At 37.0% G+C, this 72,089-nt stretch overlaps 2 protein-coding genes across 3 annotated transcripts in view; one reads left to right on the plus strand and one right to left on the minus strand.

Annotated features, from left to right (window-relative positions):
• Positions 1-1,777: 1,777 nt before the first annotated feature.
• On the plus strand, positions 1,778-35,429 carry LOC145672757 (BTB/POZ domain-containing protein 2-like). Its single transcript, XM_081741924.1, has 6 exons — positions 1,778-1,937; positions 5,496-5,553; positions 7,914-8,046; positions 23,519-23,652; positions 29,571-29,775; positions 34,455-35,429. Exons 1-6 carry the CDS (start codon positions 1,913-1,915, stop codon positions 35,283-35,285), a joined length of 1,386 nt encoding a protein of 461 aa, XP_081598050.1. The 5' UTR covers positions 1,778-1,912; the 3' UTR covers positions 35,286-35,429.
• A 23,546-nt stretch (positions 35,430-58,975) lies between these two features.
• LOC145673067 (protein Wnt-5b-like) overlaps positions 58,976-72,089 on the minus strand; it is a 756,220-nt gene continuing 743,106 nt past the window's right edge. For both annotated transcript variants that reach the window (XM_081742415.1, XM_081742414.1), the window contains one exon: positions 58,976-64,545. In XM_081742415.1, the coding sequence (XP_081598541.1) occupies positions 64,358-64,545 (188 nt within the window). In that variant the 3' untranslated portion in view covers positions 58,976-64,357. The remainder of the gene's footprint in view (positions 64,546-72,089) is intronic.

Genomic DNA, 72,089 nt, shown 5'->3' on the forward strand with positions numbered 1-72,089 from the left:
TCGTGGATCTCATTACCGCAAAAGTGATTGGAGTACTAGAGAAACTCTTCAGCCGGGAGTGAAAAATGTGCAGCATGAACCACTGGTAGATCGTAACCGAATTTTGCTTCCCCCTCTACGTATTAAATTAGGTCTTATGAAAAGTTTTGTTAAGAACATGAACCAAGAGGATGAGGCCTATAAGACCTAAGAGGACAATTCCCTCGATTAAGTGATGCCAAAGTTAAAGAGGGTGTTTTCATAGGACCACAGATTAGGCAACTATTCAAAGATCACAAGTTCGACGAAATTCTCCAAGGTGAGGAGAAAGCTGCGTGGGAAAGCTTGAAGAGTGTTTGTTCACAGTTCTTGGGAAGACACCGAGCAACAAATTACAAACAACTGGTAACAAAGTTGTTATTGTGCTACGAAAATCTTGGTTGCAATATGTCTCTGAAACTCCACTTTCTTCATTCACATCTAGACTTTATTTCCGAAGATTGTGGAGCAGTAAGTGACGAACATGGTGAGCGTTTCCATCAAGATATTGCAGCCATGGAGAAGAGATATGAGGGAAAGTGGAGTTCTAACATATTGGCCGACTACTGTTGGGCTATTGCAAGGGATGCTCCAGATGTAACCTACAAAAGGCAAGCCAAGCGAAGACGCTCAAAATAAATTAAACATAATCCTGTACAAGGGATCACTTGAAACTTTTGTCTACATTGCAGTGTAGTTCTTGCACAAAAAGGTATTTGTACATATTTTTCATGTTTTGATGTTAATACTGATTTTTATTACGGAATTGTTAATGTTTAACTTGACCACGGTTACTTTATTTTCTGTATCGCTGTGAAACTGGTATTTGCGCAATTTTGAAAAAGGAAGTACAAGGTTATAGAAAGCTATAGGTTAGGGTACTTCTTAACTCCCCAGCTTATCACATCACAGTGAAATAGATAAAAAAAAGTGAAATGTAGGTTTTTACAAGGATTTTGCTTAAATGTTCTATAAATATTAATACATTTGTATATATACAGCTACTGTTGTACAAGGGAGTTTTTTTACAACCTGAGCTAAGAAAATTCTTCTATTATCATTTCCTTTCATATTATGCTTAAATGAATGTAAATATCGCAATTTCAAAGAATTTACATACTTTCGATCAAAATTTGTTGAACAGTGGGTCCACGTCTCATATAGCCTAGCTGTTGAACGGAACGTTAAACTCAAAACTCAACTCAACTTCTCGATTTTGACAATTTACTCCAAAATCCGTTGGAGTTGATGTTTTCAGTTCCGGTTCCAGTTCCAAGTTACCTCCCTTAGGGGAGATATATATATAAAGGAAGTCCCGGCCTTAGAGCTCTGTGGGCTGCTTTACTAATTTTGTTTTAAATGAAAATTGTTTGAAATAAGATTATGTATTAAGATGGCTCGTGCCAAAATGGCTGAATTAACCTGTTTTAATTATAATTGTTTTTCACACTGTTAATGTAATAAGGAAGGATAAGCAGCGCATGTACATATTGAAATTGAATAAAAGTATATTAAAATTGTAACAAATAACAAAATTGTCAAAAATAATGAAATGTAAATAGTAAAAAGTGAATAAAAACTGAGAACAAAGATCCCTAATACTTAGTGTTTACAGCGCCATCTTTTATCCTGATGTTTCCCCTGGATGTGTTACAATTTAACTAGGGAACATAGAGCCACTGTGCTGAATGAACACTTTCCTTTACTATGCAATTAATTGATTATTAAATACAACAACACAACAATGGTTAATTTTATCGCTAGGCATTTAATTTTACTTTGTTTTTCTACTCATCTTTTAGATGTCACCTTCCTTTATAAATCTCCGTAAGGGAAATAACTGGAACTGGACGTTACCTGTTTGATTTAAAAGCAAATTCATCATTTAAGAAAGATGGCTGATGAACCAGAATTTGATGGTAAGGAAAGTATGCCTATAAGTGTATCCAAAACATACGATACTGTTAAAAGTAACTAGACTTTTTAAATAGATATAATTATTTCATTAATTGTTATTAAGTATTCTACTTATTGGCAGGTCCTGGGACTAATAAGGATTTCTTTTATTTTTCAGTTTTAGATTTGGGCTTAGAAATGTTTCTTCCACGTTTCTCGATTTTCAGCTTCCTCTTTCAACTCCCAATATTTTCTTCTAATTTTCAATTCATCGATCATTTGTGTTCTTCTTCTCCCTACTCCTCGCTTTCCTTCCATCTTTCCTTCTATGGCGGTATGAAGAAGACAATTTCTTCGCTAGTTGTAGCCAATCCAATTGGCCTTTCTACAAAGGATGGTGGCTATAAGTGTCCTATTCTCTCATATTCGTTTTAAAACATCTTCGTTTGTTACTCTTTCTGTCCATTTTATCTTCTTCATTTTCCCCAAATACCACATTTGGAGCTCTCTAAATATATCTTCTCTAACTTCCTTAATGTCCTAGTCTCTCAACCATAAAGTCCAATGCTCCATATATTAGTTAACCAATATTAGTTTCTTCTTTAGTCCAATATTAAGGCTGCTAGTTAAGAGTGATCTTTTCTTGTCGAATGCTTCTTTGGCTATGGCAATTCTCGACCTGATCTCTGTGGCGCAATACGTGTCTTTCGTCAAAATACTTCCCAGATATTTGAAATGGTCGACCTCTTCAAGTATTCTTTGTTCTACTCTGACTCCTAAGGGCGAGTTTCCACGTGATACTCTCGTGACTTTCGATTTCTCGATGTTGATTTCCATTACATATAGTTTCCCAGTGTCAACTATTTTGTCAATCATCTCCTTTAGTCCTACTTCACCTTTCTTTCTACAGATAATTAGAAGTAGGGAATGATTTGTAAAAAATAAATAAATAAATAAATAAATAAATAAAAAAGTTAATAACGAAAGTAGATTTTTTTGGCAATACTTTTACATATGTTTACCTTACTGCTTGAGACCCTCACAACGGTTTGAAAACAGTTCTTTGCTTCAAAGTACATGGTTCACATCCGTGTTAGAGGTAGAGCTCTTATTGAGCATTTATGGAGCTTTTATGGAGTGTGCAAAAAAGTAAAATGTAGGTTTCAAAGGAGTTTTGATTACTTTGCAGTACGATCTATTGAGTTCAGTAATATGTAAAAGTATTATTCAATTACTGAATTAAAATTACTCAATTTTGTCTCTATTAACTCCATACTCAGTTGGAAATAGTGCGCAACAAGTAAACCGCAGCGACAGCATTGGAAGGCTTTGAGCCAGAGCTTGTCTTAAGGAAAATAGTCTAGCTTCTACAACATTCAAAGAAACCAGCTTTCATTATTTAACGAAGTATTGAAAAATATATGTCATTATATAGCGACAACAACTTTCCAAATAATCATGGACAATATGAACTCAAACGTGTTCAAATAAGTTGAAATATTTGCCTATTTGCCTATATAGAGTTGAATTATAAGCATATATATATAACGATAATCATGCCTGTTGTTCTGTATGGTTGTGAAACATGGTGGCTTACTGGGAAGGAAGAACATAGATTAAAAGTATTTGAGAACAAGATCCTGAGACGAATATTCGGACCCAAGAGAAACGGGAATGGAGAATGGCGGAAACTTCATAACGAGGAACTACATAATTTATACGGTTTACCCAACATTGTTAGAGTCATCAAGTCTAGGAGGCTGAAGTGGGTGGTTCATGTAGCTAGAATGGAAGAAAGTAGAAACGCTTTCAAAGTCTTGACTGGAAGACCAAATGGGAAATGATCATTAGGAAGACCTAGGCGTAGATGAGAGGACGATATTAAGATGGATCTCGCAGAAATAGGAATTCAAAGTAGAAACTGGATCCAATTGGTTAGGATAGAAGTCAGTCGTGAGCTTTTATGAACGCGGCATTGAACTCTGGATTCCATAGGCATAGAGTTATATATATATATATATATATATATATATATATATATATATATATATATATAACCAGGGCCCGGATCTTGTTGACCTAAAATTTTCTAGAAAGTGACCTATGAAACAACACTAAAATTCCTGTAAAATGCTCCTAAAATTCACAAAAATTGACCTTAAAACTTGCGTTTTCTTAAATGTTTATTTCGTAAACCATTGACATTTTTTAAATATCCATTGGATTTTAATTAACATTTGTCACTCATATTCAAAAAGTTTTGTTTCAGTTAGTTGCAGTCCATTGATCATTTATGTTCGCTGATCAGTCCATTGTACGGCATTGTAGGTACTGATAGCGTCAATTCACTCTGGAGTTGAAACTAGGAAGCACTCTTAAACAATACAAGTTCGCAAGTGTAGACTACGTGATCTACTACATGAGAATAATAGATAAAAACCCTGTTTAAAATCTTTGTACACCTTCTAATTCATTTTTAGTTATTCATGTGATCACATCCTTTGTGGTCAACAACCCAAAACTATCCCTTCGGCCACCTACCAACCTCCACTTTTCGTCAACCAACTACAGCTTAGTTTTCATTAGCTTGTTAAGAATGCAGTTTTTCCACCCGAATAGTCAGGAAGCATGAAAAGAGATTATTTAACTTCGTCTTTTTCACATCCGTAAACAGTGTTCATTTTAAGATTTCCTTACGTAGAAGAAAAAAGAACAAAAAGACCATAAGTGACCTAAAATTTACCTTAAAATGTTAAAAAATGACCTGAAACTGCAAAACGGCAAAAAGTGACCAAAAGTTGACCCTAAAAATATATATTTTTAGAACCTAGAGTTGATGGATAACGTTTTTATTAGAATTTGCCTTGTCTTATGCGTAACAGAGAAAAGTTGACTTCTCAACAAAATCCGGGCCCTGTATATAACTCTATGGCCTATGGAGTATGTATATATATTACTTTTAAAGTTTAGTTTCCACTTTCTACCGCTAAGAGTCAGCAGCGAGCATTGAAATTAATTTCTGATATTGACCAACATGCTACGAAAGGTTTGGCAGAAGACAGATTATATCGATTTGATGTGTGGCCGTGTTACGCGAAGTGCTCACATTGAACACTTGTGATACGTGTGAAGCAAACTTTGACAGTTTATCTTTCCCAACACATGTTTCTGAAATTGGGACCATCATTTGACTTCCCTATATACCTACAAGTATATCTATATCTATATCTATCTATATCTATATCTATCTATATCTATATCTATATCTATATTAGAGTAGTCTGAGTTTTTTTTAGATTTACCTCTAAAATGGTTCCATATCATATCAAAGTAGCCCACGACAGAAATGAGTTCAGTTGAATACTAAACGATGCCCCAAACGACCTCAAATTTTGAAAAACGTTGATAATATACAATATGAGGCAAAGGTACCTTGTAAGTTTAGAACAGCTAAAGAGAGTTCTAGCATACCAGGTGTGCATAGTCTTTGTGGACTGTAAAATTAGGTAGTTAGCTTAAGATGTAAGTTATATATATGTATACTTGATTTGTGTTGTATCATCCACATATTTCATTCACAGATCATGTTATGGAATCCGAGACTGCAGATCAAACGCATCTGGAGAAGTTTAATGAACGGTAAGGAACAAGAACCCACTTATAAAACAGGGGTGCCCAGAAGGGGGGGCTATGACGCAAACTGCGTCATTGAAATATTTGGGGGGGTTAAAAATTTATATAAATATGTTTGAGGGGTGTAAAAATTAATCGAAAAGATTTTTTTTTTCATGGAAGAACACCTACGGATAGACAATTGAGGGGGGGGTGCGTCATGGACATGAGGGGGGTGGGCACCACTGTATAAAACGACATTGTATCAAAAAGTTTCCGAGACTGGATGTAAAGGCTAGAATGTAATATACTTATTTGATTTGTTTGCGCAATATTTCCTTCAAAATAGTGCTGAATAGACTAGATGCGATAACGTAATTATGCTGATATAGATTTATATAGTCTTACAAGGTAGGTCCAGAGAGTAAGGTTATAATGGCTAGCATTCATTCCAAAAGTGTACTGTATATCTGACAAAATATCTACTACAACGTAATTTGTGATACAGAGGTTATTTTTCGACATAATTCTCGCCATTGTCCAAACACTTGTTAAGTCGGGATACAGTTTGTGTATCCCACAGTCAAAGAGCCTCCTGCAGAAACCACATTTCAACTCAGTTCCTGATCTTTCATCTTATCCGCTGGGCGCTTACGTTGTGCTTGGAGAAAACGTATAACGAAGCGTATTTCAAATTTGATGGGATTCTAAATCGGTGCAGCCATTGTAAACACGTGTTACTCGTACCAGACTCCACGTAGCAATGAGAAAGACCCTCAAGAAGAAAAGCGGAATATTGACAGTGAAAGGCAGTACAGTTTACTCTTGCATGTAAATATTACCGCCTACAAGGATTCGCTTAAGTATCCGCCTTACTTTAAGGATATGCCTCAAAAGTTGTAGATATGCTCCTATCTTAGATTACCAGTGGGCAGTGCCCTACAGTGATGTACGTTAATGCTATATTGTGTCAAAATTTAAAAAAGCCATTAATTATTGGACTATTTAAATCATTTTTAAAAACAAATTATTTTAAATCTTCATTAGTTCACTAATTCAGCCTTACAGAACTTTTAATCATGTATGTACACGCTCAGATAAGCATTTAGGGATTTAGGATTTAGATTTCTGGGCTTTCAGCATCTAAGGCCATTTAGCCCGTCACGATTTGAGGGATGACGTTCCTCGGCGACCACATTATCCGGGGAAAGGGAAGAAAAAAAGGATTGGGGAAGGAAGGAAGCGGCCTGGGACCTATAAAAGAGGTACCACCCTGGCATTTGCCTGGTGTGAATAAGGAAAACCCAGGAAAACCTCATTCAGGGTGTCTGGCCTGAAAAAGCGTTTTACACTTTTCGACCTAGTGACCCCGCTGGGAATCGAGCCCGGGACCGCTCGCACCGAAGGCGAGAGCATTAGCGACTACGCTACGCGGGGCCAACAGATAAGCATTTGTAAGTCATTATATTCACTTCGTCATTGTGTAAATTAATAAATAAATGAAAGACTAGTGTCCCTTTCACCATGATGACACATTCCTTTAGATTGCACGAACCTTCTAGTTGAATGATCTCAGCGTCAATATCCTCTCTGACCAAACCCATTGGAGATATATTTCAAGAGGTTGTCGTGGACAATTTAAGTATGTGACAACAGTTGGAAAAACAGACAGACTCAACTGGAGAGAGAAGTTGACTCCAGATCAATCCGGATCCTGAGGCGTAAAAGATTCAACGCCGCAGATACAGTCCATGAGGGAACCCAGGCACCATCCAACGATTGGCATCGGACTACTTCGCAATTCCATTTATCTCCTCTGATAGATTTGACGGGATAAGAATCCAGACGTCAATTCCATTTGATTGCTACAAATTGCAGCCAGGAAGTGGGAAAGTATTTCAAGAAGTTCATCCATCATCCTTCACGACTGCAACATCAAAAAGGACTAAAATTGCGAAGGTAAGTGCTCATTCATAACTTTTCAGTCAAATACCTTCTTCTCGCCCTCTTTTACCTTCTATGCAAAAATAGTCGATATTATTAAATGAATCTAATTGAGTTTTATTTGTGCATTTAAAGCATAATCTCTAATTATATCAGTTGCATGTGAGTTATCAGTTTTCATCTCGATTTGCATTACATTTATTTGAAAATGTAAAGTGATTTATTATTAAATCATAATTTAGTATCTGAGCTAATAGAACTGACAGCCCGCATCGGCACGTCAGTGACACAACTTCCTTTTCTGTACAGTGACCACTGTCAGTGTGTACAGAATAAAAGTCTGGTAACTCACTAATTAACAAAATCGTATAGCGAACTTAACTTTACAAAAGATCAGTTAAAAGTTTCCTTCAAAAAGTAATTGCTCATTATTATGATTTCAGAATGAAAGAAATTTTACGAAATTATCAGCCAGAGGAACCACCTATAACAGGACCATTGGTGGGATCAGCTCTAATGCTTCTGGAAACAGGAAACTTCACAGATTGTACCCTGATTGTAGGAAGTGAACAAAGGGTAATTTTATTTTAATTAACAAGTGTACTACATTTAACATTATGAAAATATGGCTGACTTCCAAACTATGTGGATTCAGTATTGAAACTGAAAGTAGTAGATCTATAACTTTCGGTTGTGAAAGGTCGCAGATGGAAACTGTTCTTTATACGCTCAATCCATTCCAAAAACAGTTTTTCTCTATCGCCTACAATTATTACTGTATAGAATCAGGATTTTGTACTAGTTTTTTTTTACTACTTTTGCTTTCAGTAAAAAAAACAATAATAATAAGAGCTGAGAAAAAAATCAATTTTTGAGATTTTTGAATCCATATCAAAAACTGTTTTTCGCCTATTGTTATCTCTGTAATCTTTTGCTCTGTGGGAATTAATATTGGACCGGGGGGTGAACATCTCATGGGGCATTTTCTCACACATGAGACATTGAATACTGACCGAAACGTACATTTCCTAGAAAATGAACTGCCAACACTATTAGAGGATATACCGCTTTAGACAAAGATGGAAGTCTGGTAACAACATGACGGGTGCCCAGCTCACAATGCACGACGCACCAAAGCATGTTCGAATAATATGTTTCCCACGGTGGATAGGACAGAGAAGACGTGTCAAATGACTGGCTTGTTCTCCAGATTTAACGCTGTTAGACTTTTCCTCTGGGAAAGCTGAAGGATATTGTCTAACGGGATTGCCAAAAGCACCAGATGCAACAACGCATGTTGCAGCATGTAGAGACATTCCACATGCAATGGTACATTCTCGCGGAATGATCTTCGCCTGTGTACGTTGATGTCTGTATCACAGCTGACGGCCACCGTGCACTAGCCTCTATGGTTCTTCGACATGCTATTATTCTCATTATCGTTACATTCTGTATACCGTCAAGTAAATGGTGCTGACGATCTCATATTTTCTTCTTCCCTCTCGAACGCCATACGTTCGTGTTTCTTCGTCCCTTTCCATGACTTCTGACAGCTCATACGTACCACAGTACTGATAGTCAAATAGATCATTTGTCTTTATGTTTACCACCATTCCCATTGTCATATCTCCGTTACTATGTTCAGTAGAAACATGAGACAAAAGGCGTTGTATTTCTAGGTGCATTTCGCCAGCCCCCCCACCTTGGAGTTTCGAAAAAAAACCTATGCCAATCGTTTGTGCTACGTTTGTGCCGGAATGTACCGCAAAAATTTTCGTTTGTACCACTTCCGGTACGAAGTTATAAGGGTTTTAAAGTGGGGGGCTGGGGAAACGGCAGCCCCCCCACCTTGGAATTTCGAAACGAAACCTATGCCAATCGTTTGTGCTACGTTTGTGCCGGAATGTACCGCAAAAATTTTCGTTTGTACCACTTCCGGTACGAAGTTATAAGGGTTTTAAAGTGGGGGGCTGGAGAAACGGCAGCCCCCCCACCTAGGAATTTCAAAACAAAACCTATGCCAATCGTTTGTGCTACGTTTGTGCCGGAATGTACCGCAAAAATTTTCGTTTGTACCACTTCCAGTACGAAGTTATAAGGGTTTTAAAGTGGGGGGCTGGAGAAACGGCAGCCTCCAAACTTCGAATTTCGAAACAAAACCTATGGCAATCGTTTGTGCTACGTTTGTGCTGGAATGTACCGCAAAAATTTTCGTTTGTACCACTTCCGGTACGAAGTTATAAGGGTTTTAAAGTGGGGGGGCTTTAGAAACGGCAGCCTCCAAACTTCGAATTTCGAAACAAAGCCTATGGCAATCGTTTGTGCTACGTTTGTGCCGGAATGTACCGCAAAAATTTTCGTTTGTACCACTTCCGGTACGAAGTTATAAGGGTTTTAAAGTGGGGGGCTGGGGAAACGGCAGCCCCCCACCTAGGAATTTCAAAACAAAACCTATGCCAATCGTTTGTGCTACGTTTGTGCCGGAATGTACCGTAAACATTTTCGTTTGTACCACTTCCGGTACGAAGTTATAAGGGTTTTAAAGTGGGGGGGCTGGAGAAACGGCAGCCTCCAAACTTCGAATTTCGAAACAAAGCCTATGGCAATCGTTTGTGCTACGTTTGTGCCGGAATGTACCGCAAAAATTTTCGTTTGTACCACTTCCGGTAAGAAATTATAAGTCATTTAAAGTGGGGGGTTGGAGAAACGGCAGCCTCCAAATTTGGAATTTCAAAACAAAACCTATGCCAGTCGTTTGTGCTACGTTTGTGCCGGAATGTACCGCAAAAATTTTCGTTTGTACCACTTCCGGCACGAAGTTATAAGGGTTTTAAAGTGGGGGGGCTGGAGAAACGGAAGCCTCCAACCTTGGAATTTCGAAACAAAAACTATGCCAATCGTTTGTGCTACGTTTGTGCCGGAATGTACCGGAAAAATATTAGTTTGTACCACTTCCGGTACGAAGTAATAATAGTTTTAAAGTGAGGGGCTGGGGAAACGGCAGCCCCCTACCTTGGAATTTCGAAACGAAACCTATGGCAATCGTTTGTGCTACGTTTGTGCCGGAATGTACCGCAAAAATTTTCGTTTGTACCACTTCCGGTACGAAGTTATAAGGGTTTTAAAGTGGGGGCTGGAGAAACGAAAGCCTCCAACCTTGGAATTTCGAAACAAAAACTATGCCAATCGTTTGTGCTACGTTTGTGCCGGAATGTACCTCAAAAATTTTCGTTTGTACCACTTCCGGTACGAAGTTATAAGGGTTTTAAAGTGGGGGGCTGGAGAAGCGGCAGCCTCCAAACTTAAAATTTCGAAACAAAACCTATGGCAATCGTTTGTGTTACGTTTGTGCCGGAATGTACCGCAAAAATTTTCGTTCGTACCACTTCCGGTACGAAGTTATAAGGGTTTTAAAGTGTAGGGCTCGGGAAACGGAAGCCCCCACCTAGGAATTTCAAAACAAAACCTATGCCAATCGTTTGTGCTACGTTTGTGCCGGAATGTACCGCAAAAATTTTCGTTTGTACCACTTCCGGTACGAAGTTATAAGGGTTTTAAAGTGGGGGGCTGGAGAAACGGCAGCCCCCCCACCTAGGAATTTCAAAACAAAACCTATGCCAATCGTTTGTGCTACGTTTGTGCCGGAATGTACCGCAAAAATTTTCGTTTGTACCACTTCCAGTACGAAGTTATAAGGGTTTTAAAGTGGGGGGCTGGAGAAACGGCAGCCTCCAAACTTCGAATTTCGAAACAAAACCTATGGCAATCGTTTGTGCTACGTTTGTGCTGGAATGTACCGCAAAAATTTTCGTTTGTACCACTTCCGGTACGAAGTTATAAGGGTTTTAAAGTGGGGGGGCTTTAGAAACGGCAGCCTCCAAACTTCGAATTTCGAAACAAAGCCTATGGCAATCGTTTGTGCTACGTTTGTGCCGGAATGTACCGCAAAAATTTTCGTTTGTACCACTTCCGGTACGAAGTTATAAGGGTTTTAAAGTGGGGGGCTGGGGAAACGGCAGCCCCCCACCTAGGAATTTCAAAACAAAACCTATGCCAATCGTTTGTGCTACGTTTGTGCCGGAATGTACCGTAAACATTTTCGTTTGTACCACTTCCGGTACGAAGTTATAAGGGTTTTAAAGTGGGGGGGCTGGAGAAACGGCAGCCTCCAAACTTCGAATTTCGAAACAAAGCCTATGGCAATCGTTTGTGCTACGTTTGTGCCGGAATGTACCGCAAAAATTTTCGTTTGTACCACTTCCGGTAAGAAATTATAAGTCATTTAAAGTGGGGGGTTGGAGAAACGGCAGCCTCCAAATTTGGAATTTCAAAACAAAACCTATGCCAGTCGTTTGTGCTACGTTTGTGCCGGAATGTACCGCAAAAATTTTCGTTTGTACCACTTCCGGCACGAAGTTATAAGGGTTTTAAAGTGGGGGGGCTGGAGAAACGGAAGCCTCCAACCTTGGAATTTCGAAACAAAAACTATGCCAATCGTTTGTGCTACGTTTGTGCCGGAATGTACCGGAAAAATATTAGTTTGTACCACTTCCGGTACGAAGTAATAATAGTTTTAAAGTGAGGGGCTGGGGAAACGGCAGCCCCCTACCTTGGAATTTCGAAACGAAACCTATGGCAATCGTTTGTGCTACGTTTGTGCCGGAATGTACCGCAAAAATTTTCGTTTGTACCACTTCCGGTACGAAGTTATAAGGGTTTTAAAGTGGGGGCTGGAGAAACGAAAGCCTCCAACCTTGGAATTTCGAAACAAAAACTATGCCAATCGTTTGTGCTACGTTTGTGCCGGAATGTACCTCAAAAATTTTCGTTTGTACCACTTCCGGTACGAAGTTATAAGGGTTTTAAAGTGGGGGGCTGGAGAAGCGGCAGCCTCCAAACTTAAAATTTCGAAACAAAACCTATGGCAATCGTTTGTGTTACGTTTGTGCCGGAATGTACCGCAAAAATTTTCGTTCGTACCACTTCCGGTACGAAGTTATAAGGGTTTTAAAGTGTAGGGCTCGGGAAACGGAAGCCCCCACCTAGGAATTTCAAAACAAAACCTATGCCAATCGTTTGTGCTACGTTTGTGCCGGAACGTACCGCAAAAATTTTCGTTTGTACCACTTCCAGTACGAAGTTATAAGGGTTTTAAAGTGGGGGACTGGAGAAACGGCAGCCTCCAAACTTGGAATTTCAAAACAAAACCTATGCCAATCGTTTGTGCTACGTTTGTGCCGGAATGTACCGCAAAAGTTTTCGTTTGTACCACTTCCAGTACGTAGTTTTAAGGGTTTTAAAGTGGGGGGGCTGGAGAAACGGCAGCCTCCAAACTTCGAATTTCGAAACAAAGCCTATGGCAATCGTTTGTGCTACGTTTGTGCCGGAATGTACCGCAAAAATTTTCGTTTGTACCACTTCCGGTAAGAAATTATAAGTCATTTAAAGTGGGGGGTTGGAGAAACGGCAGCCTCCAAATTTGGAATTTCAAAACAAAACCTATGCCAATCGTTTGTGCTACGTTTGTGCCGGAACGTACCGCAAAAATTTTCGTTTGTACCACTTCCAGTACGAAGTTATAAGGGTTTTAAAGTGGGGGACTGGAGAAACGGCAGCCTCCAAACTTGGAATTTCGAAACAAAAACTATGCCAATCGTTTGTGCTACGTTTGTGCCGGAATGTACCGCAAAAATTTTCGTTTGTACCACTTCCGGTAAGAAATTATAAGTCATTTAAAGTGGGGGGTTGGAGAAACGGCAGCCTCCAAATTTGGAATTTCAAAACAAAACCTATGGCAATCGTTTGTGCTACGTTTGTGCCGGAATGTACCGCAAAAATTTTTGTTTGTACCACTTCCGGTACGAAGTTATAAGGGTTTTAAAGTGGGGGGCTGGGGAAACGGAAGCCCGCACCTAGGAATTTCAAAACAAAACCTATGCCAATCGTTTGTGCTACGTTTGTGCCGGAATGTACCGTAAACATTTTCGTTTGTACCACTTCCGGTACGAAGTTATAAGGGTTTTAAAGTGGGGGGGCTGGAGAAACGGCAGCCTCCAAACTTCGAATTTCGAAACAAAGCCTATGGCAATCGTTTGTGCTACGTTTGTGCCGGAATGTACCGCAAAAATTTTCGTTTGTACCACTTCCGGTAAGAAATTATAAGTCATTTAAAGTGGGGGGTTGGAGAAACGGCAGCCTCCAAATTTGGAATTTCAAAACAAAACCTATGCCAGTCGTTTGTGCTACGTTTGTGCCGGAATGTACCGCAAAAATTTTCGTTTGTACCACTTCCGGCACGAAGTTATAAGGGTTTTAAAGTGGGGGGGCTGGAGAAACGGAAGCCTCCAACCTTGGAATTTCGAAACAAAAACTATGCCAATCGTTTGTGCTACGTTTGTGCCGGAATGTACCGGAAAAATATTAGTTTGTACCACTTCCGGTACGAAGTAATAATAGTTTTAAAGTGAGGGGCTGGGGAAACGGCAGCCCCCTACCTTGGAATTTCGAAACGAAACCTATGGCAATCGTTTGTGCTACGTTTGTGCCGGAATGTACCGCAAAAATTTTCGTTTGTACCACTTCCGGTACGAAGTTATAAGGGTTTTAAAGTGGGGGCTGGAGAAACGAAAGCCTCCAACCTTGGAATTTCGAAACAAAAACTATGCCAATCGTTTGTGCTACGTTTGTGCCGGAATGTACCGCAAAAATTTTCGTTTGTACCACTTCCGGTACGAAGTTATAAGGGTTTTAAAGTGGGGGGCTGGAGAAGCGGCAGCCTCCAAACTTAAAATTTCGAAACAAAACCTATGGCAATCGTTTGTGTTACGTTTGTGCCGGAATGTACCGCAAAAATTTTCGTTCGTACCACTTCCGGTACGAAGTTATAAGGGTTTTAAAGTGTAGGGCTCGGGAAACGGAAGCCCCCACCTAGGAATTTCAAAACAAAACCTATGCCAATCGTTTGTGCTACGTTTGTGCCGGAACGTACCGCAAAAATTTTCGTTTGTACCACTTCCAGTACGAAGTTATAAGGGTTTTAAAGTGGGGGACTGGAGAAACGGCAGCCTCCAAACTTGGAATTTCGAAACAAAACCTATGCCAATCGTTTGTGCTACGTTTGTGCCGGAATGTACCGCAAAAGTTTTCGTTTGTACCACTTCCAGTACGTAGTTTTAAGGGTTTTAAAGTGGGGGGGCTGGAGAAACGGCAGCCTTTAACTTTGGAATTTCGATACAAAACCTATGAAAATCGTGTGTGCTACGTTTGTGTCGCAATGTACCGCAAAAAGTTGCGTTTGTTCCACTTCCGGTACGAAGTTATATGAGTTTTCAAGAGGGGCTGTGGTAACGGCAACCCTGCACCCAGTAATTTCGAAATGAAACCTATGCCCACTCTTTAAACTACTTTTGAACAGGAACGTTTCGCTAAACTCTTTTCTGTACCACTTCCGGTACAAAGATTCGAGAGTTTCAAACTACGGGGCTGCCGTTTTCAAACCCCTCTGAGTTTCGAAACGAGACCTATGCAAATCGTTTAACAACATTTGTGTCGGAATGTATCGCAAACATTTTTGTTTGTATCACTTCCAGTGCAAAAGTATGACAGTTTTAACTAGGGGGTGCCGTTTCCAGAACCCCCCATCTTGGAATTTCGAGATAAGACTATGTCAATCGTTTGTGGTACGTTTTTACCGGAATGTACCGCAAAAAAAAAAGTGCCTGAAGTTGGCCCCCCACCTCTTCCAAATTACACCAAACTTTGCACATCGTTAATGCATCGTTAGTGCACGTCAGTGCATTTAGAACTAACGTTAGTGCTATCAGCGTTTACGAGATATTGAAGAATTTGGTGGGGGACCAAGTTCATATGAAGTTAGCCCCCCACCCATCTTTATGCAGACAGATTTTCACTAAACATAGCGCATCGTTAGTGCATCGTTAGTGCACTTAAATACACTAAGCACTACCGTAAGTGCTACCATATTTTGGGATTATTCAAGATTTTCGGTGGGGGGCCAACTTCAGAAATATCAAATTCTATACAAATAGAGGTAGAAACATGGGATTGACGGTAATCGTTAGTGCATTGTTAGTGCACTTAAACGCAATAAGCACTAACGTTAGTGCTACCATATTTTGGGATTTATTCAAGATCTTTGGTGGGGGGCCAACTTCAAAAATATCAAATTTTATACAAATAGGGGTAGAAACATGGAGTTAATGGCAATCGTTAGAGCGTGATTAGTGCACTTAAATGCACTAAGCACTAACGTTAGTGTTACCACATTTTGAAATTTATTCAAAATTTTTGGTGGGGGCCATTTTCAGAAATATCAAATTCCATACAAAGTGTCAGTATTTTCAGGAATCAGTAACGAATGCACTAATTACTTTGTTAGTGCTTGAAGAGGGCGCAAATTCACGCTGACCACCAAAGATATTTTACTTGTAGCATCTACACTAGTTAAGCACTAACGTTAGGGGTTGGTGCACGAAGAAGCACTAACGATGGACTAAGGATTGTACTGGAAATGATTTTTAGTGCTTTTTAATTTGGCAGAAATTTGACACAATGAAAAACTCCCCTTAAATTTCTTATGTGAGTTTCCTGAGATGTAACTGGATATAACTACACTAATAGTGAAGCACTAACGAAAACGGCTCTAATTTTTTCGTTATCGGTTGGAGTGGGGCGCCAAGTTCATGAAAGCTTCCAAAGGTTTTTTTACTTGTAGGACCTACATTAATGAAGAACTAACGTTAGGTTTTAATGCACTAAGAAACACTAATAATTTCAGTAGAAGAGGTCATTAGTGCTTTTGATTTTGGCGGAAATTTGACGCAATGAAAAATTCCACATGAATCTCTTATGGGATTTTTGTGGCATATAATTGGCCATATCTACATCAATAGTTAAGCATTAACAGAACTATGAGTGTTTTGCAGAAGCACTAACGATACATTAACGAATGGATTTATTTTTCGTTACTGCTTGAAGTGGAAACCAAGTTCACGCTGGCCCGCAAAGGTTTCTTACTTGTAGCACCTACACTAATGAAGCACGAAACTTAGGTGTTGGTGCACTAGGAAGCACTAATATTACAAGGAAAGAAAACTTTCGAATTTATCGTGAACTTAGCCCCCACTACAAGCACTAACGAAAAAATTAGTTTTATACGTTAGTGCATTGTTAGTACTTCTAGAAGATACAAGTAGTTTCGTTAGTGTTTCACCATTAGTGTAGAAATGGCCAATTATAAGTCTCAAACACTCCCATAAGAAACACATGGGAAATTATTCATTGTATCAAATTCCCATCTCATTCAAAAGCACTAATTACCTCTGTTAGTGCAATTGTTAGTGCATTGTAATTGCTTCTTAGAGCACAAACACCTAACGTTAGTGCTTCATTAGTGTAGGTGTTACAAGTAAAAAAAAAAACTATGGGGAAGTCAGCGTGAATTTCGCACCGACACTTTAAGCACTAACGGAAAAAATAGTCCAATTCGTTAGTGCTTCTATAAAGCACTAACAATTTCGTTAGTGCTTCACTATTAGTGTAGTTATGGCCAATTACATATCACGAGACTCACAAGAAATTTAGGCAAATTTTTCATTGAATCAAATTTCCGCCAAATTCACAATCACTAATGATCTCTTCTAGAGCGATCGTTAGTGCATTGTTAGTGCTTTTTAGCGCATCTACACCTAAGGTTAGTGCTTCATTAGTAAATGTGCTACAATTAAAATACCTTTTGAGGCCAGAGTGAACTTAGCGTCCCCACTTCAAGCACTAACTAAAACTTAGTGCCATTCGTTAGTGCATTGGTAGTGCTTCTGGAAAACACTAACAATTTAGTTAGAACTTCAATATTAGTTTAGTTATGGCCAATTACATGTAACGAAACACATAATAAATTTATGGGAAATTTTTCATTGCGTCAAATTTCCGTCAAATTCAAGAGTACTAATGATCTATTCTAGTGCAATCGTTAGTGCATCGTTAGTGCCTCTAGAAAACACTAACAGTTTCGTTTGTCCTTCAATATTAGTGTAGTTATGGACAATTAAATGTCACTAAACTCCTATAAGACATTTATTGGGAATTTTTAATTGCATCAAATTTCCGCCATATTCAAAAGCACTAATGATATCTTCTAGTGCAATTGTTAGTGGTTCTTAGTGCACCAACCCCTAACGTTAGTACTTCATTAGTGTAGGTGCTACAGGTACAATATCTTTGGAGGGCACGGTGAACTTGCGTCAACTTCAAGCACTAACAAAAAATTAATGCCATTCATTAGTGTATTGTTAGTGCTTCTAGAAAGCACTAAATGTTTGTATGAAATTTGATATTTCTGAAGTTGGTCCCACCAGAAATCTTGAATAAATCCCAAAATATGGTAATGCTAACCTTAATGCTTAGTGCATTTAAGTGCACTAACGATGCAACAACGATTGTCTTTAACTGCATGTTTCTACCTCTATTTGTATAGAATTTGATATTTCTGAAGTTGGCCCCCATCTAAAATCTTGAATAAATCCCAAAATATTGTAGCACTAACGTCAGTGTTTAGTATTTTAAGTGCACTAACGATGCACTAACGATTGCCGTTAACTCTATGTTCCTATCTCTATTTGTATAGAATTTGATATTTCTGAAATTGACCACCCCACCAAATTTTTTGAATAAATCTCAAAATATAGTAGCGCTAACGTTAGTGCTTAGTGCGAATAAGTGCACTAATGATGCACTAATGATTGCTGTTAACACTATGTTTCTACCTTTATTTGTATAGAATTTGATATTTCTGAAATTGGCTCCCCCACCAAAAATCTTGAATAAATCCCAAAATATGATAGCCCTAACGTTAGTGCTTAGTGCTTATAAGCGCACTAACGATTCCCGTTAACTCAATGTTTCTATCTCTATTTGTATTGAATTTGATGTTTCTGAATTTTGCCCCCCACTTTAAAACTATTATAACTTCGTACCGGAAGTGGTACAAACGAAAATTTTTGCGGTACATTCCGGCACAAACATAGCACAGACGATTGGTATAGGTTTTGTTTCGAAATTCCAAGTAGGGAGGCTGCCGTTTCTCCAGCCCTCCCACTTTAAAACCCTTATAACTTCGTACCGGAAGTGGTACAAACGAAAATGTTTGCGGTATATTCCGGCACAAACGTAGCAAAAACGATTGGCATAGGTTTTGTTTCGAAATTCCAAGGAAGGGGTTGCCGTTTCCGCAGCCCTCACATTACAACTCTTATAACTTCGTACCGGAAGTGGTACAAACGAAATTTTTTGCGGTACATTCCGGCACAAACTTAGCACAAACGATTGGCATAGGTTTTGTTTCGAAATTCCAAGGTTGGAGGCTTCCGTTTCTCCAGCCCCCCCCCCACCCACTTATAAACCCTTATAACTTCGTACCGGAAGTGGTACAAACGAAAATTTTTGCGGTACATTCAGGCACAAACGTAGCACAAACGAATGACATAAATTTTGCTTTGAAGTTCCTAGGTGGGGGGCTGCCGTTGGCCCAGCCCGCCACTTCAAAACCCTTACAACTTCGTACCGGAAGTGGTACAAACGAAAATTTTTGCGGTACATTCCGGCACAAACGTAGCACAAACGATTGCCATAGGTTTTGTTTCGAAATTCCAAGGTTGGATGCTTTCGTTTCTCCAGCCCCTCCACTTCAAAACCCTTATAACTTCGTACCGGAAGTGGTACAAACGAAAATTTTTGCGGTACATTCCGGCACAAACGTACCACAAACGATTGGCATAGGTTTTGTTTTGAAATTCCTAGGTGGGGGCTGCCGTTTCCCCAACCTCCGCTTTAAAACTCTTATAACTTCGTACCGGAAGTGGTACAAACGAAAATTTTTACAGTACATTCCGGCACAAACTTAGCACTAACGACTGGCATAGGTTTTGTTTCAAAATTCCAAGTTTGGAGGCTGCCTTTTCTCCAGCCCCCCACTTTAAAACCCTTATAACTTCGTACCGGAAGTGGTACAAACGAAAATGTTTACGATACATTCCGGGACAAACGTAGCACAAACGATTGCCATAGGCTTTGTTTCGAAATTCGAAGTTTGGAGACTGCCGTTTCTCCAGCCCCCCCACTTGAAAACCCTTATAACTTCGTACCGGAAGTGGTACAAACGAAAATTTTTGCGGTACATTGCGGCACAAACGTAGCACAAACGATTGGCATAGGTTTAGTTTTGAAATTCCTAGGTGGCGGACTGCCGTTTCTCCAGCCCCCCCACTTTAAAACCCTTATAACTTCGTACCGGAAGTGGTACAAACGAAAATTTTTGCGGTACATTCCGGCACAAACGTTGCACAAACGATTGGCATAGGTTTTGTTTTGAAATTCCTAGGTGGGGGGGCTGCCGTTTCCCCAGCCCCCCCACTTTAAAACCCTTATAACTTCGTAAAGGAAGTGGTACAAACGAAAATTTTTGCGGTACATTCCGGCACAAACGTAGCACAAACGATTGGCATAGGTTTCGTTTCGAAATTCCAAGGTGGGGGGGCTGCCGTTTCCCCAGCCCCCCCCACTATAAAACTATTATAACTTCGTACCGGAAGTGGTACAAACGAAAATTTTTGCGGTACATTCCGGCACAAACGTAGCACAAACGATTGGCATAGGTTTTTTTTCGAAACTCTAAGGTGGGGGGGCTGGCGAAATGCACCTTGTATTTCTCCACATGTGCTCTTTCATGTTATTCACGATTTTGTCTATCGTTCTATTACAAAAAATTCACTTCCGTCCTGTTAACACCCATTTGTTAATATTTTTCTTACCACACCATACCTCCGTGTGACGAGCCCCATTTGACATTGTTGTTTACCACAAACCGTATATTTCTAGCGTTTCTAGTTTTTTCGGTGCTTCAGGTGGTACTTTTAGAATGCAGCACGCGGTACAGAAAATAAATAAACTGTTGTAGACGGAAACAAGGATCACGCACTAAAATCTTTCCAGCCTTAGAACAAAGTAGACGTCAACAAAGAGAAATATACTACTCCGCGGCTCACACGTGCTTCGGCATCGAGAGACGTGAACAGCAAGATCGTCTGCTAGCTTACTGTTATCGCATAATTTCCACAGTATAAGGATCCGGTTAGTTGGTAAATAATTAACGCACTGATACTGACTACTGCTATGTTGGAATTATGTATGTTCTTAAATCGAGATTTTCTCTGTTCCTGTTGTCCTCTTTTGTGTTTCATAATACGAGACGAAAATGGATTATTGTCGCCATGAAACTCTGCACTCTATAATTTCAAATGAGTCGGCGCGCGAACTCATACGCATGCGCAGTAAATACTATATGTCAAAGTACTGGTGATGTTGAAATAAAGCTGCATCTGTTGTTAAATATTATATATATTGCGTTTCTTATCACAAAATGCAGAATAAATACAGATATCTTTATTTGAAATTATTATTTTAGTAGGGATTATATTGCGGTAGGATATTAGTGCAGTGAGACCAACAACCAATCACTGGTCATCGACCCACTGTTAGTCAGGTGGATTTGCTTACATCTACTTTTTTCTAAGGCTGGAAAGAGATTAGAAGCTTCAATGTCGTCCGATAGATATCAACGGCTGAAGAACGTTTCTTGTAATCTAGAAAAGCGAAATGTGTAAAGAAAATCAGAATTGTTAAATCAGATTTGGCTCAAAAGTTATAGTGTGCACTAACGGGAAGACATAATATCCGTTACAAGTTAAGATGTTAACGGATTAACCCCATTAACTAACCCATTCGAGAAAATAGCTCTAGCTATCTATTGTTAGAAAAAAGAATTCAAGAATTTACATCCGTTTAAGAATTATCGTAAGGAATAACGGATGGGCGTATTAATATATAAATTCTAGTTGTGTCGTCCTAATAAGTAAACAAACCTGTTCCAGTAGAATTAAATCTATCAGAACTAATTACATTTTCATGCTATACGGGAAACGAGCATTTTGGATAACAGTCATAACTTGAGACCAATTGATGTCATTGGGGAGTGGGCTTCACGTGACCGTTTCTACCGCTGAGTTCGTTGTGGTAGAGGATGCATCCTGTACTCTGAAATGAATTCATACTTAAACTTAAAAATCAGCGAAATTAGAAGTTAGTTCACTCTGCTTTCAGACAGCTCAGTTATTACTCATCAAACGACATACTTTTTTTTCTTTTAGTGCCGTAAAAGTTAGTTCTTTTCTTCTCGATTTCTCACGAGAATCACTTCATGCAAATTTCTTTATCCTCACGGCATCTTATTTTGTTTCATGTGCTTCGGATCCCACGTTAAGCTTTAAGTCCACTTCTCATGCAGCCTCGTTGTTGAATGGCGTGCAAACCCAAAATCAAATCAATATTATTATGTTCACTTCGATGTAATTTATCGATTATCATATTTCGAAATATTATACTTAAACAAAAATTGAACTTTGAGAGTTAATCCTAATTTTGAGCTATATCTCATTAACCATATTATGGGTTAATCATAATTTTGGGCTATATCTCAATTAACCATATTATGGGTTAATCATAATTTTGGGCTATATCTCAATTAACCATATTATGGGTTAATCATAATTTTGGGCTATATCTCAATTAACCATATTATGGGTTAATCATAATTTTGGGCTATATCTCATTAACCATATTATGGGTTAATCATATTTTTGGGCTATATCTTATTAACCATACTATGGGTTAATCATAATTTTGGGATGTATTTCATTAACCATACTCCGTACTGTTGTAGGTACAAAAAATAAATAAGTATTTTTTCGACTTTCTCGAAAACTAGTCATGATAATTTACACTCATCTATATTATTTTGTTCAGCTTATGAGCTCTTTCGATTGCTATATCCTTCATCTTTTTGATATTGTCTTTATTTAGATGCAAATAATATTTTAGAATTAGTAAAATATTGTGCTTTTAGTTTAACCCTTTTAGGTGAGAAAATTCTGATGTGAATTTTAGATTTCTGAGGTGAATTTTAGATTTTCAGTCGAACAGCTACTGCTTCCTTACCATTTATCGTAGCATCATCGTTCATACCTCTTTCTTTTTTCAGAATAGAGCGTCCTTCCCACTCGCTTGTGCGTATTACACAACACAAACGGTAAAATCAGGGAAACCGAGCTTTTTTTTTTTCGAAAAAATAATCAAAATTTTTGTGCCCCTCTGGTCTGGGCTTGGGTTCAAGTTGGGATCTGAAAATTTCTTTAAAAAATACGTAGTTAGGTACACAACGTTTGAAATTTTCAATCTTGTATCTTGAAAAAATTTGTAAGTTTGAAAGTGAGCCATATATATATATATATATATATATATATATATATATATATATATATATATATATATATATAATAAAAATTCACTGCGCCACTACTATTTGGCCTAGAATCATGCTTCAAACGGCATTTTCTTCAGTATAACGAGCCCTTTCCAACGGTATCACTTACATGTCCGTATCATATCTGAAGCTGGAAATTCGGGAAAAACCGGAAATTTTTCTGAAAAATCACCCCCTCGGAATAATTGCGTCACTCGGGCCCGAGCTTGGACCCGGGTTCACATAGGGGTCTCAAAAAAATTTAGAAATACTCAAAGGTGCACACAACCAATATGCAAAATTTCAATTTGATATCTTGAAAATTAAGGGCGTGAAAAAGTTTTTGAAATTTGTCTCAAGATAAAAATAAAAGTTACTCCCTTCCGCTCTCACTTGGCGCCAGCAAGTTGACCATCCGGTTCCAAAATGCATCTGGGGTGCTCTTTGATCCATGCTTGACTTGATCAATAAAGAAATCTGCTTAAATATCTGTTGTAGAACGTAAATAAGCTGTCAAAGACAACACTATTCCATGGTAACCAAAGTTACCATACATCCTTAAAGGGTTAAACTTCGAAACAATATCGCATATACTTTTCAGTTCTTTCTTTTTTAAAAAAATACAAAACTGAAGCGAAATAAAGTAATTATTAAATAATAATTTTTCTTTAACAGGAATTCCTCGTTCATCGACTTATCCTTGTTGCAAACAGCCCTGTCTTTGAAAATCTCTTGAAAGGTGTAGCTGAAGAAAATAACATTATATCATTACCTGATGAAGACCCTGAGACATTTTGGATATTTTTAAGGTAAGTAGATATTTTACGCGATAGACACAGTAACAATCGAAATCAGACATGTTCTCGTACTTCATCTGGAATGAACACCAAAATAAACAAGGAGCCGCGGTGGCTTAGTGGTAGAGTGTTCACCTTTGGAGTATGGTGTCTCTGGTTCGATCCCAGCTCGCGCCAAGTGAACTTTGTGGTGGACAAACACCGTATGCGCAGGTTTTCTCAGGATTTTACCGTTTCCTCTCACTTTCTTCATTCCATCATTTCATTCATTTCTCATCATCACTGTCTCCTTTAACCTAACCGGCATAATCGTTGGACGTAAAACTTAAAGATTTCATTTCCAAAATGAACAATGCCGTATTGTTTCGACATTCATAGAAACTAAGAAGTGAGAAGAGTGAAAAGTTAATCATATTGTAAAATCCTCTTTCAAAATGGCATTCATAGTACGAGGGTTGTGTTTTTTTTAATCCCCATTAAGCCGCCAGAGAAGAGATGACGAAACGCAAATTAGTCAAACCTGTTCGTTTCATCTCGTACATCCTCCGTACTAAAAGACAGACTCTGGTGCTCAATCACTGTGGAATAGCGAGTATTGAAACCGTATCGAATACAATCGTACCGCCCGCCAAGAATGAACTACATAGTAAACAGGCTGTCCAAAAAGTCATGAAATATATTTTTAAAAAGATGTATTAGCAAGATCTGTTCAAAGGGTTAATATTCTTCCAAGTATTGTCCATGAGCATCTACACATTTTTTTCTACCGACTCTCCCATGTCCGGTATATCTTCTTGACGGCCTCGATGGGAATCTCCTTTAAAGCTGTTGTCACAGCCGCTTGGATAACCTCAATGCTGTCAAAAATAGCATGCTTTGAATAATTTCTTGATCTTGAGGAACAGAAAAGTTAGACGGAGCAAAGTCGGTACTGTATAGTGGCTGCGGAAGCGTTGTCACGTTATATTTCGACAGCAACTCATGGATTCGCAGAGACGTGTGGTTGGGTGTGCATTGTCGTGATGCAGCAGCCAGGCAGTGACAATATCTTTTTGTACGCAGATCACTCTTTTCTGCAGCAGTTCATGAGTTTCTACAGCGTTTCTGTCGAGTTTTGTGCAGAACTTGATTTCCCAACATTGTTCGAACGTAACTGCCATGACGTGATTTGAAAACAGAGGTTCACTAAATCAGCGATCTTGGCGCCACCGATGCTCGGAGCAGACTGATCTAGGATGCATTGCAAAGCTAAGGGCTCTCCCCACCTATATCAACACACCCGAACGTGCTTCAACCGAAGCGCGACGAAATAAAATGTACAACTATTTCATTACTTTTGGGACATCTTGTAATTCGATTTCTCCTGGCATAACGGCACAATACAGCTACCATTCTTGGTCGAATAGTTAAGGATTATGACCTGAACTAACTTTATAAGTGATTGCTGTGTGGACAAATGCTACAGAGAGTATAAAAAACACTTACCGACTTACACGGTGAGAGAAGACAAATGTGAATATCTGTGACGGAAGACGAAATTGATGAACGCATGATCCATATGCTTTGTGAAAGGGGATAAAATATGGTTTCTGAAGTACCTAATCTTGGGAATTTCAGGGAAATTAGCAGCCGCCTGAAGAAATTAAATTATATCCCGTAGTTCACACTTGCCGAGCGATTCGGTTACATTCGATACGGTTTCACACTCCCTACTCTATAATAATTAAACATCAGAGTCTGCCTTTTGGTATGGAGGACATGCAATCTCCAATGAACAGATCTGACTAATTTGCGTTTCGCCATCTCACGTGATTATCTTCTGGTGGCTTAGAGGAAGTTGAAAAGAAACTAGCCCTCTACTTAACTTTATTAATTAATTAACAAATAGATAAACGGAAAAGTAAATTAATTAACAAACAGACAAACGGAAAAGTAAATCTTAGGCCAAATCCTAAAATGCAAAAATATGTAACTGAAAAGTTCATAGTCCGTCGGAAGTGCCTCGAAGATCCCACCTATGTTCTTTATATAAAGATAATCAAGAAAGTTCTGTAGCTTTATGTAGAGAACTGAGTTCCATTGGTCTTCACACCGTGATTTGAATGCGAATGGAGATAAGGCGAACATCAGTTATTAGTGTGTGTATACCTAACATACTACCTGGTTGTGGAAGTTCAGTTACACCGTGAACTTGCGTAAGGACAGAGGGGACCTCCACAGAGCGTCATAAGAGCGTATATGCTGTACGAGTTCAAACTGGGGTCAAAGGCGCTGCAGCGGGGCGGAAGATATGCCAGGCCTTTGACGAAGGTGTCATGACTACGCGGACAGTGCAGCGGTGGTTTAACAAATTTAAGGACGGTGACGAAACACTCGAAGACGCACCACACGCCGGAAGATCAACATATTTACAAATGAAGATCTTCAGGCAGCAACTGAGGCGAACAGTGGACAGACATGTGAGAAACTGGGACTACAATTCAGTGTGAGTAGAGAAACCATTCGGCAGCACTTCCATCAACTTGGGAAGCACTACAAGTTGGGTCGATGGGTCCCACATGATTTGACTCCAAGCCAGAAGGCAACGCTGGCAGACACTTGTGTTTCTTTGCTGTTTCATCTGAGGAAGGAGTCATTTCTGGACAGGGCGTTGACATGTGATGAGAAGTGGGTCCTGTGCGAAGCTCCGCGGCGCCTTCATTATTGGTTAGCATCCAATGAACTGGTTGCAAAACAGCCGAAACCAGCACCACACCAAAAGAAGGCCCCCTGCGTGTTTGATGGACTGCTCACGGCATCGTGTATTAATGTACCATTTCTTGGACAATCACCTTTGAAGACGCAGTTCAAATCCCTAGGAAAAATGCAAAATGCACTTGACGAATTCTTCGCTTCATTACCCACAATTTCTACCGAGATGGCCTTCCAGAACATTGGCAGAAGATCGTCGATGCTGATGGGGACTATTTTTGATCCAGGTACGTCTTAGGTGACATATCGATGTTCGAAGGTTGTGGATGAAAAAGGAATAGAACTTTCTTGGTTAATTTATAATTTCTTGTTATTAATAACATTCTTCTTATTAATGAAACTAACAATTCTCAACTTCTTTTTGCCGATCATCACAAGCTATATTTCAAAATAAGTTCTACTGATTACTGTGTGAAAATTTGACAGGATCAACAGAAGTTTTCAAATTTGAAGTAATAAGGAGAAACGCGCTAAATGTGCTCAATAATAAATGTGTATTCCTCATGAGAAAAGAAAATCTTATAAATTTATTTGTTGAGGAGTAGGTCATTAAACACGTTCCGCCGCTGAACGTAAATTGAACAAAGCGTCCATAGATGTATCTCATAAAAAGATATTTCTCTTCTCGACGAATGTGTCTACAGTTGCAGTTCTTCAAATTCGCGTTCATAAAGTAAAAGGTACAGATATCCATCGCATGAGTGAAAGCATTATGGTGATTTTAAGGTTAAAGAACCTCTGAAAAAATTTTTACTTTCACGTACTCTCGGCTACATTTCTAAGGGGAGAAAGAATTTAATTTTCGTATTCGCTTAGGATAAGTGAACATATTTCTTCCGGGATATATATATATATTGCATGAATTAGTTTACGCATCCCTGCCGCGGGAAACTCATGTTTGATTCCCGGCGGAGCTCATCTGGTTCAAATCCCATTATCCGAGGGTCCTCTTGAACGATGTTCTGCGGATCTCATCTGATCTAACAATGATGTTGGTCGGTGGGTACAGGGATAATTTTGCAAGACTGTGGCGCCAGATCAATCAAATCCGAATGGTGCGTTCAATCACCATTCCTGGAGTAAATGCAATGTTCATGTTTTTGTGACTTCCTTTGAAAGATGTCCCAGTTTGAATTCGTAAAGAAAACTCACTGACAGTTGTGCATTCTTCATGGTGTACTTACATACAACATGTTCAACAACGCACTACCTTCTGGCTATCGGGGTATTCCAGTTTGTTTCCTGAATATGTATACTCATGTCCAAAATTATTGTCGCATGTCTATAAATATGTTGTTGTATGAATATAATTTGATAATGAATTCGCCCGGTATTTCTTATAATGTTAGTATGTGTATAATCGACAAAGACATGTATGTGACAAATTTCATGTCAAAAGAGCAAGTAAATAAGGGTTAAGTTCCAAAGTTGGTCGTCCGTTTCTAGCAAAATTTTGAAAACTTACCGGAGAGAAATGACTAATTTGCTTGTTTGTGTGCTTGATAATGTATAAGGAGAGCGAGAGTTATGTTTATTTTCTTATAAAAACGGTTCTAAACATGGAACTATTTGGCAAGCGGAGGGAACCATTTGGTGCAAGGTTACTTCATGGTAGGAGTATGGGAATGTAATGAGCATTTGCTTTGTAAACATGGCTGACGATAATCACGAAAATCTATTAAAAGTGAGTTAAATCATGGCTTAATAAATCTAAAAATAAATTGTAGAAAATGCAGTAAGCAAATAAATGTAAAGAAACGTGGAGAAAATTATACTTTTCAATGTAATAGTAATAAACGAATATGGCGGCAAGGTTCTAGAACACAGGTCCAACTTCCCATTAAGCTGTAATAAAGACAGGAAACAACGTGCCCCGCGGGGCTCTAACCCACCTTCACTTGCTGACACTCGCTCGTCAATACTATGTGAATTGAATATTAAACTTTGGTACTGGAAGGAACCAATTATTACACTTTTTGCCATAAACTAGGTGGACGACCAACTTTGGAATAAATGCCGTAAATAAGAACAATAAAACGAAAGTAAAACTTTCTTGTCCATTTAGCAACATTTTATTTTACTCATTCTAATTTTCGTATTTATAATTCTTTCCTATGAAATTTAGCACACATATACATTTCCCGATTATACGCATAGTATCAGTATTAAAAGTACCTTTCAAAATCATTATCAAAGTATATTCTTACAAGAAGACAGTTATAGATATGCGACAATCATTTCGGACATGAGTGTACATAGTTTGTGACGTTATAAACCTGACCTTAGTCCATTCATGCTATTGTATTTCTAGGGATAGTTTCCCACAAGACGTCAAAGTGGACATTTGATTCCCACAATCCTAATCTTCTTCTTTCTCACCTCAACCATAGGTTGGTGGGCAACATGGAAATTTTAAAGCTTTTCTTTCTCTTGGGAGAGCTGTTCTGTACTCTAATAAGGTCTTTTCTTCATAACTGCATCTAGATATCCTATCCTTAGTCTTCCTCTTTCTGGTTTTCCTTCTGCCTTTCCCTCTATTAACACGGTGATTCAATCGGGATGCCGAACAATTCTAATAGCATGTATAAAACTCTCGTCACTCTATCACTTTCTTTATCTCAGTGAAAGTAGCATGTATCACAGGCTAATTTGTCAGAGTAAAATAACGCATAGAAATCTTATAACTCGCTATTTTCATAGCTTAAAATAACATGAATCAAATTCTTATCACTCCCCAATTTCTTAACTGAAAATAATACGTATAGAATTCTTATGATTCAGCTGAAAATATAATGGATCATTCTCTCATCACTCTATTACGCCCTACCTTTTCAGCTGTAAACAACAAATATAAAACTCTTATCACTATGTCACTTCCTAATTTTTCTGCTAATACTTCCTCTATGTTAAGCTAAGTAGTACCAGAAATTAACATCTTACCAGCTGTGCTTCGTACTAATCTGTTATTGTTCAATGTAAAAAGTCTCTCAAAGTTATGTAATTATCCTGCGTTTTTCGTAAACATTAAAAATATTACGGGAATTGTAATCAAGCGTAAATAACTATTCACGACTTATCTATATTTGTTTCGCTAATTAAATCCAAAGAAAAGCTTTGAGATTGGTTAACAAAAATAAGGATGGTCTGAATGTGAAAATGATTAACCTTCTTCATTTCAGATATTTGTACTTCTATGACTGTGAGCCTTCCTCAGTTGAAGAAGCAATTACCCTATGTTTATTAGCATACAAATACAAGGTAGTAGATCTTCTAGGAGAATTCAGCATCTTTCTGGCAGCCATGACCACTGTGGACTCTGCGTGGAAAATTCTGAACTGTGCGATTGAATGTGATGTGGAATTTCTCAAAGAAGAAGTTTTGAAGGTACGTTAATGTTTTTAAGTATTAAATACAAGTATTATTTGGTTGGTTAGTCGATTTGGAATTTAGAGTCCCGTTCAGCACTGAGGCTTTATGAGATAGGAACCTATAGCTTAATGTGGGATCCGGACTACATTGTAAGTACTGGTCGAGGGGAATCCTTTAGCGAGTAGGAATATCAAGTATAAGGTTAAGGCAAGGGTTAGCCTTCTTTTTGGTGCCAAGAGTCGTCTCGGCCAGGCAACGTTCCCAATCTCACGGAGTGACTACAGCCTGGTAAAGTCGAATCTATTTCTTCAAATTCCTGGAAGCAAGAGTCGTCACCGTCGCGTTTGCGCTCGAGCAAATTGAAAGGGTGCATTTTATTTCGGTTGCACAAATGGCGTGTGGAGTTATAAAGGTGGTTTCGATTCTATGGAATAATGATCAAAATTTTTAAAGGTTTCATGTATTTTAAGAATTTGTAAACAGATAACACTGCCTCAGACTGTACAAGTAAATAAAAGGAAAGGCTGGATATTTAACATAATGCTCCATCCGCCAGTCGCACTTCTTCACTCATGTGGTCTAAATCATACACTGTAACACTTAGTGAAAGTCTTGGTGGACCCGTTCTCATCACTGTCTCCAGGTATCGCCTTTGCCTATCCTTACTCCAACTGGCCTTCGTTGCTGGTTCTGCTGCTGTTGTACGGGTGATTGCCAAAAGAAGGAAGGAAATTCTCACTCTCTCTTGCAATTATATAGCCCTTTGGCCGGTCTCTGCTACCTGCCTGGAAAGTTGAGGAATTCTCCAAAGATATTTAAGGGAAGAAGAGGCGATATGGTTGCGCTTCCTAACACAATGAATGAACTAATTTTCCAACCCTGTCTATCTAAGATTACGACTGAGATACCATGTGAACTATCAGACCCAATGGTTCGTGCAGACCTCCCCTTGAAAGTGGAACAATTGTCTCCTGCTCTGACAGAATGTCCTTCTCAGTGCCGCCTTACTCTAAAAGAGTAATACATACTGTTCTGCCAGGAGACCGGGCATGATGAGTGTAGTTGCCTGTGTCTGCAATGTCAGAACGACCTCAGTGAACATCTAGTATGAAATTAAAAGAGTTCGAACGAGACAGTATAGTGGAGTTGCGAAAGGCTGGGTAACTCTTTTTCATACTGGCAGCTTCTGTAGATCGTGACATGTTTATCAGTAGTGTACCCAGTAAGCAAGCACGTCTACGGTAAGTCTAAGTTTGCCCTTAATTGGTCTTGATATACTTAACCTTAGGAATCCTCTCTGTGTTTGACTCTGCAAAGTATAAATTTTCAGGTCTTACTTGGAGTTCAGATAGCTTTTACGTACAAACCTGAGTATGCTTAGACCACATGTAAGAATAAAGGCTGTGCAGAATGCTTGCGTGTTAGACTTAGCCTTAGAGGTTCTCTCTGTGTATGACTTTGCCAAGTGTAAATTTTAAGTTATGATTGACAGGTGTGTCAATTTAAAAGCATTTTAAGGCTAGCCTTATATTATGTATTACTGTCAAGTCTCAAACAAGCTTGCAATCGAAGAACTAGCAAGTTTGCTATAAACGTGGTTCGGTCTGCAGCCATATAAATGCAAACTTGTGCAAGGTTTTAGACTTGACCTTTCAGGTTTGAGTAAGGCTATTAAAGGTCTAATGCTATTAGGGTGTATACAATGACAGGCAGGAGGTTACACCAAATGGTCACGTGTTCCTCTCGCACGATTATCTTTGGCTCCTGCTCATTTTCGGTGGTGTTCGCAGAGACTACGCTATGAATGAATGGCGGTGGTATTCAATGAGGAGGGACATTTCTCCCTTAGACACAGCATCGATCTCGTGCGTATCTGTCGACATGCAGTTGAGCAGGAAAATCCAACATATTGCTAAAACCTATAATAGGTTCGCAATCTATCTTAAACGTGACCGGTTTTGTGACTTCCGGAGGCATGTCAAACGGAGACCTTTTGTCTGGGTTGCGAACACCAAACCATTCTCATACATGAAATTACTGAATGACCTTGACATCCACCCAATTCCTCCAAGAAGTAATTCAAATTAATGCAAGTCTTGGGGGCGTAAAGAAAACGTAGCTCAGAATTGATTATAAACATGGGAATAGAAATTCAAAGATAAAATTCGATAACACAGAAATAATTTAAAATAAGAATTTAATGATCTGATTGAATATTTGAATAATCACAGAGCATGGTATGGACTGGTATGACTTAAAGACTAGAGAAGAAAATGCATAATCACTTACTTTTGGTAACGGTGATAAGCAGAACCTCTGATGGACAGAATGACGGAGTAGAAAAACTAATGATGAATAATCTGACTCGCAGAGTTTCGACGTCAAAATAGAACTTCCCATACCCGGAAGAGAATCCGGTAGTATTTATATCATTTTTCCGTCGTGTCAACATTCTTACACATTCTTTGTGAACCTTCCTAGTTTTAGAAGTCATAGCCGGTCATTTGCATTGCAGAAGTCAAGGCACTCTAAATTTTCCATTGGATTATGAATCCTAAAGAATATTCAAACTGCATCTACTCCATACATTGCCTATTTTATACATACTTTAAAATTCAATTAAATATTTTGTTTGATTACGCATTGTGGTACACAATATTCTCTGTGTTTTAATTAAATATTTTGTTTGATTACACATTGTGGTACACAATAAAATGTTCGCACTCACCATACAATACGCACACCTGGCATTCTTGCATGTGAAACAATAAACTATGAATGCCATCCGCTTGTGGTCTTCATTCAGGATAGTAGGATTAATGAATCTTACACTCGTGACATCATCAATCGTGTTCTGCGATCTTATCTGAACGATCTTCATCCTCTAGCAGAATTGCATAAGTTACCATATTATCCGTCTTTGCCTTTCTACTTTGGCCTGATAAATCACCAGATAAATGATTTAGTGCCTAATCTCAAAAGCTGCCAAATCCATTTTCTTTTACCGAAATTGAATTATATATCGTTTATATATGTTTCATCTAAAGGAATTCCATTGAAACACTATTTTGTTTAAAAACTTAGTACATCATACTAAAGAAAAAACTAGTTCAAATATGGGACTTTGTACGTGTATATATCGAGATTTACTGCACGTTTTGCAAAATTACTCGAAACTAAGCTAAATGTATGTGGCGGATTTTTGATACTAGGCACCTCAAATCACATCGACTTTATCTAGCACGTGAAGGTAGGAAATGGTTGTAAGATGCCTGAGCTTCAGCTAGACTCTGACAACGATCAATGCCCATCTCCGGGATGAGCTACGGCGGACTTAAGATATTATATCCCAGACACTTAGAATTTGTAGGAGCGGCTGTCTGCCAAAACAGTTCCTTGTGTTTCCGCTTGGGGAGGGCACACAACTACAAAGATAAGCAAGGTATGTTTTCCGAACACCCGTGTTATAGGCTCAGAGCGTCCTAGAGCACTATGTAGAGATCAGTACTACTAGCATTATCTCCTTACGTGTACCAGCTTTGAGCTAGATGCGTGAATTTCTAGTGGACGTACTTAAACATGTTTCGAACAGAGTTTGAACATCACAAGAGTTTCTTCACCCTTATCGCCGTTAGAAAAGCGCAACAGATAGATATTCATGATCAACAAGATCGAAAATAAATGTACGAATAATTCAAGACGAGAGGCATAAGCTTGATATGGAAAGATACTATGCAGTTCCATTCCAAACTTTAAAAATAAAGGTTAAATGCTAATCTAGAACTAGGATACCTTCAACGTTAAAACTCGGTAGAGGCTTCTTTGTTTTCCTACTTAATTTGACACTGCAAAGGAAATGTAAATAGTATATTCTTTTAATGAAGTGTGAATTGAATATTCTTCACACGCGACAGTCATAATTATTTAGAAACATTACTTATCATGTGTGTTACGAGGATATTACGGATCTCGATCAATATGTTCAGCATCAGCTCCTCAAATTCTGATAGGTTCTGCTAATTACAGACATGAAGTACGCTGATGTCTGCATTTTTTCCTCTTGTCTCCGATGAAATTCAACGATCTGCACTAACAGCAACCCATCAGGTTAGGATAGAGTGACGCTGTACAAGTAATTGCTGTTCCTTTTAACGTCACAAGCACAGGAGGCTGAAAGTCGTATGATTATCATCCTATCAGCTTTAGAGAGAGAGAGAGAGAAATGCAAAGATCATTATAAACATATTGAGTTCAGTTAATGAAGGCCATTATAGTCTATATCGAAAATATGCATCTCGTTTCTCTAATCTAATTTAAGCCCATACTAGAGCACTTTCCCTTTTGCATGATCTAAGTGACTCTAAAATTTTTTAGGTCTATAAGGATTATTGTGTGGCTGCCAGCCCAGCATTCTTCTTCTTCCTCCGTGTTTTGAGAACGTCCCACTGGTCCCGTCCTGTGATTTCAAGCTTGTATCGGAGTTAATTTTCTATATCTTCCTTGTTTTTTTTTCTGCTATTTTAATTACATCCTTTTTAGCGTGAACGAAAATGACACCGCAGTGTTTGTAGTAGCACAACTACTGTGATAAATGAAATTAAAATATTTCTTTTAATATGTCGGTTAAGGTGAATACGTAGAATCTAGCAAGTGAACGTAATGTAAATCCCAATGCAATATTTCTATGCTTACAGGTCATGGCTACTGATCCAGATCAAATTATAGATAATCTCGGCACCGAAGACATTCCTCAAAGGACTATTTCTTATTTTCTAGACCACGCAAACATGGACATTTCTTCTGAATATAAACTTTTTATGGCTATGTATCGCTGGGCAGGAAAACAATGTGAGTGCAATGGTTCGTTACCAATACCCGACAACAGAAAAACATATTTAAATGACCTTATGTCAAAGATTCATTTTAACGAAATGACAGTAAGGGAAATAATTAGAGTTAAAGCAGCTCTGCCGTGGTCAGCATCCTTTTTGCAAAGTTTAAGACGATGTCGTTCAGTCCATAGTAGAAACTCCTTATCAAGAAGAATGACTTCGCGGAAAGTTGAGTTTTGCTGCGAAGAGGAAATAACAAGCAATGGCCTGTCAAATGAAGATATATACAAAAAGTTTCAGAGCATTGATGCCAATACGGATGTGACATCTAAATTGGTTTGCAAAACTCCTTGCACTTTGCGCAAGGTTTATGTGAAAGGCCAGAGAAAGGATGAGTTTGATGATACTACTATACAGGTATACAAGGAAGATATCTCTGTGACTGTATCGAAAGAAGGGTCTGATACCGTGGCTAAAGGTGCGTTTGAGGGTACCGTACAAAAGGAAGCCGAAATGGAACTGGAACTTGATCAGCCAATACAATGCAATCCAGAAGATACATTAATTGTACAGATTCGTTTCAACATTGGAGGAGTATATGAGGTCTCGCGGTCGAATGGAAAATTTGAGGACTTTTTCGAAACAGCAGAGAAAATTCATATCAGCGCACTTGACTGTGGATTACCAGAATAAATTATGTTTCATTCATATGGTGCACAAGACATGCAATAAGCTTATGTGTTAAATTAGTAAATTTTGGGTTATATTTTGGATTTTTGATTAGTATATTAATTTTAAAATATGTAACGTAAGTATAATAATTTTGAACATATAAAACGTTATATACGGTGTAAAGCATTCTGTTTATGTTAGTGTTTAATTATAGGATTTTAAGTCAGAAAATTTTAATCTGATTAACGATATTTCTATCTGACCTTAACGATAGTACTAACATCCTTAAAATGAGTGTAAATGTTCGATAATCGCCAGCAGATGGTACTACCTTTCCTCTATCTTTCCGATGTATTTTGTAAGGAGTGAAACTATTCAAATTAACTTAATCAAATTCAAGAGACCAATATTCAAATATGGCCCCAAAACAAATTGAATCATGAATCAAGGAATAACTCTTGGCTTCCACATATTTTGCTTGTTTTTTTGTTGAGAGTATCGTTATTGCGAGAGTATTGGGAGTTAAATTAAGTGCACTCTACAACGAATAATACAAAAAAACAGTGAAACCTTCCTTAATGGGCACACTTATCAATAACGAACACCTCCATAATACGAAATTATTTTCTGTCCTGGAAAAAATATATGTATTGTAATTAGGAATGGGCAAAACCGGTTTTTATAAAAACAGGAAAACGGTTTCTAGAAAACCGATGTTTCGATTTTCTTCAACACCAGTTTGATTTTCACCGAGACCAGTTTCGGTTTTCTCCAAAAACCGGTTCGGTTTTTCACAGAAACCGGTTTCGATTTTCTTCAAAACTGGTTCAGTTTTCACCGAAACCGGTTTCCGTGAAAACTTTTGGAAAACGCACAAAACTGTTTCTGTGGAACGGAATCGGTTTCTGGAGAGCAACGAAACACTAGTCTTGTCAGAAATAGACCCAATTTTGCAAAAAAAAAAAAAAAAAAAAAAACTGAATTGGTTTTAAAGAAAATCGAAACCGTTTTTTTTAATTCTCAAAAACCGATTTCGGTTTTCCTAAAAAGCGAAAACCGAAAAACCGGTTTTTGTGCCCACCACTAATTGTAATATCCCACATGATTTCATTTACAAACATCCGACACGTGGTTATATTGAAAAACATCAACTATGTGAATCTTACTATGTTGGTAGACGACACCAGCAATACCACTGATCATGTAACAACGAAGGAGCACCAGCGCCACCGTCTCACCTGGAGCACCTATATCACCGACAGAATTTCAGCGACAAGCATCAGTGTCTGGCTAGTCAAACCCCTTCCTTTGCTTCCAGTGGAACTTCTGAAGAACCTTACCCAAACCCAAATCTTTAGCTTGTAGTGGAACTCTAGGCCTCCTTTTCCTCCTGGCTTGCAGTGGAGCCTTCTGGGAACGTTTACCTCTCTCTCTACTTGTAGTGGAGCTCTAGGCCTCCTTTTCCTCCTGGCTTGCAGTGGAGCCTTCTGGGAACCTTTACCTCTCTCTCTGCTTGTAGTGGAACTCTAGGCCTCCTTTTCCTCCTGGCTTGCAGTGGAGCCTTCTGGGAGCGTTTACCTCTCTCTCTGCTTGTAGTGGAACTCTAGGCCTCCTTTTCCTCCTGGCTTGCAGTGGAGCCGTCTGGGAACCTTTACCTCTCTCTCTGCTTGTAGTGGAACTCTAGGCCTCCTTTTCCTCCTGGCTTGCAGTGGAGCCTTCTGGGAACCTTTACCTCTCTCTCTGCTTGTAGTGGAACTCTAGGCCTCCTTTTCCTTCTGGCTTGCAGTGGAGCCTTCTGGGAACCTTTACCTCTCTCTGCTTGTAGTGGAACTCTAGGCCTCCTTTTCCTCCTGGCTTGCAGTGGAGCCTTCTGGGAACCTTTACCTCTCTCTGCTTGTAGTGGAGCTCTAGGCCTCCTTTTCCTCCTGGCTTGCAGTGGAGCCTTCTGGGAACGTTTACCTCTCTCTCTACTTGTAGTGGAGCTCTAGGCCTCCTTTTCCTCCTGGCTTGCAGTGGAGCCTTCTGGGAACCTTTACCTCTCTCTCTGCTTGTAGTGGAGCTCTAGGCCTCCTTTTCCCCCTGGCTTGCAGTGGAGCCTGCTGGGAGCGTTTACCTCTCTCTCTGCTTGTAGTGGAACTCTAGGCCTCCTTTTCCTCCTGGCTTGCAGTGGAGCCTTCTGGGAACCTTTACCTCTCTCTGCTTGTAGTGGAACTCTAGGCCTCCTTTTCCTCCTGGCTTGCAGTGGAGCCTTCTGGGAATCTTTACCTCTCTCTGCTTGTAGTGGAACTCTAGGCCTCCTTTTCCTCCTGGCTTGCAGTGGAGTCTTCTGGGAACCTTTACCTTTCTCTGCTTGTAGTGGAACTCTAGGCCTCCTTTTCCTCCTGGCTTGCAGTGGAGCCTTCTGGGAACCTTTACCTCTCTCTCTGCTTGTAGTGAAACTCTAGGCCTCCTTTTCCTCCTGGCTTGCAGTGGAGCCTTCTGGCAACCTTTACCTCTCTCTCTGCTTGTAGTGGAGCTATAGGCCTCCTTTTCCTCCTCGCTTGCAGTGGAGCCTTCTGGGAACCTTTACCTCTCTCTCTGCTTGTAGTGGAACTCTAGGCCTCCTTTTCCTCCTGGCTTGCAGTGGAGCCTTCTGGCAACCTTTACCTCTCTCTCTGCTTGTAGTGGAGCTATAGGCCTCCTTTTCCTCCTCGCTTGCAGTGGAGCCTTCTGGGAACCTTTACCTCTCTCTGCTTGTAGTGGAACTCTAGGCCTCCTTTTCCTCCTGGCTTGCAGTGGAGCCTTCTGGGAATCTTTACCTCTCTCTGCTTGTAGTGGAACTCTAGGCCTCCTTTTCCTCCTGGCTTGCAGTGGAGTCTTCTGGGAACCTTTACCTTTCTCTGCTTGTAGTGGAACTCTAGGCCTCCTTTTCCTCCTGGCTTGCAGTGGAGCCTTCTGGGAACCTTTACCTCTCTCTCTGCTTGTAGTGAAACTCTAGGCCTCCTTTTCCTCCTGGCTTGCAGTGGAGCCTTCTGGGAACTTTTACCTCTCTCTGCTTGTAGTGGAACTCTAGGCCTCCTTTTCCTCCTGGCTTGCAGTGGAGCCTTCTGGGAACCTTTACCTCTCTCTCTGCTTGTAGTGGAGCTCTAGGCCTCCTTTTCCTCCTGGCTTTCAGTTGAGCCTTCTGGGAACCTGTACCTCTCTCTCTGCTTGTAGTGGAACTCTAGGCCTCCTTTTCCTCCTGGCTTGCAGTGGAGCCTTCTGGGAACCTTTACCTCTCTCTCTGCTTGTAGTGGAACTCTAGGCCTCCTTTTCCTCCTGGCTTGCAGTGGAGCCTTCTGGGAACCTTTACCTCTCTCTTTGCTTGTAGTGGAGCTCTAGGCCTCCTTTTTCTCCTGTCTTGCAGTGGAGCCTTCTGGGAACCTTTACCTCTCTTTGCTTGTAGTGGAACTCTAGGCCTCCTTTTCCTCCTCGCTTGCAGTGGAGCCTTCTGGGAACCTTTACCTTTCTCTCTGCTTGTAGTGGAACTCTAGGCCTCCTTTTCCTCCTGGCTTGCAGTGGAGCCTTCTGGGAACCTTTACCTCTCTCTCTGCTTGCACTGGAGCATTGAGTGCCCTACCCCTTCTCATTTAATGTATTTGTAAGGAATCCTTCCCGAGACCGTCAGGTCGAAGGAGACACCTATTTTAACCCAAGCATTACAGAATTTGTACTTATTTGTATTATACTTTTTTTAGGAATGGAATTTTGTAATAAAATCTGCTAGTGGGAGAAAACGATTCAAGACTATAATTTGTTCTACCTATGCTCTACCTACATCTGTACATGCAGAGTTTTACAGTTTGCTTAAGGGATAAAACTCTTACGGGTACTCTCAGATACGAATACCGACAATCTTCTTTTCCTCGCAACGTTTTAATAACTTCTTCATAACGTCATATATATTTTACACAGAAAATATTTCTCGGATGCAGTACAGTAGGCAAAAAATCCCTTTTCCGAAATGTCTTTGTCGTAAGTCAATGATCTAATAAATCGCCGATCGCCACAATTGTTAGTTGATAATTCCAACTTGAAATGTCCACAATAAATTGAGTTCTCGAAATTTAATGTGAATAAAAACAATCATGGAGATGGACCACCATTTCCAGGACTCCAATTGCTTGTGTTACTGACCCATTTGGAAGTCAACCAAATTATCTTCATCCCTGGCAGCGTGCTACGATTTTACCCAATGCGTGGCAATTCCGATTAGTACAATTTTATGTACTGAGGTCCTTAATTGAAATGAGCTGTTTTAAACTTTGACAGAGAAGGCAGCAATGATCTATCCTACTTATGATACTTTCGCTAAAAGTTCTAGAGGAACTTCCTGAAATAACCATCGGTGATACATAAAATTTACTGACGTTTGTGCAGCAAACAAGAATAGTGATCATGTCGTTTTCTGCCCTAGAAATGGCACCAATCTCATGCTTTTCGTTGTTGGATAAAAACTTACGAACTCTCGTTTGAAATATTTTAAAATTTTGTCTCATCCCTGTTAAACACCGAAAACCATTAAAATAATTGTCATCCATAGCTGTTTCAGGAACGTCGAAAAGACACTGCTCATTCTTTTTGTTGAATCATTTCGTTCTGTGCACGTATACACTCTCTTTCATTAAAATCTAAGTATTGGGTTCCGCTCGAGAAATCCATATGAACTGAATGTTTAAATGAGAACCAGCTTCGAAAATATGATATGGTAATTTTCTTACATCTACTGGTGTTAGTCCAAATAAGCAAGCTTCAAACTGCAAGCTGACTTGTATTACATCTTGAACCAGCATCTATTGGTAAAGTGATACACCCACACTGTGATCTACTACCCGTCAACTTCTCTAACAAGGACGGAAGTGAGGAATGGCAGATACTTCATAATAAAGAACTGCATAATTTATACCGTCTATCTTGTTTAAGTGTAGGAGACTCAGGTGAGCAAGTAATATTGGCATAATGGAAAGAAGTAGAAACGCTTTCAAAATTTTAATCGGAATTCCAATCGGGAAAGACCATTAGGAAGATCTAGGCCCAGATGGGGAGACAATATTAAGATGGATCTTACTGAAATAGAAATTGAAAGCAGAAACTGGATTTAGTTGGCTAAAGGCAGAAGTCAATGGAGAGCTGTTGTGAATGTGAGATTGAACCTCTGGATTCTATAGGCCATAGAGTTAGTTAATTAGTAGTTCTTCAAAGCAGATTTTCATTTCCTCAGGGATCTATTTACCACACGCTCTTGTACGTTTTTCTTCTATATGATCTTCCTCCATTCTTGTTGATGCTAAAACAAATAGAGAAAACGCCTTTACCAAACTAGTGCCCCCCCCCCAAAAAAAAAACTGCTGCCCTTTTGAAGAAATATGTCTCCTGTCTAACATTCTAAGTACCAACTCATGGCTTGGTAATATGTTTACCTCTATTATCAAACAAACCACATGATTCGAATGTGTGTGTATGATTCAAATGTAAAATAAGGAACTCGCCTTCCCTAAATAACTGTATACATATACAGTGGCTGATCCAAGGGGAGGGCTATAGGGGCTATATATTTTATACATTAACACAAGCGTTTTACATTGTTCATTTTTTTAAATGCCTTTTCTGTTATAATACATGCTATTTATGACAGCCATAAATGTTCACAAAACAGCATATACCCTGTGAAAATATTAGGACTACAGCGCTGCATGTAAAATATTGAGAAGCTTAAAAGAAGGAGATAAATACACACAATGTGTATAAAGTTTATCATTCGCATTACATTTTTAGTAGCCCATTTTATTCAATCGTATAAGGAAACAGCTTTCGAATTTTGGTGATATTTTCTCACAGTCTGAATGTGCACATATGCGTGCATTAGATAAAATAATCAACGAACTTAATAAGTTCGTTACTGAATTCTCTATGTCTGTCTGTCTGTTATTTAAGATTTTTTCAATTTTGAACCCTCCATTCAAAAACTATCTGAGAAAGTAATCGAATTTTTCCGCGTCACTCTTCCCGTTCCCAGATATTGGCCCAAAAAGTTCGAATTTCGAGAGATTTAAGAAGCCATGTCTGGGGAGCCGTAAGTAATAGAGGGAGGATATTTTGCGAATTTTTGCGAAAAACAGAAGAAGGTGCAGATAAAAATATTTGCTTTTACATGTAGGAAAAATCACAATTATCCCTCCCGCTCCATTTCTCCATTCTTTTTAAGTTCGTTCTGACAATGCTCTTGGAGCATTCTCAACTGGTTCATTCTTCATTCGATTGGATGTACAATCACATAGTTTACGATCAGACCAACAGAGAACGCCACTTGCAACTTCTTATTCTCTGAGTAGCCTGCCATCTGGGGAGTAGAAAAGAAATTATTGAAGTTGTTTGGGAAGAGAGAATATATAAATTTAGATGCCAATATTTAGACCTCCAAACTATGCTGTATGCATAAGTGTCGGAAGTCATAAAATGGCAATCTCTGTCCGTCTGTATGTCGAGAGGTATCGCAAAAACGGTAAAATGCATTGAGATGCGATTTCTTGCAATCAATTAAGTGTTCCAAGGATAAGTTCCATCTCATCTTATAAATCTCTATTCAAACCGGAAGTGGTTCAAATTAGTCAGTTCCGGTTTCGAATTTTATTGCCATAGAACAAAAACAGTAACACATATCGAGAAGCGATCTATGGCAAAGAATTCAGCATTTCAAAGCAACGTATCATGGCTATCCCGAAAGCTCTACCGAAGTCAGAAGTTGCTCAAATATTATATTACTTCCGGTTTCAATGCTGATTTCCACATAGCAAAAACGGTAAGAGATATTAAGATGGGATTTTCTGCAATGGATTTAGCGTAACAAGAATAGTCTCCATTAACCCTTTATTCAAACCGGAAGTGGTTCAAATTAGCCATGTCCGGTTTCAACGTCCAGAACAAAAGCTGTAACAGATAGCAAGAAGCGTTTTTTTTTACAAACGATTCAGCGTTTCAAGGCAACATACCATGATTATGCCCAACATTCCATTAAAACCGGAAGTGGTTGAAATTTAATAGTACTTCCGGTCTTAATACTGATTTCTATATAGTAAAGACTGTGAGAGATATTAAGACGCATTTTTTTGCAATTGATTCAGCTTCCCAAACATAGGTTTTATCTCCTACGTTAAACATGTATTCAAACCGGAAGTGGTTCAAATTAATGATTTCCGGTTTCAACATTTATCACTATACAACAAAAACAGTAAGACCAGTAGTTATAGATGTACTACTTTATTTTTTGAGAATTGAATACCCATAGTCTATCGAATTTCACACTGTGAAACGAAACATTATTATTATTATTATTATTATTATTATTATTATTATTATTATTATTATTATTATTATTATTATTATTATAGCTATCAATGGATGCTCATACAGGATAAAGGATATTGTCTCGAATTATTTTTATTGTTGTTCTTTATCTGATCCAATAGATATATGATTCCCAAACTGACACACATGGTCCACATGGTCCTTTGGTACACATGGTCCCAGGTTCGATCCCCTATGAGGGAGTATTAAAATATAAATGCATTACGGTGATTTCGAGCCCACCTTAAACTGTAAGTTCACACCTCATGTGGCCTCGGTGCTAAAAAGGAACGTTAAAGGAACAGTAAAGCGGGCGCAGACTACTGCAATAAAATAAAGTGATTTTTTTTTTTTTTTTTTTTTTTAGAGTACAATGATCTTATTTATTAGCTCCCAGTGGAAGCATACGGATAGGGATGGCCAAAGTTTTCCGGAATCGGAAATTTCATTTTACGGATTTCGGAAGATTTCAGAATTCGGAAAAATCCGGATTTCGAAACCGAATTTTTCTAAAATCAGGAATTTTTCCTTATTCCGGATTTTTTTTGAAAATCGAAATTTCTTTGAATTCTGGATTTTTTTTAAAATTCTGTATTTCCCCAAATCCGGAATTTTTCTGAATTTTGGACTTTTTCAAAATCCTGATTTTTTTTTCAATTTTACCTTCCTTATTCCAGAAAATAAAATTCCAGAATTGGCCATCCCTAATATGGAAGCTTATAGTTTTATTTGATGTGTGTGTGAATTTATTTCTCGGTAACTACTTGCTGGATCTGAACCAAATTTACTAGGAATTTAACCCATGATCCAAGTAGTGAAGATCGCTATATTTTGCGGCCGGACTTGCTCAGGAACAGGCTCGATTGAGTTTGGCTTTTGTGTTGTACATACAACTAGCCACTATAATTTTCACACAATATAAAATATAATTAACACTTGTTGAGAGAATTAAAATTCGAAGGTGAGAAAGTTGAAAACCTACCCAACATTCTTATTTCGATTATTTTGACATGGTATAACAGTAAAGAAATCTCTCAATAATGAGGTTTTACTACGATATTAAACTAACATCATACCCAAAATAACCCTTTAATGCGTTAATTTTGTAAATTGAAGTCTTATTAGGATCTAACCAGTGGTCGAAGTGAGACGGTATGCGGTAATATGCTATAGCGCCTCTGTTTTCAGCGATGAAGGCATATCGCCTCTGGTTTTTCAGTGATCAAGACATACCGTCACTGGAAAGTAGATGCTAAATGCCTTTATTAAATCCCATTTTTATACACAGTAATTGACGATGGGATTTGCATATAAAAAGATCATATTTCTTCCGTAGAAATAATTACTAAGCTGACAACATCGACATTTTTGTTATCTTTTTCCTACCTTTTGTTTTTAAAATGAAGTGTCTTCAAAGAAGTTAATCTAGTTTATATTTTGATGTGCCATATTCAATTGTTTCTGTCGTATATATGTGTGTGTCTTCTTAATTCATATAAATGCCGTGTTTTGAGCATGAGCGGATTTAGGGGTTTGTGCTGTGGGGATGATTCTTCCAGAGGTTTGGAATACCCCTCAGTCGAGTGGGAGGGCGGGAGCTTTCCTGCAGGAAATTTTTAATATAAAAACTCGGTGTTTCAACATTATAACTCTCTATAATACAACATAAGGGGATTTTTTTTCAGAAAGTTGTTGGCGAAGGATCAAAGTCTCTCCATGCCCCCTCCCCCGTCGTAACTAAAAAAAAGCCCTCCAGTGATTTCCAGTCATTATGTAAATAGAAATGCAATCTTCTAGGCATCATACCCTCACTGTATTTCAATCTTTAGATAGCCGGTATATCGAGTTAAAATCGTAATAAAACATACCGCCTCTGCTTTTTCCCCACTTCGAACACTGAATCTAACAGAATGAAGCTAAGAATAGAGTATACCTGTATATTTCATGAAAGAAGAACGAGGTGTGAGCAAAATTTCATACTAAAACAATAATGGTTGTTGTGCATCAGTTTCTTCATTTGTACTATTTTTCTCTTGCCTTTCAAAAGTTTGAATTCACGCAACCAGTGAAACACATAAGACAAGACATATATAAATTCCAGGAACTAGGAAGAATGGTTAGGCAACCTGTACGATACATGTGATATGGTGTTGCATAACTTATACTTTGTGACAACAATACAATGCGATTTTGAGAATCAATCAACATAGCCCACATGCCGGGAGTAAATATAAGACTTTTAATTGCAGAATCCGTTACAGGAAACGAGAAAATAATAAACAATCCAAATTAAAGCAAATATTTTCCTCCCCCTCCTCCCAGAAAACCCAGCTTTGTATGAAAGTACCTCTGTCCAAAAGAAGCCAGCTTTTCTGCATATCTATACACACTAAACAAATACCGAGATGGTAGCTAACATAAAGTTCCAGGTCGTTTCCTCCTTTCCCCTTCCTTTATTCGTTTCCGATTTCTGCAGGTAATGAGATCGCTGAAGGATGTCATTCCTAATATATGACGGGTTAATAGCAATAGAAGCCGAAAGGTCAGAAATATAATTCCTAATCGTAATCCTGACTTTCTTACTCTTTTATTTCGTTTAACACACACACACACACACTCATTGTATTTCTTTTTTTTTTTTCATGTTTCTTCCTCTTTTGCTTCTCTGTCTCTTATTTTTCTGAAAGAGAGAAAATGAGTAAAGTAGAAATGAGTAGTCCTCGCTCACTTTCGCTTTTCTTTTCCTCTCCCTTTGAAAGAGTAAAGTAGAAAATGAAAGAAAATGATACAAAAAGAAAAGAAACGTCTGTCTCCACTTTCACTTTTCTTTTCTTTTCCAAACATAATTTCTCCTTTCTTTTTTCTTTTGTTTTCTAAAAGAAGGAGGGAGGAAAAGAAAACTGAAAAAGAAGAAAAGAAACAATAAAGAATTAGAAGAGAAGATGTGTATATATACCATTAACATTTGTCTTTTTTTCTGTTATCTTTTTCCCTTTTTTCAATGTCCGACGATTACGATTTGATACCAATAGAAATGGCAATAATGCGATAGATGATTATGGTGAAACGAAGAAAATGGGAAGTACTCCGAGAAAGCCCACGTATGCAGTGTTTGTACAAAACAAAGCTCACTTACTAGGAGCTAGGATCGAACCAGGGACCTCATATGCCAGAGGTGAGCGATCTACCACTGTGTCACCGTAGCATCTATACTGAGTCCAAAGAAAAGTATCAGATACCGTACCTCTCTTTAATACAGGCAAATGATTGTTGCAGAATTGTAAACGTACGCCTGTAAAATGCAAGACATATTATAGGGACTAGACTGGGGGGTGGGTCCTGCGTGTCCGGACCAACCTCCCGAGTTCCTACTTTTCTGTAAAGTTAGTCTAATTTGAGGGGTGATTGTATAAATTTTAATAAAATTTGAACTTGAATTTGAAACCTATAAGAGCTTTATACCCCTCCCTATAGATATTCCTGCGTACGTATCTGGTATTCATATTTTTTCTAATTTCCCTCTTACTCCTTTAATGTTTTAATTGCAGAGGGATTTTAAAATATATATATACATTTTTTTTAAGGAAATTTATTTTTAATTCTGATTGGCGGCAATCAAATTTACTCCTGCCTAACCATGCATATAATATGTGTTGATGTTTCAATAACGACTTAAATCATTTGACATATTGACAGAGAATGGAAAACAATATATAGAACAATATCCCGAGTAACTCAAGCCAACGCGAATGTAGTTCCTTCTTCACCCGACAGATGACAGGTTCCTACAATTTAGAAGTTGTAAGTGGCGCTATCTGTTGGATTGTTTCTGAACTATGTATTGTTTTCATCTTGTGCCAAAATTGTATGGCTTTTTCTTTCTTTTTTTCTTTTTTTTTTTTTTACTCTTTCTTTTCCCGCATATGCGGGATCGGCATTTTTGGTGATTCATTTTTATCTTGTTAAGTGCGGAATATTATCCTCTACTAATCTCTTTTCTTCTAAGTGCATAGCCTAAATGGCATAATCCTGGGATGTTAAACTCAAAGAAACTCTAGAAACATTTATACAAACTTTCATAACTTTCTAATATCTAATTTTTCTTGACTTTTTTTTTTATTGCGAAGCTTTTTGTGAATTTTACTTTTTTTATATAAAAAAATAATTCACCTTTCATTGCATAAAATCGACTCCCAAATGTACTTTTTTGTGCGGAGTAATAATCGAACACAAACTTCACCAAAAGTTTAATGCACGTGATCCTGGGTTCCATACCCAGTGATATACTTGAAAATTTGAGCACATTATGGTGGTTTGGATCAGTGTTTCTTTCAGACATGTTTTTTTTTGGGGGGGAACACTGTCATCCCCGGTGCTCTTAGGGTGCTCCCCAGAGGAAACCAAAATAATGGGTACATAATACAGGGTAGTCCAAAAGTAGGTACACACCCCTGCGTTGATCAAGTATAACATTCTAGCTTATACGTTTATTTGCTTCTTCTGTTCCGTGCTTAAGATGTAAGTAAAAAGACATTAAGAACAAATAATAAAGTAACTAAGTCTACCTGATGAATAACAGTAAGAAATGATATAAAATGCAATGAGCTGGTCAGTATGGTACTGTATACCTACTTTGGGACACCCTGTATAATAATAAATAGAATAGTACCTGCAGGGCCCTTCCGAATACTAAGTGTGCCCCCGGAACATTTTTTCTGAAAGAAACACTGGTTCGGATTCCATGCTAAAACTGTAGGTTCATGCAGTTCCGGATTTAGGTATAAGCTAAACAAGCTATAGGACCCCAAAACTTAAAGCAAAAAATTGAATGTACATTTCCAAAATATAAGATAAACAATAAATAAAGTAAAATCTATATATAACAACAGTGCTTCTTTTATGTAGGCCTCTATGATATAAGTAATGAGGCCCCTTCTGCTAGCCTGCTTCCTAAAATATCACTAGTTTCTTCATTTTTGTATATGGGGTCCTACGTTCATCTGGACACATAAAGAGTCCCATTATCTTCAGTAGCTTAGGGCCCCATCAAACCTAAATCCAGCTCTGGGTCCACGTCTTATTCAGCCTCGGTCGTGAAAAGGGACGCTAAACTTCAATCAACAAATAAATAGAACATTCTTATAAATATATCTCCATTTTCGCTTTCTAAGATCAGTCTAAAGACATGAAGTTGTGTCAACGGACTGCAGGGGGGTATAGTTTTCAGTTTTTATGATACTTTCGACAATAGATGGCAGTGTTATCGAACCCAAGTTGGCAGATGGGTCAAGTTCTTTGAGTTAGAATTTTATCTTTCTTTCTTTCTTTCTTTTTCCTCTCAAAGGATGAGCAGACGTCATGTGAAGCACTGTTGAGTTTGTTTTCGTACTTATTTACTTATTTAATTTCACTTTCCTTTTCTTTCACCACCGAAGCTATTGTATGAGACGTGAATCTACAATTTAACGCGAGACGTGAGCTTATCGAACAAAATCACATGTACAGGGAGTACGTAACGTACTCCAGGAGCGCCTTTATTCGGGAATCGCATCTCATATTTTAATACGAGGGGAGTTCAACGAATATTGTTCCTGATATAGAAAGAGTTGAACAAAAGTATTCTATTTGCAATATGTTGTACTCTAGCTTTAGAAGTATGTGTACCAAAGTACAGAGCAGTGTCATTGATACTGGTTGTGTTCTCTGTGTTTTGTTGGTAGCAAGTGCGTTCGGATTGTGAAAATGGAGAAAACTAAAGTGCGTACCGTGATCAAATACTTCCAGATGAAAGGTCTAACATCGACGGAGATGCACACACTGATATAATGTGTTGGGTGATAGTGTCCCCTCCTAGCAAGTGATAAAAAAAAAAACTGGTCATATGAATTTCGTTCTAGCAGACAAAAGCTGTGAACATACAAATGATGTGTCCTCCAACAACAATGTCTACCTCAGTAAACATTTATGTGCACGATTTGGTAATGAATGACAGAAGAACAGTGCACAACATAACTGAGATTATGGGTATATTCACGGGGTCAATGGAAAGAACTTTGAATGAAACCTTAGGGTTGAAAAAACTGGCTGCCGAATTAGTCCCAAAAACGTTAACTGTGGATTTAAAACAGCAAAGTGTGTGTGAACCAGAGATCAATTTAGCACTGTTCAAACTGAATCCTGAGGATTTTTCTTGTTGCCAGATACGTAACTATTGTTTAGACATGGGTACACTACTTAGAACTTGAAGGTAATCACTAAAGCATGCGGTTACAATACCAAGGACCTTTCTCTCCCCATAAATTCAAAGCCAAATTATCCGCTGGTTTGTTATGGTCACTGTGTTTTAGGAAACCAATCAATCTTCACATTGATTATCCTGAACAAGGACACACTATCACAGGACACTATTACGCACTGTTAATTTCCAAGTTACGGTCAGCCATCAAGAAAAACATGGAGAGACATATTATGCAGACAGGTCCTCTTGCATCACAATAATGCCTCCACTCACAGAAGTTACCACATTTGGCAGCAATTGAGGCTCATTTCCTTGTACACTGACCAGCTAAAACATCATGACCAACTACGTAACATCTGGTGTGTCCATCATTGGTTCACAGAACAGTACTTACGGAATGGAAGTAATGAGGGCTTGGCAAGTGACGGAGCTATGGCGCGCCGCATCTGACACACATATCACCAATTCCTATTGCTTCCACAGAGGGAGGTGCTGAATTCGGATCTGACTTTTAATGACGTCCCGAAGGTGTCCAATTTGGTGATTGGGTGAGGTTGGGGACTATTGCCGCAATTAAAATTCTTCACTGTGTCTCTCGAATCAATGCAGCACAACATTTGCCTTGTGAGAAGTAGGAATGGGTACGAGTCGAGCTAAAACTCGACTCGACTCGAAACTCAAAACGAATTCGAGTCGAGTTTTTAATCGAGTCAAAGGTAATTTTCTCGAGTCGAGTTCCGAGCTGAGTCACTGTTTTGAGGTCGAGTTTCGAGTCGAGTCGAGTTTGAAAAATGGCTCGCTCGTTTAGCTCGTTTTGACTAATTTTTAACTCGTTTTGAAATCATTGCCTGATTAGATGGAAAGTGAAAGCTATGAGAAATGTAAGCAGTAATGTGGAATATTTTTAGCGTTGCTCAAGAGGTGAGACACTGCTCGCATCTCTCCTCGTCTCGATTAACAAGACGACAGTGGATTTTTATAACGAGACAGCCTCAAATGTCGTGAGCACTAACATAAGTATATAGAGTAGTTCTCACCACCAAGGCTGAGACCTGCACGGTGAAAATTTTGAGCCGAAGTAGAAGCCCAACCCGTGTAGGAATCTTAACCGGCTTAGCTCGGTTCAACTGAGCGAACAGCTCGAGCCGGCTTGGTTCAGATGAGGCACCGACTCGACTCAGGTGAGCCATCGTCTCGAGCCGGCTCGGTTGGTGTGAACCATCTAGGGATGCGCATGAGACGAGTCGATATAGGACTTTCCTGACAAAATTCGAGTCGAGACACGGCTCTTCCAATAATGAAATATACATTTTTCAAGTCGAGACATCCCTTTTACAGCACATTTTCGAGACGAGACAGCCACAAATCTTGTCTTGTGCGCATCCCTAGAGCCATCAGCTCGGTTTGTTTCGACTCGTGTCAGTTTGGGTGGGTGAGCTGTTGGCTCGGCTCGATAGGGAATGAGCTGTAAGCCGAGCCGCTAGAGCCGTTGAGAACCCTAAACCCGGACCAAGCAGTTTTGAACATGTGTGGTCAGCACCCTCTAACTTTTAACGATTTTTGGTTCGAGCCCGGATACTTGCTCCTCCTGAACTCAAACCCAGAACCTCGTGAAAAATGTCCTTGCCTCCTATACTTCACGACTACCGAGGTCAGCAGTCAACTAGTTTTTAGTATTCAGATACAAACCACCTATCTTTTATGCTTATACACGATGTTGTTATAATAATAATAATAATAATAATAATAATAATAATAATAATAATAATAATAATAATAATAATAATAATAATAATAATAATAAAAGTAATAATAAAAGTAATAATAATAATAATAATAATAACGTTATAGTAGTAGTAGTATCATTGATAATAATTATATTGTCTATATAGGATACTTGAAGAAAGTACTTGAAACTACACACAGCATATGGCTCGATTTGGCTAGACTCGACTCGAAACTCGAGTCAAATTCGAGTCGAGTTGGAGGAAATTTTTCGATCCGAGTTCTCGAGTCGAGCTCAAAGATGTCTGTTTCGAGTCGAGTCGAGTTTCAATGAAATCTCGCTCAAACTCGCTCGTTCCCATCCCTAGTGAGAAGGAGTATTGTTCTGCTAAAAAAAAATGCCACTACCAGCTGGAAATATGGCCTACATGATCATAATTACCTATTGATAACTAGGAGGCGTCTGGTGCCCTCCAAACACACTACCGGTCCCATGGATGAGCATGTGAAAGTTTTCCAAATCATAATGGAACCACCAAAGGCCTGTTATCCTAGTGTGCATGTCTTGAGAAGCTGTTTCTCTCGAAGACGACGGTTTCTGGCACGGCCACTATGTGATGAAGACAGTATCGTGATTCATTGAACCATGCAACGTTCTGCCATAGCTCGGCGGTTCAGTTACGATGGGTTCCAGTCGTAATCTACAATGCCGTGAATTAACAATGGTACAAATGTGAAACGTAGCTTGCTGAGGACCACATCTAACAGTATACGATAAAGTGTGTGCTCAGGTACACTCGTGATGTGTCCACTGTTAAACCCTGTTGTTGATTTACCATACCTTTGCTCCCTATCCAGTTGTGACATCCTCGACAGTCAACTACGTTCGATATTTTAAAATAGGTGTGATAGGTGTGCCCGCCCCATGCCTTGTGGTTTGGTGCTAGTTTCAGCATATGTTTCCCATGTTTGGAAGATACTAACCACGGCTGACTTGGGACACAAGCATTTTATTGTACCTGTAGTCAAACTAAACCCTTGGATTCAATCATCGAATTTTCACTTTTAACTTAACTACAATTCATGGTTACTAATATTGTTGAATTCTACCAAACCAGTAATCATCCTATGAGCTACATTTAATTTTGGTTGTAAGTTGAAAACTGATTGTTAAGTTTGGTTGCTTTTCTGGTGTAAATTGGTTGGTTGAAAACTAGTGCGGTAAAGTGAACATCAACAACGTATTAGTGCCGTAGGAAAGTGATCATCGCCAAAAGTTAACGTTGGTCAACACTCATTTGGTATTTGGGATACCGGAGGCCTTCCCCATTCAAACACAAACACCATACTGACTGATCGACTGAGATCCCTGTCACCGTCTGGCGAGTGGTTCTGCTGTACTGTGTACATTTTATGTTAGCTCAACGACTTCGTTCAGAAAGTCACTGATTGTTTTTCTTCCAGGAAATCTAGAACAATTATATCCTCAACCTGGCCAAAATTGCAATAGAAGCTTTTTAAACAGTTTTTGAGTCAGGAATCATTACTGAATAACATATTTAAAATCCGACAAAATCGGACCACGGGAACATCCCCAAAAACGGTTTTCAAAATGGCGGACTATGGTTAAACAACCTTGCGTCTATCCTGCAATTTTGTCTGTATCTCGAGTTCCTCTAATCTGATTTTGAAGATTTTTGTTTTAAATTAAAGGTCGTTTTACGTACTATATATATTTTTTATTATAAGGATTGGTATCATATCTCGTACAGTTTCTTATGGAAAACGAAGTTTATTTTTAAAAATCATAATTTCTTACATATACTCCTTAAAAAAATGTCTGTATATGGGGTCTCTGCAATCGGATTTAGATGAAACATTTTTGAATAAAAGCTATATGTAATTGCTAATTTCTTTTTATTAATAACACTTTTCTCCTATCTTCCCAGCCCCCACCAAGTGAACTTTGTGGTGGTCAAACACCGTGTGCGTGGGTTTTCTCGGAGTTCTCCCGTTTCCTCCCACTTTCTTCATTCCACCATTTCATTCATTACTCATCATCACCGTCTCCTTTAGCCTAACTGGCATAACCGTGGGACGTAAAACTCAAAGATTTCATTTCATTTTTTTCTCCTATCTTACGCCGTTTCGTGTAAAAAAAAAACTTAATTTACAATCAACCTTTTTTTATTTATTTATTAAATCACTTAATAAGCCCAATAAATTAAGATGTTATTGACACTTCACTTTGTTCTACAATGTGTGAGAATGTTAACAATGTAATTCTTCATTTAACAAATCGTATATCTCGTCTGTGCTTATCTTTTTTGTATGCAAAATGTAAAATTTTTGAACTTCACTCAGCTTTTGCTAATACCCAATAATGTTTTTAATAAAACTATATATATCAACACTACACTTGAGCAACTATGTTTCAGGTAATAATCATTAACAGGGTTCACATATCATTCAAATTGTGTTTGCATTAAAAAGTTGAAGTTCGTAAAATACAAACACTTTAATGTAAATTATCTTCATCACTGTAATATTCATTATCAGCAAGAGTGAATATCACAACCAGTGATTTGGCAGTTTCTACAAGCAGCTGAACATGACAATCCTTTATGCTTGCATCCACAACAAAAAGTTGCGCATTTACTCGTACAAGAACAGCGTATCATGTTAAGTAGATGCTTTGGAGCTGGTGCCATACCACAAAGTATGGGATAGTAGGAATTATTCTTTATATACCAACCCCACTCTTCAGTCTTCATTTCCTCTTCTGTAGATTTCCAAATTCTTATTTGAAAGTAGGATGGTACTTTGTAGACGAATCATTAGGTGGTAAAGTTCAGGTGCAACAAATGATGTAGCTGCAACTACCTTCTCAAGTAACATTCGATGGCGTAGTACATTTTTTTTCATTCCAATAACCTGCAGTCATATAACAGAAGCATTGCTTTTTTTCCAGCAGCCTCAATTTGAGACTGTTGACAGGAGTCTGAACAAAATACATTTGCCTCTGAACGGAGGTTACTATTCTTGACCAGCTTGTCAAGTGCTGAGGTCGTTCCAATTGAAAACATTCGGGAAATTGTGCCACAGCCTGTGAAAGCATGCACAAGCATCAGAAACTTGCATATATCATGACCCAATAATGATTTAATGAGTAGAATAGCATACAAAGTATTAGGAGATGGTCCCCGTCTTATATCACTGCGATAGTATCATGAAATCTGTATTATTTGTATGATACAGAAGTAGAATAAGCAAGTCAGTATCTTCCACAATGACTGTTGTATTTGCTTTTTCAGATGATGAGAGTGCAGCACGAACTATATCCACATCAGCATCTCCAATTGCATTACACACAGTGCATCCACGACGCTGTAACTTGTCAGTTATTAGGTTAATCATTGTTGTTTGTTCTTTGCATTACCTAAGAATTGTTCTTTCTTGCCAACAAACTCCATGTGAGGATTGATATTAATATCCCTACTGGTCTTGGTGAGCAATGTCCTTGATAGATGGAGAATCACTATAACCATCGAGAACAATTACAGCTTTCCCATATGTTTTCAGGGCGAAATCTGCATAAGAAGCTGCAATGATGCCATATGTTTCATTGTTAGGCCACGAAAGGCGATATAGGAGAGACCCATCATCCCACACATTTTGGTTTGTAAACTGAATGTCTTCAGATTCTTCCATGTGTACCTTTTTTGTGTATTCTAGTATGAGCTAACAGATTTTTCAGCTTTCCTTATCGCACTGAGAATTAAATAACGCAGAAAGATAAGAACAGAGTTTATAACACATCACATCTTCAAGATTCGTGTCCCCACCAGCAGCAACAGTCATCATTCTCTGAAAGAAAAGCGCTGCATCTATTTGTATATCATCATTAATTCGACTCACAGCAGCAGCATCAGATCCTAAGGTTTTCGCTTTGTCGGATCCTTTCTTAGAATTTTGAATACATCATTACCCATCATTTTTTGAACAATGTGTGTACCAATGGAATGCAGTTCATCAATATTTACTCCAGGATCAGCTATTACACCTGTGACAATGTTGGAAAGATCTAAGCCAGAATTGAATTGGGATATTGATTCTAGTCGTTCAACAACTCTTTTTAATATCATTACTGTCCCTAGTTCGCCTGCTTTCCCTCATTTCTTTTGTGTTGTTCACTGTTTTCTAACAAAATTTAGTGTATTCCTGCATTGCCAAGTTATAAGTAGAACACACACGCACAGAAGGAAGCCATGTTGCTCTTTGAATCTATGTAAATCCACTTCCTCGTGTCAGACCTCCTCTACTTTTCAAAGAACGAATTAACACTTGTTCTATCACCAGGTCTGAATCTAATCGAGCCCATACACTATCATTTCTTCTTATCACAACTTGCCTTCCAGAAACATTTTCTAAGCAACTGGATTTTCAGAATTCAAATTGAACATTTTCTGCAGGTAAAGATATAATGACTTTAGGTAATTGTGATGTCCAGCTGCAGCAACTATTGGAAGAATCTCCATCATAGATTGCAAATGTAAATTCCATGACCCAGGCTATCAGCTGTTATTAAGTTACTACAACGTTAATCATTTACATACATTTTAGCCGAAGTTTACTTTTTCTTTAAAAAGAATGAAGGTGAGTTTTGCTTCTCCTCCTAAGCAGTACTGATTTGAGATAATGCGCCAGAGAGTTCAACATTCTCAATATGTTGTTTGCCGTTTATGACGTTATCAAGTAAGTTACAAGCTTCTTTAACTAGATGACGAGGAGATTCATCTCCATTGCGAGGGAAAATGAGGTACTAAGAGCTGCATCTACTATCATATGCCCTCGTATTGCTCGAGAAACAGTTTTCCAGACATCATATGAGAGAACAATCGGGCCCTCTAGAATATCTAAGTCAGATTTCAAGGCTTTATTCAGATGTTGATGAGACAGAAATTCTGGTCCAATCTGCACAATACAGAATGAAAGAAAATGGCTGGTCCAAAGAATATCTGTGGACTACTGCATCAAAAGTGTCTCCTCTAACTTGGTGGAACGAACAAGGAGAAGCCCTTGGGCTTTCTACCACATCTGCTCCATGTGAAAAGAACTTTAGCACATATGGAAACATCCATACGAAGAAACGCAACCGTTTAAGAAATGAACGTGCTGTTAAGCTGACTTTTGTAAAGCATGACCTGGAGTACACATCACTATTTAAATAGAGATCTGTTGGAGATGCAAAACTATCTTCCGTTTCTAAGAGGAGTCGACCGAATCCAAGTCGTAACCAAAATGAGCCTACAGCAGGAACAAGTGGATATTCAGTGAAGAAAAGGAAGAAGCAGATTCAAGGACTAATGAACCCAATGGGTGAAGAAGAAACAGATATTTTTACACCTACAGAATCTGATTATGGTGACACTGCTGTCGATGTGCCATATACAGAGACTGGTGGATTTGGTATCTCTGACAACAATGACAGTGTTCATTCTAATATTTCTGATGCATCATACTTCCTGCTTGGTAACTTAGACTACTTTAATAAAAAAGAAAAAAAGAGACTATATTTACTGTAATAGTTGCGATTTTTATTTCCACAATACCAGTGTCATATCTGTATTGAAGAATCATAAAAAACGAAAGGAATATTTTTTTTCTGAAATTTCAATGAAATATTTCAATTATAAAAATTCCACGAAATTATCCATTTTTAACTACAGAGGACTCTCTCTTAACCGTGCACATTCCAAGAAATAAATCATTTTCGTTATTAGCTGCACTCGGTGCTCAACAACAATAATGAAATGTAATACTGAGTTCAATCAGTATTGTAGATTCAAGTATTTTTTTTTTCAGTTTTCTGTTTTCTTTCAATCAATACACATAACACGCTAAATAAGTCTGTCATGTGTGATAGTCTAGTATTCTTTATTTAATATCCAGTATTTCGTTCAACTGATGTTACTTGAGCACCTTGTGTTCGAAACTTTTGATTTTGGTAGGTTTAAATTTATTTAGTTATAATACTGTAAGCATTATGAATATGTCGTTCAATTTAAGGGCTATAACATGGTGATTTTTCGCTTTAATCAACTTTTTCGTTATCCAACCAGGACCCGATTCGATGCTGGTTAACAGGGAGTCCGATGTATACAGAATTTGCTGATAATATGCATTTGTCTATTGTTTTCTTTTTGTTTTTTCCTCTCCGAAATAGTGCCAGGAAACATCGTTGCCGCCTAGAAGCTTTCTTCACAGTGCAGATTCATTTTTCTGCACACGGCAGGTAATAATATTTATTAATATAAAAGATTAATTTAGCAAATACATTGCTTAAAGTGCAGATATAAGAAAAGAAAGAAATTCATGAAACAAAATATTGAAATAGACAGCGACGAGTAGTGGCACATTGCAACTTGAGTGTAAATGTTTATTCTCTTTTGCGTGCTTATATTTAGTATGTATGTAAGTAGTATCAGGACAGTAATTAGTGATTTATATACATCAGTAAAGTCTCGTATTTCGTAAAGATATACTTCTTCCATCCTTCACATAAAACTAGGCGTATTTAAATAATATTTGTAAACGCCATGGATCCAACAGAAATAGGGTTTGCACATCTTACTGACAATTGTTTTTTTTTTTTTTTCCGTCTAACAGATTCTAAACTTAAAGACGATGTATTTGTGAGTTCTAAAATTCGTCAACAAGATCGAAGGTTTGAAGCATACTTAGCATACAAACAAAAGCGAGCATGGTCATGTTGCAATAAAGTAACACAAAACTTCCTTGTAAGTAGAGGAGACGAAAATACAAGGAATTTCTGAATCAAATGATCAAAGCTTACGAAGATTTATGATGCAACATATCCTTGAAAGTGCATTTCAGGGGATTCAAATCCAGATTTGCAGTGATGGTGAAAGTTTTCAGAAACACATATAAATACTACAATGGAGAAACAGTATCAGGAGAAATTGATCCTCACAATTCTAGCAGATTATTGACGGACTATAATTCAGAACAAGGACAATCAATACGAAAGGACGAAATAAGTCATTCTGTTCATATTTTGTCTATTCATTGTAAATATTCCTTTAGAATACTAAATATTACGACAGTAACACAGTGTCGTGTCTAGAATTATATGAAAATGTTCAAATAAATGAAAAAATCAGATTACTGTTAAACTGTCCATGGTACCGAAAAGAAGAAAAACTAAACACACATGCTCGAATTCAGCTCTCATACTGCTATAAGAATATCAACTTTTTTTTTTTCTTCAGAAGTAAGGAAAAGGGTTATTTGTAGAAGTGTCTATTATTTTACGTTAAAAGAATTTGAATGATCAAAAGTTTGTGGAGAAGACGAGAAGAAAATGGGAAAATGCCGAGAGAACTCACTAACACTATGTTGTCACCAAAGTTCATATTATTAGATATCGAGCTACAATCATTACTTTGAGAATACCTTCTTTGTATCAATTGGTTTCAGTATTGTGGAAAGAATTCTTTTAAATATTAGTACAACCAACTCTCAGGTATAGTATTATATATAAAACGAAGATATATTTATCAATTATTTACAAAAAAGGTAGGATGATAAAATAAAACAACAGGATACAAGATAAATAAAAAATCAACTACATTTCTTGTTTTAGTTACGCTGTTATATATACAACACATTTACACATTATACACTATTCAAAAGTGCCAAGTGGCAAAAACACTTTTTTTTTCGTTCTTCAGCTAATCTTGTACTTCTTACACGTCAACACCATTATAACTGTTTTGTATGTGTGATTCTATTACTTACATTTCATTATTAAGAATCTAGTGTAATACAATAAAACATCTTTTAATATAAAACAAATTTAGTAGCAACATTTTCAGTTACGGAGATTGTTCTATCTAAACAGGGTCATACTTAGGGAGGAGGTGCTCACAGCTACATCGCTTTTGCGGTCCTTTTAACAAGGCATTTTAGACTGAACCCTGCCTCAAATAGATAGTAAGATTATTCGAAAGTTTCTGAGTAACTCGAAAATAAATATTTAATGAAACAAAATCGGCATATTAATCAGAAACACACACAGAAAGAAATATACAGTGTAGCTCAAAAGTAGGTATATACGTAGTACTGTACTGATCAGCCCATTGCATTTTATATCATTTCCTATTGTTATCCATCAACTAGACTTAGTTTCTTTATTATTTGCTTTTAATGTGTTTTTACTAACATCTTAAGCTCGGAAGAGCCGAATCAAATAAACCCATAAAATAGAATGTTATACTTCAACAATGCAGAGGTGTATACCTTCTTTTGGGTCACCCTGTATGTGCTTAATCCTTATTTTCGTACTAATTGCAATATTTCAGTAAACTCATTCAAATTTAGCGGTATCATTTAGATTTATCTCGCTAACTCGATTTTGAGTTTAGCATCCCTTTCAGCAACGAGGCTACATAAGACGTGGACCTACAGATTAACGTGGAATCCGAACCACATGACCTCCGCCAGGAATCGAACCTGAGTCTGCAACACCAAAGGCACAGATTTACCTCGCATAGTTACCAGAATGTACGTCAGCACAGGAACAATTTTTAAAAGAAGTTATGTTTTCTAAAACATTTGCGTTCACTAACTTACAACAATTATATAATTTTAGTTCTGTACGTTATAAACTGAAACATAATGTTACAAGTTCATACATTATGTTAACTTATACATTATGTTATATGCTTTATGTTAACAATGTATACGTAAAATGCTAACTAAGCATATTCCGTATATAACTATCTGAATCTAATTAAATTTGTAGAATTTTGAGACGTAAGGCAAAATAAACAAACCTTCTTTGTGGTAGGAAATTCTTACCTATAGAGGAAATTAAACGCAAGTTTAAAAAGCACTGTCAACAAAATCTTCGAATAAAGGCACCAATTGTCGTCATATTGAAACCAACATCGTAAAAAATATTTTCTGTAAATCTACATAATACAAGGAAGAATCTTAATTTTACTATTTTCTTAGAAACTCCAATTCCAAAGGAGTAATACGATACTACCGATTAATTTTGCACATTGCACTATGTATATTGAACGTATCTGTCACTTAAAATTTTGCTTTCCACCAACTGTCGTCACAGCGATATTCCAGTACTCATAACTTTCTCCTAACACACACACACACACACACACACACACACATATATATATATATATATATATATATATATATATATATATATATATATATATATATACTGGATAAAAGGATAAAATGGGCTTCAATCCTACTTTCTTTACACTGGATAAAGCGGCAAATTATGGTTTAGCCCCTCCCTTGATCATATCTTGGATCCGTGGCTGTATATATATAGGCCACACTTGTTTAGTTTTTTTTAATTAGTTCATTTTGTTTAATAGTATATATATATATAAAAATGTATGTTATACAGAAATTTATATTTGACAAGTCTTACACGTTTGGAATTCTTATTCAACACCAAAGGAAAGCATCTACTAAGTAATAATTAGTGTTTGAAATTCAACTTACGTTCGAATCACCTTTCTCATACCAGTAAACTGTGGAGAAATCAGAAATGTACCGACTATAGCAACTAATGAATAAATATACAAGATCCAGTAATTAATATTTCTGAATGTCATCCCTTACACATAATCTTTATTTGTTTTAATTATCTTGAGTATACTATGAACTAGCTCTTGTCAGTAAAGTACCAGCACTCTTCCGTCACAACACCTAATTCTAATAGCAACTTCAGAGTAACATTTCCATTTTCTGGGGTAAAAATGTTAACAGCTAACTTTTCAATATCACCTGTAACAAGCATTGTTACAGATCAAGTTTTGATGTTTGAGTACAGTAGTGAACACACCCCACGGGACAAACTTACAACAAGTTTAGGTTATATCACTTGATATTTTATTTCAAACTTCCAAACATAATTAAAACTTAAATAATTAAATTTGCTTCCACCTAAGTTTCCATGTACCTTTATTAATACTTACTTCGTTATCGCTTCATTATAACGAAAGCAAAACATAGGAACATGTTAATATTTGTGACATTATCACTAAATCAGATAGTGCATTTACAGCAATAAATGTTGCAAATTTCTTAACGTATGGTTCTTAAGCTACTGTAGTTTTGATATAAATCTATTCCTTTCTTTTTAAATACATGACTACTAGAACAGTGACAAGAAACTGGCGTCTTTACTCAAATTATTAAAGATAAATACCATTCATCTCCCCAATTCTGGGAATTTTATTTTAAGGAACATGCCAGGTTACTACCACTGTAGCCTGCTGTTCTGTTTACACTAGAGCTTTAAAAATAAGGTATTTGAATATTCCAAAATATTAGCTGAAGGAGATAGAGAATTAGATTATGGCTTCTTTCCTATACAACAAAATACTAAAACAACCCTTTGTTTAACTAAAAATTGTTTATGTCCGGCCACTTGCGTTATACTGTAAGTATCTTGGTAAAACTAGAAAACAATTGGAAAACGGAAAGTCTCGATCGATTTAGCGACCGTAAGTCCGACGATCTTTGAGTGAGCACCATTCGCATGACCCCGATCTAAGGTAAAGTGAAACCATTTATTTACGATAAACTCAAATGTAATTAAAAAACGATTTGTTGCTATATTTCTACGATAATATGATTCATATTCCAGTTGGCATTCTACTAATACAATTTTATTACACCTAAGAAGTCTTATTACACACAAGATCAGCTGGAAAAACTTGTACCAATCCATGTTACAGAATTGTTTAAAATTGCAAATTTTGATTTGATAAAAATGTAAATTGTACATGATTGGAACAGTTGCAACTTGAATATGATTTGATGCAAATTATGATTTTCATAATAATATAAGAGATTGTGTACTGAAATTAAATTGTGTATTAGCAATACAATACCATACAATCTGGTTATAGTAAAATAAGTACAGGAATACCACAAGGCTCTATTTTGGTACATCTATTATATTGGTATATACAATCGAAATCTCTATTTAACGTATAAGTCAGAACGAAAAGTTACGAATCGTGTATTTAATTATTGTCTAATGATGGAAAACAGATTAAGAATTCATACGATAGTTAGAATTTGAGACAAATAGATGATTTGCTAAGAATATCGTTACACATAATAAGTTGCTGCATCTTATAATTTTTGTTTATCAAATTATTAAATTGTAGATCAATTATTACAGCTACCAAGCCAATAAATCATCATTAAGACAATACAAAGGTGCACATTTAAAACAATCAGATATTAGAATACAAGGAATGATATTATTTCGAATAATATCGTAATTTATTTAGCACTTTTTACAGCTGTTGGTTGTAAAAAGAAAAATTAGAATAGCTAGAGTTGAAATAATGTCGCAATCAGGTACATTTAAAAAAGTTTTTGCACTAAAAACAGGATTGGTACAGTAAAAAAAGACAATTAGAAAATTAAAAATAAAGCATTACCTGTTAATATAGTTTTCTTTTTTCTAGCTGAGACAGTATAACGTTAAAATCCTACTGTATAATGTAATTTCAGTTAAGAATGGCACTCCATGTTTATAATTGTTATACAATATATTCACATTGGACCTAATTTACTCTAACACATTCAACATGTACATATAAATAATGATACGACTTCGCAAAGGTACTGATAAACTACGTAGTCATGGATATTTTAGTCCACAGACTATCTAGAAATGGAAATACGGAATTAGACAATGACACCTGTGTAAACTAATCAACGCATAACTACTAATTAGCAGATTGTTTTCTTTTAAATATAATTAAAATCTTTTGTATAACATTTATTTATACATGAATACACATTCACAAATTATTCAAACATTCATTCTCACACTGATTTAAAATAGTAAATATATATTACTATTTAATATTTTAAATGTTTTAGCACCTATCAATGTGAATCAAATCTAGGAAAATTGTGTATTTATGAAACCATTATTTTACGTTTAATAATCTTGATAGGCTTCGCATATTGTTATTTTTGATGATTTTGGACAGTACAAGTAATATGCAAGACTTCCTGACGACTTTATTTTCCGATATAGTAAAGTAACATAAGATTATTGTTGTTCAATAAGTGTTTTTTTTTTAAATTTTATTCAAAATGTTCCTGTATTGATAACTGCACAGATTCGTTATCTTTGTTGTACTCACACACTTCATACCATATTTAATACTTATTTCACACCTATAGTAAGTTTTATTTTAAATAAAATACTAATTCGATACTATATACTTTCTTTTAGATGCTTTTCCTAGTATTTACACCAATTCGATTTACCAGTCTTTCTTTAACACACTTTATATTTACAGAAAGCGTCTTTTTTTAAAAATGTTTTTAAACTTATATTTTCCTTTATTCGTCTCTATACTCAAACATAAGTAGGAACACAAGTATGGTTATGCGAACTTTGTTCATCATTGCTCATAGTACTTTAGAATGCACCATGAAGATTTCAGACATTTTCACTGTTATTTTTCACGTAGTCATTACAAAGTTTTTGTTTTCATTGTGCACAATCGCACTTCAATTCCACACAAAGGTTTTCTAACTACGCGAATCTTCATTCTTCACTTCTGCACTTCAATAGTATAGAGGAATAAATTATTCATCGTAACTTTATATAATAAATATAATACAGTACAAACATTTTTTAAAGAAAATGTCAGTCCTCTTTTGAACCTGACAACGATAAATGTTGATTCCTTTCTCTTCCATCATTTATCCATCTGAGAAGACCAATAAAATTAGGCTATTTTTTCTATATCGTTATTTCAACCTGTTCCTCTTTACTGCTGTTCATAACTCCAAATTTTAACACTAGTACATTTCACCACAATGGTATGTTGAAAAACTTTACTCATTGAAAGCTTAAGTCTGTCTTTACTTCACTAGATAAAAATACGTAAAATTAGAAGTTATTTATTTCTTATTTCTCTATTGAGTAAAAAAATATGTTGTTAACACAACAAATAAAATATTCATATAAAAACATGGCTTTGGTTTCTTTCCTCTCAAAAAGACCAAACAATACTGATTACAATAATTCAATAACAAATACCTTCATTTAGAAATAAAGTAACTTCTTCTATGGTGCATGAGTTACGTTTGTGGTAATAAATAATATCTATGAAGTAAAAAAATACGAATGTGTTTCACAACACATAAACTTAAAAACAGCATATAAAAATATTGCACAATTTCGAAAACAAAAATACAAAATTGAACACATCACACTTGACAGTATTGTTTTTTTTTTTCTCTCCTTTAAAACAGTTTCGTTTAAGGGAATGGTTTTAAAATTATTCAGATCGATGTAATAGTGTTCATAATTTGCTTTATATTATTATTTTTATTCTTATTTAAAAGTTGCGAAAGATGTGATAGTTTGTTCATATCTTACACAGGCATTTGGCATAGTTATTTGAGTTACGTTCTCTTATTAAACACAACATCTTAATTTTAATACTATATAACTTTCTCTTTCCTTATCTAGCCCCTTTAATTCTTCCACTAATTCGATTTTTCGATTTATCGATTTTATTATTATTCGATTCCACTGTTTCTTCTTATTTTCTAAACTCACGGAAGACACTCACTAACAGATAGATAGATATATTGATGACATATTTTCTTGTTATTTGAATGTGTTCCTTTTCTACACAAGATCACGTGTCATCATTTATTTACATGTATGCAAATCGATTGTTTTCACACATGTCTTGCAGTCTACGTAGCAACACCAGTGAAACTTACATTCACATCTTTCTTTGATGGTTGCCTTTTGTGTGTTGTATCCTCTTCCACAGCACATTAGACTACAGCCGTCCATTCCTGCGGATGTTTTATTACATACTCTTCCGTGTGTTCCTACAATAAAAGATTAATGTAAATTATTTTTCCAATAATAATAATAATAATAATAATAATAATAATAATAATAATAATAATAATAATAATAATAATAATAATAATAATAATAATAATAATAATAATAATAATAATGTAGTAACTAAGCAAAAAATTATTGAGTTAAAAATAGACCAATTTCTTTTAACATTATAAAAGTACGATGGGGTCGGTATCAAATGTAGAAGTAGGACGGGAGAAAGTAGAACAGGTGACTAGTTTTCAATACCTTGGTAGTATTATTAGTGATGATATGAAGTGTGAATGCAAAATAAAAGCAAAGATCGGAACGGTGAAAGAAGCCTTTAGGAGGAAGAAATACTGTTTTGTGGGATCTTGAATAAGTAGTTGGGAAAAGAAACTAGTTGGTACATTGGCTAAGAAGGAACTCTATCATGAGGGACGTCCTAGATGGTATGGTGGCAGGAAAGAGAAAGAGGGGACCAAGGAAACTACAATTAATGGACGATATCGAAACAGAGAAATAATACGTGAAGACGAAGATGTTAGCGGAAGACCATTGAGCATGGAAGCTTCTCAGTTGCAGCAAGTGACCTGCCAATAATGGTAGGATACTTATGATGATGATGACTGTAAGCTGAGATAAACTACAATGCTGTATTGTCATTCTATATCGTCTATCGTCTTTTATGTTGAACTAATTTAGATTTTTCAATACTTCATTTATTGGATTGATGATTGAAAAATCATTGAATTGTATCACTTTCAAAGGTTACAAAATAGAAAAAAGAGAGAGAAACGACATGAAAACTACTTAATCAAAGTTGTCTCCGGTTGCAACCACACACTTGTCATCACCCTGCTAACAATTCCATTATATGACGAAAGAAGTCTGCTGTTTTCAATGTGAAGATATCCTTAATTGTATGTGACATTGCCCGGTCATCAGGGAATTTCTTCCCTTCTAAGAAGTGATAGAGATGCCGGAAAATGTGGGAGTAAGTGGAGGAAAATTAGGAAAATTTGGTGAGGTGAAGAAGGATTTTACATGTTTGTGGACTACTGCTGGATGCTTGCAGACAAGTTTGTCCAATTTCGTGGAATTCAGGCCTGTAACGACACTGTGATGATTTCACCTTGACAGAGAAAGATAAGATGAATCATCCCTACCATATACCACCATATTAGCTATAATACCTTTTATTGTTAGAAGGGTGGTTTTGGAAACTGTTCTCATCATTCATCATGATCTTGCCACTATCCAAACCATTTACGATTGTTGTTCCAGATATATTTTTCATCTGACTTTCCATGGTGACTCTCATAAGATTCTGTTCAACAACATCGCTTCCTGACTGGCATCCTAGCATGCTTTCTGAACATATACAGAGTTCGTAACACCGTATTCGGCGTTCATTGGTTACGTTACAGATAGTGGTTGCGCACTAGACTTTAAATCGGACATTTTGATCGCATCTATTCAATACTAGTACGTTGTTTAGCTTTGATTTTTTATCAATTAATTTTAAAATAGCGTGGCAAAATACCAAGGAAAATAGCATACTAGCAAATGCGAACAAATGCAAAAGAATGTGAATTAGTTAAAACAAAGGTCAATATATATGACTAAAGAGTATTTTAAAGCACTGAAGGTAAAAGTAATGTCATTCGGATCAGGCTGATGACACTGACGGTTAGTGTGAAAGGAAATTGCCATATCACGCTCCAATCGCCTTTTACCCATTTCACAGAAGATAAATAGAGTGACCTTGAACTCCATTTTTGTGGGGATAAAAAGATAAAATAAACCTTGCCGTAATATCTCAGCGACCCATGTTGGAAAGTTTCATTATTGTTTCAGATTACAAAATTTGGGTACCATCAACAATAAAAGAAACGTTTTTAAATGTATGAATTATTATTACTTATTCAACTTTTATGCGGAAAAAGTTAAACATTTAATTTGAACTCTTTAATTAGACTGAGTTATTTTGAATATTGCCGCTCCCTAGAAAAAAACATTGGAAAGATAGGAGGATATGTGCTGACACCCACTTGTAACAGTAGAACATTTAAAGATACCAGTGTTTGAAGTGAAAACATATTGGCTATTTTAGATATTGTCTTGATCACTGAAAAACCAGAGACGGTATGTCCTCATTACAGAAAAACCAGAGGTGGTATGGCATACCATCACATACCGTCCTACTTCAACCACTGAAAGTTACCTTAATAAGACTGTGTGGCTCGAACAGTAGTCGTATTGGGATATGTAACCTTCGTGTGTGGCCCTAGAACAATGGATTGCAGACAATTACCTATTGTATTCGTAATAGTGAAGCACCAGCGGGGCGCCGGGAGACAATGGGTAGAGAGTATAGTGCTATAGAAATACACGATTGTTGAAATGACATATGATGACAGGTAATGGTTGTTGTACTATTGTATGTATAGTAGTGACACAAAAGAGAATAATAAAAGATGTCAAAGTTGAAAAGATAAATGATTTTAAAAAACTTTGGAAAACTTGTTGAACAAAGGGTAGTTTGTTATAAAGAATAATAAAAGAGAAACCTGGCAGGTGTATGTATAAAATAATAAAAGAGAAACCTTGCAGCTGTATGCGTTAAAGAATAATAATTTAGGTGCTGAACAATAGCGGATTGTTATAAAAAGAGTTTTTAACCCGGCGGCGGCGGAAACGCGGACGCGGCACGGGAAGGCGCGGGGGCGCGAACGGAAAATACACGCGTGCGCGGGCGCGAGCGCGTGACGTCATTTGAAATTTTTATTTAAATATTGGTTTTAAAAAATAGGCATGTATAGTTTTGTTAGCGATGGAGAACCGTCAGTTTGTAGAAGACGTTGATGTGAAGCATAAGTTAGACGGTGAGAATGAATATCCAGATTCTCCAGATTGTACATTTGATGAAAATGAATTAGAAAGATATGAAAACGATAATATAAAAGTTTATGCAAGTGATAGTGAGGCGGGAATAGATAATGAAGTGTATGAATTTTCGCAAGATAACTCAGATTTTGAGGCGGAATCAAATGACGAAGTGGTATCAAATGTGGATACGCCGCCATGTTCACCTGATTTATCAGAATTAAGTTGGAACTGTGAATGTGGTGTTAACTATGTGGATGTGAATTGTGTAAGAGATTGCATATTGAAATGGAAACCAAATGACTATTTAATATGCTATGCATGTTATTGGCATGATACATGCGAATGGTCTCATGAATGTTTTTATTGTAATGACGACGTTTTAGACATTCGTGTTTGGTCTGTGTTAGTGAATCCGCGTGTACAGGAGGAATTATTTGACATTTATGCAGAAACACATACAGTTATTACACCATTAACAAGAGATTATTTTAATATTACATTTGGTGAACTATCAGTGGATGTGAATGTACGAAAAGAACTTTTAAGTATTTTTCTTGAAAAAGACAGATCGAACGACTATAGTGAAGTGTGTTAAGAAAACGTACTGTACATAATGTATTTTGAAAATAATTTTTGTGTATCATGTAGTGAAGAACATATTAGTGAAGTTTGTGTTTTAAAAACTATAAGTGCATACTTACGCTTTAATAATAATATTTCTTGTGAACAATGTTTGATGCATCTTGAACATCAATGTTTATTTCATCATGATATTGGAACTTTTGCTGTAGGATATTTATCCAACGATATAACTCTTATTGATTTATTTGAAGTGTTTGAAGAACACCATAGTGAAATTTCAAGTATAAACTTTACACGCAAAGTGCGTGATTGTTTAAAGAACACCGAATTTGTTGGACAAATTATACCATTTTTCTTAGATCGTAAACATAAAATTTCACCATGTGTTAATGAATACATTATTGACATACAAGGTTTTAAGATTTCAAATAATGAATTTATTATACGTGAATTTTGTTTAACTGCGTGTGATGATACAGTAAATTTGCATTGTTTAATAAAATCACCAGTAGAATACAATGTACTTCCATTAGGTTGTCAAAAACAAATTGAATGGTTAACATTAAACTTACATGGATTAACTTGGAATGATAAATGCGGTTATACTGTATCACACATACGTAACCTTATATATCAACTTTGTAAACAAGATGCAACCTTTTATTGTAAAGGTGCAGAAAAAACACTTTGGATTAAAAATATTTTTGCACTAGCTAATGTTATTGATTTGGAAAGTAAACAGTGTCCACCATTAAACACAATGCAAGCAAACGTATTTAATGATTATTGTGCTTTTCATGAACAAAATATTAAACTTGATAAAAAATCAGGATGTGCATTTCGTAATGCACAACAGTTATGTTATTGGTGGAAGTTTCAACGTACTATAACATTAACTAATGCATTTGCAAAGTTGTAAAAAGGATATATGATATGTTCTTGTAAATAAAAATACAAGATTTTAAATTGTAAATAAAAAATTTTTATTAAACTAATCTACTTGTTTTTTCTTTTTCATTATATTGGATACATGATTGAATACAATTTTATCATTTTGTTTAAGATTATTTGTTTTGAACAAATTTAAACATTCGTTAAAGCTTTTCTTTCGTACAATATGATGCAGAAAGTACAACACAAATTGTCCACACAAGATTGAATTATCATCTTGATATGCGGAACTATTTGTAAAATATATTTTACAATTTTTATTTAAAAAAGTTTTTATTTCTTTTGGAAATGGTAATGCTAGGCTATCGAAATAGTATCCTCTTTGATTTTCATCAATGAATACACACACCCAATGTGTTCCACTTGAAGATGAATTGCTTAAATTTATAATAAGTCCAGCCGGTGGTTGCACAGTTTTTGGTATTCTATCAATAGGATAAATGCCATGTACATTTGCACCAGTAACTTTATCACGAAGTAACACTTTTATTAAATCATCCGTGTACATAACTTTTGTTTTTTAAATTCACATCACTTCACTTCACTTTACATCACTTTATACGCGTATATGTTGGAAGACCTAGTGGAGTATATGGAATATTTTCATAAAACGAAATAACATGTTTAAAATATTCATGACAGATTTTTTTATAACTTTTCCAATAACGATGAATGGTGCTAACGCATAAAAAATACTTTTGACAAACTTCATAGTATGATACCTTGTTATGAGCTCTTTGAATAATCAAGCACAAATATTACAATATACAATGTTTAACACACTTTGTACCAGTAGGACACATGTAATTCATATGCTTAGAAGTGAACAGTTATACTTCTTTTATTAAAATGATACTTTTAAAAAGTATTATCAGTATATATATTTCTATCTTTATCAATTTGAATTAAAGAATCAAACTGAGCGTAAACAATACATGTTATAGGCTCAGTTAAATTTTCAGAAAAGGAAACTTTAACATTTACAGGCGCATCACGCACAAGGTCCCAAGTGCAGTCATCTAATGTTGCTGTAGGTGATAGAATAAATGCATAAAGAGTATAGCCGTGTGGATATTCTTCAGGAGTAATAGTATGTGCATCATCTTTATAATATAAACCAGTACCGGAAAACAGAGAATGGTAACTTAGAAGGTACAAATTGTTTTTAAAATCGGGGGTGAGGGGACTGGGAGGAAAAGATTTTGATCCAACTTGTAGCTGCAGTTTGTTAACGTTAAAGTGTTGAAAATGAAATGGATTTAGTTCAGATTTTCCATTAAATGCCGAATTGGAAACAAACCCGATAACAACACCTTTAGGTACGTTACCCAGAAAAATATTATCAAGATTGTATGAATTAACGTTTGCAGGAATAGTATACGATCTTGTTTGTACTCTTGTAAGGGGATATTTTGCTGTTTCATGATTCATATTAGTATTGATTTCCATTGCCAAATGAGGTGCAACATCAATGCGACGTATATGTAGAGTAACATCTTCAAGTTTTACTTTATAAGAAGTATTTACAGGAGATAATAAACAAAAAGCATCTTTACTACGATGTAATTTTATACGAAGACCTACTTTATTTACAAGTGCTCTTGGTAATCCAGCAATATCTGTATACAGACGACCATACATTTCAAACGATTTACTATTTTTAATATAATTAGCACGTTGTTGAAAACCTACATTAGCATTACCTATGGTATCAAATTGTTTAGCGGTATCTTTATACCACATACCTAATTTCAAATGTGTATCAGAAGCATCACGGGAATAATTTAATAATGTTTCAAGGTACGCACGATAAGGATAAAATCCTGATGAAGAAGTAATTAATTTATCATTTAATGAAATGTCAATTTGACTAAATAACGAATGTAGAAAATTATTTGTTGGTGCTACAACATCAGTGTCAGCTAATGGTGTATCATCAGGTTTTGTAATTTTACAACGTACGTAAAGATAAAGATATGCAGTATGAATAAATTCTCCTGTTTCACCGGGAATAAAAAATTCAATAGGTCCATCAGAACTTAATGTTGAAATTGGACGGTATTCAGCATTAAAGCAAGATTCAATTGCAGTTTGTGTCATTGGAGTACTAAATAAATCGAAATCATTGGTACAACATTCAACACTGTTTGAATTAAGTAGTGCCATTATGAAAATATATCTGTAACACGACTTATTTTTCTTTTTACTTTTCTTTTGCTTTTGCTTTTGTTTGTACGCTTACGTTTAGTTGGAGGTCCAAACCGAACAATTGCCGGAGCTTTACGCTTGCGTGGCCGTCTCTTACCACTTCCAGTTAATAACTGACCAACTTTGTTAACAGCTTTTGTCTTTAATGTTTCACCAGCTTCTTTTACACGTGCACGAACAGATTCTTTAAATGGTTTATCTTCTAATACATCACCCGCTACTTGTATTCCCGTTTGTAATGCTTGTCGACCTAAAGTTTTTGCACCCTGTTTAAGAAATGGTAATGCAAAACGAAATAATCCTTGAAAGAAACTACCTATACCATGTCCCCGTTGATATACAGGTCCTGAAAAGTATGGGATACCATGTCCGTAATGCCGTCTAAATTTCATGTTTAAAATATAATTAATTAATTACTTTTTATTAGGAGAGCGCTTAAAATGAAGTGTAACACTTAGTGTCCCAGAACGAAATGGCAAATTTCGTCCTGCATGGTCTTTTAATAGTATTTCAATACTGTTAAATGAAAACTTTGCAAGTGGTAGATAATGAATATCTTGAAATGTTAATGTTTTTACTTTACCGTATTTTACATTTGATGTTGTTGCAATACGTAATAAAGGTGCTTTTGTATCACCTAAAAACTGATATTGTATGATATCAGTATAAATAAAAATTTGATGAGGATATCCAATATCAACATATGGTTGTTTAAATCCACGTTTATACAAAACAAGATCTTTATGTTGACGAAGTCCTAATTGCATTGCTAATGTTGCTGATAATAAGGCATATTCAACACGATCACTACAATCTACTTGTACAATATTTGATATAGAAAATTTTATATCTTTTGATATTTTATTTAATTCATCAATGATATGATGTGCAGAGTGATAATATCCACTTA

This window comes from Thermobia domestica, chromosome 16, assembly GCF_964235325.1.
Source record: "Thermobia domestica chromosome 16, izTheDome1.hap1.1, whole genome shotgun sequence".
Taxonomy (NCBI): domain Eukaryota; kingdom Metazoa; phylum Arthropoda; class Insecta; order Zygentoma; family Lepismatidae; genus Thermobia; species Thermobia domestica.

Excerpts from the sequence above, each read along its gene's own strand:
- LOC145672757 (XM_081741924.1), top strand. The coding sequence starts at position 1,913 with ATGGCTGATGAACCAGAATTTGATG. Across the intron at positions 23,653-29,570 it reads ACATTTTGGATATTTTTAAG|ATATTTGTACTTCTATGACT; the intron begins GTAAGTAGATAT and ends TCTTCATTTCAG. Across the intron at positions 29,776-34,454 it reads TCAAAGAAGAAGTTTTGAAG|GTCATGGCTACTGATCCAGA; the intron begins GTACGTTAATGT and ends CTATGCTTACAG.